The 72,089-nt window shown below is 44.3% G+C and overlaps 2 protein-coding genes and 2 pseudogenes across 3 annotated transcripts; 1 reads left to right on the top strand and 3 right to left on the bottom strand.

Annotated features, from left to right (window-relative positions):
- Positions 1-265: 265 nt before the first annotated feature.
- LOC122906647 lies at positions 266-42,815 on the bottom strand (annotated as a pseudogene).
- LOC122911883 lies at positions 38,406-39,526 on the bottom strand (annotated as a pseudogene).
- Positions 38,406-48,071, bottom strand: LOC122911871 (DLA class I histocompatibility antigen, A9/A9 alpha chain-like). Of its 2 annotated transcripts, none has more exons than XM_044256985.1 (9): positions 47,958-48,071; positions 47,419-47,676; positions 46,923-47,213; positions 46,144-46,419; positions 45,919-46,023; positions 45,473-45,505; positions 45,288-45,335; positions 42,997-43,062; positions 38,406-39,637 (listed from the first exon to the last, which is right to left on the bottom strand). In XM_044256985.1, the coding sequence occupies exons 1-8, from the start codon at positions 48,028-48,030 to the stop codon at positions 43,001-43,003; spliced, it is 1,146 nt and encodes a 381-aa protein (XP_044112920.1). In that variant the 5' UTR covers positions 48,031-48,071; the 3' UTR covers positions 38,406-39,637; positions 42,997-43,000. The 2 variants fall into 2 exon arrangements, with proteins under 2 accessions (XP_044112920.1, XP_044112912.1); XM_044256977.1 differs by lacking the exon at positions 38,406-39,637 and adding an exon at positions 40,685-41,070.
- Positions 48,072-71,212: 23,141 nt separating this feature from the next.
- On the top strand, positions 71,213-71,638 carry LOC122899976 (60S ribosomal protein L34-like). Its single transcript, XM_044238244.1, has one exon. It carries the CDS (start codon positions 71,254-71,256, stop codon positions 71,605-71,607), a length of 354 nt encoding a protein of 117 aa, XP_044094179.1. The 5' UTR covers positions 71,213-71,253; the 3' UTR covers positions 71,608-71,638.
- Positions 71,639-72,089: the final 451 nt, after the last annotated feature.

Consider the following 72,089-nt stretch of genomic DNA (forward strand, 5'->3'; position numbering starts at 1 on the left):
GTAAATTACATGTAATAAAATAAATAAGTGTTATATATAATAAAATAAGATATATTTTAGGATTAAAGGAATATGAAATATAAGTTATATTTATATATTATAAATAAATATATTTATGGGAGAATAAATGTATTATGTATGTATATATAGTTAGTTAGTTAGTTAGTTAGGGAGAATATTTGGCCTCATTTCATTTCAGGGAAAGCCACAGGCCACAGGCCCAAGACTGCACAGGCAGGAACAGAATCCACCATCGCACCCCAGGTCAAGGCCCAAAAAGGAACCACTGCCCCCGATGCTGGGCACAGGTCCCACTGTTCACACCACTGCACCCTGAGGCCAGGACTGCTGTCACTGCTGCTCCTGGCAGCGGGATGACACAAAGGCCACTCACACCACCTGTGCCAAATGCCTGCAGCACTGTCCTAGCATCTGTGTCACACACACATCTGAGTCAGAGTCTGTCATGTGGTCACCTACCTGACTGGTGGAGCCTCAGGCCTTGTCCCCCTGCAGCTATGTGTGACATCCCAACTCTGATCTGGATTCCTGGGGAGTGATCACCAACATCCTCGGACTTGATCTCTTCTTTTGGTCTGTTCTCTGCATTCCTAGCCACAGGCCTGTGAGAGGCCACACATTCAGGTGGTTCCCAAAGTCACCCCTGCTGTAGGCAAATACCACGATGGCTCCAGTGTTCCCATCCTCCAGTATCCATGCCCTTGTGTAATAATACCCACTTTGGGAACAGAAGCTGGACATAGTGACTTGCTGGTGACACACAGAATAGAGTGAAGTTATGCAGTGAGTACCTGGAATCACCAGGACACAAGATATGAGGGGCCTGGGGTCCACAGTCTCAAGGTGGGCCGTCCAAGCCAGCCTAGTTAAGTGCAGATTTCTGATGGAACCTCATGACAAATCACACTGCATTCCTTTTCCCTCTGAGGGGTTTCTTCTCCAGATCTCAGCCCCCACAGCCACTGCCCTCAGACAGGAGGAGGAGGAGGAAGGATCACCAGCAGGAATTCTCATCCTGGATGCAGTCAACCGGGCAATTCTGTAAAAAGTACAGGAAGGGAAGAGAAGAAACACAGGCCTCCAAATGTAACAGCTGGTGAGTCCATGCCTGCCCCTAGGGCAGCCCTGTGACTACAAAGGTGAGAGAACAGTCTCCAGTCTCCCTGAGCTGACTCTGGGGCCCAGCTCTCCCTTCCTCCAACACAAGCAGTGTCCCAGGGAGCCCCCAGTGCTGCTCCCTGTGTATCTGTCTCTGCTCATCTCCACCCCCTCCAGGAAGCCATCCCCTCTCCACACGCATTAGTTCAGTTGTGTGCAACAGAAACCCAGCTAACAGTGGTGTCGACGGAACAATGTGTGTATGTCACATGTGAGGTGAGCCGTCCAGGGCTGTAGGGTCGCTCTGCACCACAGGGCTGTCCAGACACACGGGTGACGATGACCTTGGAAGATTTCCTTATTAGTAGGACCAGGGCACTTAACACCATGTCTGTGGTCCATGAACAGGGCAGGGAAAGCAGAAAAGGAGGAAGTTTCCTTCCTTTTATGGTAACACCTACTACCTCATTCTGTGTCACCATAATGGCTGGAATGTAGCCACCCAGACAAAAGTAGCCTCCTGGGAGGCTGGTGAATGAGGCTGTTTTTAATCTGAGGGACCATGTGCTCCCATGAAATTGTGAAGCACATCCTGCTTTCCCTTCACAAGATGAATGTTGAGTTCATGTTAAACCCCAGGAGGGAGCTGTAAGCAGGGTGGGAGGAAGTGCCATGAGCAGGGGTAAGGCTAGACTTGCCCTCACCTCTCACCTTGGAGAGCAGGCCTCACCAGGAACTCAGTTGGAAGAAGAAGACTCAGGGGCAGCAGAATTGCAAGGTCATGAGTACTCATCCCAGTGTCTCTCAGGCTCACTCAGGCTGTGCTTTCAGACTGTGAACAAAACAGTACGTGAACTCTGCCCACCTACTGCTGGTCTCCCCACTTCTGCATGCTGGACAGCCCACCTCACACCCCAGATGCAGACTCCACTGATTCCCTACAGCCCAGATGTGCCCTGCCTCCCCTACACCTCCAGCAAACACACTCCATCAGCCAACATACAACCAGCTCTCCTGTCCCCTCAAACCCCATGGTCTCCCCTTCAGGGATGGTGAAAAATGCATACGACTGACAAGACTCAGTTCTGGAGAAGGAGAAACTGTCAGAGACACAGAAGGTGGTGACCGTTAATGAGCGGGTAAACAGTGTCAGAGGCCAAACACAAAATGAAACAAAACAGTGGGCACTTGGGCTCAGATCCTGACTGTTCTGTTAGAATCACGGCTCAGCCAATTGAATCACTTAACCTCTGAGTGACCTTGGTTTCCTTGCCTAAAATGGAGATGATAGATTTCCACCCCCACAACATTATTATGAAACTTTAAACAATTCAATTCATGTACATCCTTAACACAATGTCTGATGCTTTTATCAAGCAGAACCCTAGGGAGGAAGAGAGTCCCACCAATGTAGCTCCTGTTCTCTTCTTCCTACCATGACATGTACTGTTATGCCCCAATAATGGGTCCATGATTAAAGGAGCGAGACTGATACAAAGCGAAGGTCAAGCAAAGCTTTATTTCGCGCCAAGCATCAAGAATCTAACCAAACATTCAGGGACGCACCTCTTACAAGAGAGGGCGACCCTTCTCTGTTTCACAGACTAGCTTTTAAGGGCAAAGGCCATGCGATCGGGCCTGGCCACGCACAGGTGGCCAATGAGATTGTAACACACACAGGAAACTCCACAGTGATGCTAGGTGACCAATTGAGTTACAATTTACCCTAGTAGACATTTGAATCAGCCTATTATACCTTGATTGGGATTGTTGCCCAAAGGGCGGGGCTCATACTCCTTGGTAACCAGGGAGACGGTATGCATCCCCCCCACTGATCGGATGTCTCCACCTGGCCTGACCCACCTTTGTATCTGGGCTTTGTTACCTGAAGCTGGTTCCCGGGACTTGTCTCCAAGTAAATCCCCTGGGGGAAAGGGAGCAGGGACAGTTTCTAAATAGGTCCTTACATGTACCAGTTCACCCCCTCACTCATCACCTCCCCCCCACCCAGCCTCTCTCACTTTCTCACCTGCCACAGACAGAGAGCTGTTCTGTGCTATAACCCATGGGGTGGGGGTGGGGCAACCATGAATTGGCCAGGCTGTATGCAAGGGTGACAAATTCTCAGAGCAGCGCATGTCAGCGCGCACACATACATACACACCTGATGAAGTTCTTGAACCTAGGTGAGGTTCGGTGGGGTGAGGTTCGGAGCCGATGGCTAAGAAAGAATGCTTAAGACGTCTTTGGTGCAAAAAGGTGGTTTATTAGAGCACAGGGACAGGACCCGTGGGCAGACGGAGATGCTGCCCGGGGATGTGAGGAGTCGCTGATTATATACACAGGAGTTGGGTAGGTGAGGACAAAGGGGTGTTTAGAAGGGCTATTGGGGTAAAGAAGACTGTCAGGATATTGAAGTCCTGGTTACTATCAAGCCAAGGCCGCTTTCCCTCTAATGAGGCACTAACATAAAGACAATTGGGAGTCTCCTGGTGGAATGTTACATTCCTGCTATCAGGCATCCTTGTTAGTGAGATTTAGGTTTAAAAGAAATTTAACTTTATTTACTTTTCCTTCTACCTCAGCCTCCTTCAGTTTTGTTTATGGAGGGGAGGGTGACATTAGGGCTTGAGGAACTGAGTTATGTGCCTCTGGAAATTGGGCTATTGATAAGGTAACTTCTTTGTTGTAAATCTCAAGGACATTTGTAAACCAAGGGAGACTCCTACCTTGCAGGATTGTGATCTCTGCAAGTTAACAATTTGTTTTTCTTTTAGGGCAGTCAGGGGGTACCTGAGGAATGTGACACATATTACTGAGGGGAGCAGGTGGAGAGGAGGTGCAAGCTGCCAGCTTTTGCTTTGTCCTCAGCCAGCCTCCTGCTCCCTCATCACACCCAGAGGCACACATATACAATAAACACCTATACACGATTGTATGCACTCACACACATAGGTACAAATCTCCACACACGAATACCTATACACATTTCTAAAGGACTGTGAACTCCTCCAGACAGACATACAGCCACATAACACACTCCCTTCATATTTGCCAGTTCAGTTGGGGTCTGAGTTCATCCCACTTCATCATTAAAAAAATGGAGGATTATGAAGGAGGAGGCCCTGAGAATTTCTGTTCTGCCAGAAAGAGACCCCCCCACCCCCACCCAGGAACTCTGGCACTCTCTGGATCTCCTGCATGCCTGCTTCTGGAACCTACCTATAGGAGCAGGAGATGTGACCTTAGATCGAGATCCTGGATTCCAGAGGCAACTGTGTGCATTGCCCCAGGTGGCACTGAGGCTCTGGGGGTCCAGCTGGTCTCCAGCCTCTCACCTTCTCTTAGCCTAGTCTCCCACCAGCCAGCGGTCTCCCTGTCCCTCCTCAGGCTTTGGTGCACAGCAGGAAGTCTCCATATCTCCTTCAGAATTAACAGGATCAGGAGCTTCAGTTGAACTCTTGGGGTGAGAAAGGTATAGATCAAAATGAGGAAACTAGATCACCTCCTCCCCACCTGAGTTTTTATTGTTCTAGAGCACAACTCTAGCAACTATAGTTCCAACAATCTAAACTCCTGCTAAGGGGTGTCTGGGTGCCTCAGTCAGTCAAACATTTGTTTTCAGCTTAGGTCATGGTCCCAGGCTCCTGAGATCAAGCCCTAAATGGGGGAGGGGTTGGGGGGGGAGACTGCTTCTCCCTCTCCATCTGCCCCTCTCCCTTACTCCTGCTCTCTCTGTCTCTTTCATATAAATAAATAAAATTTAAAATAATAATAATAAAATAAATTCCTGCTTAAACAACCCCAAAGACCAGAGTGTCAAAGAAATGTAACAAGCAAATGCACCCTTGAGGAGCATGGTGGGCTGGGCAAATGGATCTGAGAAGAAAAGGAAAAGTGAGGGGTGACCCTGTGCCCTGACTCTGCTAAGAGTCTCTAGAAGGCTCCTGGATCCCTGATATTGGGCTCCACTGCTCATTTCACCTCCCTCATGGCTCGTGGTGATTGACTCAGGCAGCCCCTCATGCTGCGCATGGCACATGTATCTCTCTTCATCTCCAGAAGGCAGCACAATGGCCACCCACTTCTGGATGGTTCCATCCCCTTCTGCCTTTTCTCCACAACCTCTTTGTCCCAGGTCTGGTGCTCCCCAGCCCACAGCCAGATCAGGGTCATCTCTGCAGGGTAGGAGCCCAGGGTGCACAGCCCCTCAGGGTGACCCCACAGTCAGGGGAGTGGGGGTGGGTCACGTGTGTTCTGGGAGGCTCTGTGGAAGACCAAACAGGAAGCACTAAGGCAAGGCCTTCTAGAAAAGCATTGACTCCACAGACCAAAATGTGATACTTGCTGAGGGTCTTGCTGCCTGCCAGGGCGAGGCAGGGAGTGTTCCCTATCGGGGGCACAAGGAACCAGCACTAGCCAAGCCTGGGCCCAAGAGAAGGGGGTGGGAACCGCTTCTGACATTTTCCTCCAAGAGAAGAGCCTTTTCAGAGACTCTCCACTTGCTTATGAAGCCTCTAACTCTGTATCTCTAGCTCAGTGTTGATAGGTCCTCAGAGCTACTGTGTCTCTGGTGGGAAAGAGACTGAAGAGTGAGGAACCTCCATGAGCCTCAGAGCTAATCCTGTGCTCTCCTGAGAGAACGTTCCCCAGCATGGGCCTAAGAAGAGTGTGTGTCATGGCACTGCCCAGGGGACTCAGGATGGGCCGCTGTCCTCAGCGCATGGCCCCCCATCCCACACTAGATGTCCTCCACCCTTGTGTGTGAGTAGCTCTGGAGAGAAGGCAGCCCCAGGCTGGGCTGGGAAAAGCTGCAGGACTGGGCTGTGGGGAGTCCTTACCAGTGCGGCTCATGTTCTTGTCCCAAACTCCAAGTGTCTCTGCAGTGACAGGAAACGCAACTTCTGAAGTCCATCTTGTCCCTCCATGAAGGGCTCACTGGCCTCCCATCTCTTCTGGAGTAGTGGCAACGATGAGACTACCATGGATGGTAGAGGCTTCATGTTGAAACTCTGTCATTGTCCTAGTCATCCTGTCACTGCCCCAGGGTTCTGTTGTCCTCCTGGAGCTCCCAGCCATGGTGACCTGCAGAGTGGGGGGCTTGCCCACCTCCTCCCCAGGCAGTGTCAGTCAGGACCAGGCAGTGTCAGTCAGGGCAGAGCATGTTTCTGGAGCCCTTCAGCATTTGTCCCTGTGCCCCAGCCCCACCAGCTTCTCCATAGGGAACATGACCTGTCTAAGCTGTGCTATTGTGACACAGTAAGAAGGATGTACTTGGTCTTCCTTCTCCTGCACAGCTCTTAACACCTCTGTAATGGTCTGAGTAATAGGAGTCATAGAAGCACCTCTTCCTAGGTTTTGTTCCCAGATCCTAAAAAAGTTCTGGAAAGATCCTGGTCCCATCCTTACACACTGTATCAAACCTCACTGCATATCGTCTCTCTCCTCTGATGCTGTGAGCCCTGAGAAGGCAAGACTCTGTTGGGGCCTGAAACAGAACCATCTGGCAAACTGTGGAATTCATTCTTTTGTACTGGAAAGTCTGAGCCCTAATTGTGCCTCTCACAAGTTTATGCCTGGATCCCACAGATAAGGTCCTCCACCAACTGTTTCATGTGTTAAACCCTCAAGACCTTAACTAGAAATGGTTAACTACACCTATGTCCTGACCTCCCTGTGTCCAATGTCACCCACACCTTGCCCAGCCTGACTACTGACTGCTTGGAACCTTACCCCACCTCAACGCAGATTGTACACACACATCAGGGTCTACACAGAGTTCCAGCTCATTCACGGAAAACCCCCCCCCGACCACTGGGGTTCTGGCCTATGATCCCTGCAAACTGTGTCTCTGCTTCTCATGTGACATCTAAGGAGGCGTCTGTCTTCAGTAGCTCTCAGTCTGTCTCACATGCTCTCAAAAGTGTGGGTGCCTCCTGCATCCTCACTGTAAGCTCTGTGAGGACAAACACTAGCTTATACCTTCTGGTTCCTCCCCTACAGAAACCTAAACCTAATCCATGACCTACTGATTCTGGTTAGTTAACCACTTAATAACACAAATAACCGGCCCCCATTAGCAGACTGTCCCGGCCTTCACTCTCATTTGACAGCTTGTGTGCACCCGCCTGCCCCAGCCTGATACGGGGGAGGGGGGAACACCTGACAAGAGAGTCTCATGCCCCTGGGGTGAGGGGTGTGCATGGCTCCCTCTGCTTTCACCCAGGCCCAGAGGTGCTGTTTTTTGTTTTTTTTTTTAAGATTGCCTTTTTTTTTAAGATTGTATTTATTTGACAGGGATCACAAGTAGGCAGAAAGACATGCAGGGGGTGGGGGGGGAGTAGGCTCCCCACTGAGCAGAGAGCTGGACTCTGGCAGAGGCTTCATTTAAAAAAAAAAAATTATTTATTTGACAGAGAGGCAGAGGCTTAACCCACTGAGCCACCCAGGTGCCCCTGTCAGCTCTGCTTTTTGTCCAGACTGAGCCCAGGGGTTTGGTGGTGGTATCGCTGCACATTCCTCAGATTTGGGAGTTACTCTTCATCTGCCTCATGAAGATCTTGGTCTCGTCTTCTGAAGAACTTGACTCCTGCATACACCACTGGACTCCAGACTCTGTCTCCCTCTCCTCAGGTCATGGCAGAGGAAGTTGGCCTGTCTCTGGAGCCCAAGGCAGGAAATGCAGGGCCTCCTGGAGCAGCTCTGACCCCGCTGAGGGGGAATACTGCAGAGAGTGCTGTCCTGAGGGAGGAAGGGGGGTGTGGTTTGGAGGAGGCTCCAGCTTTCACTGACAGAGAACCTAGTGCAGATGTGGGGAATGCATATGTATCTGTGTGTGTGTGTGTGTGTGTGTGTGTGTACAAAGGTGTGTTCTAATGACAGGAGAGATAAGATACACAACATAACACAGTGGGAGACAATGACACAACATCCCTCCCTGTCCCCCGCCCCCTATGACAGTCATATTCTAACCCCACACTCATGGTGCTCCCATAGAATGCAGAGATTGTGTATGATTGCCTGCAAAGGAGACACTATTTGGTATTTTTACAATTAAAAAAAAAAAATCCCAGGTCGTCTGAGGGGCTCAGTGGGTTAAAGCCTCTGTCTTCAGCTCAGGTCATGGTCTCAGGGTCCTGGAATCGAGCCCTACATCAGGATCTCTGCTCAGTGGGAAGCCTGCATCCCCTTCTCTCTCTGCCTGCCTCTCTGCCTACTTGTGATCTCTTTCTGTCAAAATAAATTAAAAAAAAAAAAAATCCGTGCTACTTTGTCAAAACTCACTGGTGTCTTGCTCTTGCCAGCCATGTAAGGATGACATGCAGATCATGCCCCAAAGCTGTGTGAGAGCTGAATGTGTGAGCACATGTTGTCCGCACTCAGAATGCAATGGAAATCATCGGCCATGGTCAAAAAGAACAGTTGAGGGGCACCTGGGTGGCCCAGTTCCTTAAGCGTCTCCTTTTGGCTCAGGTCATGATCCCAGGGTCCAGGGATGGATCACATCGCATCAGGCTCGCATCAGGATCACATCACATCACATCGCATCAGGCTCTGTGCTCAGCAGGGAGTCTGCTTCTCCCTCTGCCTCTGCCTCTGCCTGCTGCTCCTCCTGCTTGGGTTCTCTCTCCGTCAAATAAATAAAATCTTTTTTTTTTTTAATGAACTGTTTGAAGAAGATTATAAATGAGCTGTACACAGGAACGTCCTGGGAACAGTAGAACTTTCTATAATAGTACTGCTGGGTGATAACAGCAGCAAACATGGAAACAGTGTCATCGGAAGCTCACGCTGTCCTCTGAGCCGTGAAGCCAAGCATCATACGTGGTGACCGAGGCTGTGACCAAACCAAGAGCCACGTGTGTCCCCACAGGCTCTGTCACTGCTTCTGCTGGATATCACCTTGTGTCTACCAGAACGAGACTTGTGTGGGGAAAAGTTATCAGTCTGGCAATAAATCCTTACCCGTGTCATTTCAAGTATGTCACAAAAATGTGTTCTAATCACTTGCTTGGAGGCTCAATTTAAGATGTGTAAAAATGAGGGTTTTGTTGATGTGAGAAGCTCACTATATCAGGTGTCATCACTGGGGCTCTGAGAAGCTGGGAAACCGTTACATGGTGGGACAGAATTTCCCGGCCTCAGACAAAGTTCTAGAGAGATCTCTGGATGTTCTCACTTGGTCCTGCAGAAGTCTCTATAGTCCGTGATTTCAGGATGATATAGTAAAGTGTTAACTCAAATAAGTCACTTTGAATATTTACACAGTGAATTTTCTATTCACAGGCTTCTCTTGTTCACAGGTATTACTCATCCAGTAAATGATCATCTGAGACCATCACCAGAAGGGAAGGGGTGGGGGCTGGGGACATGGGGAAGCGGCAGTGGGGACACAGGCTTCCATTTCCAGAATGAATATGTGATGAGAATAAAAGGCACAGCACGAGGAAGACAGACAATGACACTGTCATAGGGCTGCGTCAGGCAGATGGGAGCTACACCTGTGAGGAATAGAGCGTGATGTGCCAACTTGTTACATCATTACTTTGTAAGCCTAAGACTAATGGAATATTATGTGTCAAGTATACCCAAAATTTAAATACTTTTAAAAATTATCCTATTACAATTTGAGCTGGTTTCTTTTCACATTTTACATTAAGTGAATATACATAGCAAATTCTAATCTTGTGTATGAAAACTGACAAATAAAACGTGTAATAATGACATTTAACTTCTCTGAGGACTTGGTGCAGATAATATAAGAAAATTCTCACGTGTGGTACGTGTTGTTTCCACAGTAAAGAAGCAGTCAGATGGGAGTGGGGTAGGGAATGTCCTTCTTTGTCATTGTGGGTCCTGTCAGGTCAGCTGTGAGCCCAGATCCGAGGCCACCATGTATTTCAGTTGGAGAAACCTGAATACAGAATCCCAAGTGCCTGAACCCTCACTGGTCTCACAAGATCACATCACAGGCTGTGACCTCTTTACCCAAATTCTCTCTCAAGTAAGACTTCTGGTAACAGCAGGAGGAAGGGCTTGACTCAGTTCTTCCCCAGAAAACAATTATGAAAACTAGGAAAAAAAAATTTAAAAATAAATATTTGAGGAAAGCCTGGGCAGCTCAGTCAGCTAAATGTCAGACTCTTGACCTCAGTCCATTTCTTGATCTAGAGTCATGAGTTCAAAGCCCACATTGGGTCCTCACTGGGCATGATACCTACTTAAAAACTAAGTAAATAAATAAAAAAATATTTGAAGTCACTGAAAAGTAAATGAAGTAAATGAGAAACATGAGAGAACTTTAGTCTTGAATAACTACTACTAGGATGGGCATGAACTGCAAGTTTGTAGCCTTCCTCCCTGTGCGTGTTCCCCCCTCCCCCAGCGTAACTGCAGCCCCAATGGCTGAAGGGAGCAGATGACAGCAGTCACAATGCCAAAAAGCTAGAAATTTAAAGGCTTAAATTGGAAAATGAGGCAGCAACAGAGAGTTGAGATGTGAAATCTGAATACAAGCTGAGTCAAAATCCCCGCATGATCACTACACTCTGCAGGGCTGAGAGACAATCAGGAGACACTGCTGAAAAAAAAAAAAACCAGAGTGAGGTCTAGCTTTAAAGACACAATCGTCCTGGCAGAGAGGCACCTTGCTCCGTTGGCAGAACATGCTACTCTTGGTCTGGGGTCATCAGTTTGAGCCTCATGATCGTGTAGAGCTTACTAAAAAAAATAAAATCATACTGGATTAACATATCAAAGGTCAGAATTGTCGCAGGCAAGGTATTTGGAAGTTTAGGGGAAATCCCAGGAACAAGGCAAGCACAGAGAAGATGAGCGCCAAAGTCTGAGTACAAACCACACAAGTCACCCAGATGGAGGGCAGGTCACTCAAGCAGCTGAGACGGGCACAGACAATACCTGTCAGCTCTTCAGTGAGTCAGGTCATAGTGGAGTCCACGCAGGTGACACACTTCTAGGATACAAGCAAAATTCAAAAAAATAAAAGAGATTCCAGATTCGCTAAAATACAAAACTCAAGTCCACTTTTAAGGAACATACTGTCAAACATACAAAAAAAAAACAAATGTGTGACTCAAATGAGAAAGTCAACAGAAACTTATTCCCAGTGCGCCCAGATGTTGGAATCAGCACCGAAGGCTCCCACGAAGCTTCAGGAAATATGCTCAAAGGACTGAATAAATATGGACGGAATGAATGTGAGAAAATCTTGTCATTAAATGGTGAACAGAAAGGAAATCATAATGAAGAAGTGGAATGTACAAAGAAAACTGAATAGAAATTCTAGAACTGAAAAGAAATTAAGTGTAATAAAATTTCAGTGCGCAAACTCCACTGAAGGGCTAGGAAAGCAGAATAAAGAATCAATGAGGTCAGCAGGAAACTCTAGGACCAGAAAGTCGCTCCTTATACTCCTCATGGGACTAGTTCCATGAGTCGTCTAATCAGTGGTTGACATTCATCTAACTCTACAACTACGGTTGGGAATATTTTTCATATGAACACCATAGAAACAAGACAAAATTAGGGAAAATATCAAAGGAACGATAAGTATAAACCAGGTAAATATAAATGAGAAGATAAATTTTAAAATAGATGTAATATAGATAAATATAAACTAAAAGAATTCACTGACACCTCTCCTGCCCTGAACTAATTTTTTTTTTTAAGAGTTTATTTGTTTGACAGAGAGGGAGACAGCGAGAGAGGGAACACAAGCAGGGAAAGTGGGAGAGGGAGAAACAGGCTTTCTGTGGATCAGGGAATCTGATGCAGGGTTTGAATGCAGGAGCCTGGGATCATAACCTGAGTGGAAGGTAGACACTTAACTTACTGTGCCACCCAGGCACCCCTGCCCAGAATTAATTTTAGAGGAAGTCCTGCAGCCAAATGTAAGTGATACTGGGTGGTATTATGAACCAAATGACGTAATTAAAAACAGAAATGGTATCATGCTGTTTATGTACATTTTCTTCCTGATTTCTTTTTAAAAAATATGTCTGGGGGTGCCTGGGTGGCTCAGTTGGTTGAGCGACTGCCTTGGGCTCAGGTCATGATCCCGGACTTCCAGGATCTTGTCCTGCATTGGGCTCCCAGCTCCTTGGGGAGTCTGCTTCTCCCTCTGACCTTCTCCTCTCTCATGCTCTCTCTCACTCATTCTCTCTCAAATAAATAAATAAAATCTTTAAAACAACAACAACAACAACATATGACTGTTGGAAACAATAAATAGTTCATGATATCCTCTTGTTTATGTGTGTTGTTGACACATGTGCCGATAGCAGCACAGGGGGGCTAAATGGAATTCTGTTGTTTCAAGTTTCCTCTCTTCACTGGATGGAGTTCAATGTTACCTTAAGCAGACTGTGAAAAGTTAAAGATGCAGGTTTCTTTTTCTTCTTCTTCTCCTCCTCCTCCTTCTACTTTTTTTTTTTTTTTTTTAAATCCTTCTACTTTTTTAAAGAGAGAGAGGGAGCATGTGAACCTGAGTTGGGGGGAGATGCAGAGGGAGACAGAAAATCTTAGGCAGGCTCGCTCAGCATGGAGCCCAAAGACAAGCTCCATCCCAGGACTCAGAGATCATGACTTGAGCCAAAGATCAAGATTTGGACACTTGGAGCACCTGGGTGGCTCAGTTGTTAAGCGTCTGCCTTCACCTCAAGTCATGATCCCAGTGTCCTGGGCTCCCTGCTCAGTGGGAAGCCTGCTTCTCCCTCTCCCACTCCCCCTGCTTGTGTTCCATCTCTTGCTGAGTTTCTCTCTGTCAAATAAGTAAATATAAAGTCTTTAAAATAAAAAAAAAAGATTTGGACACTTAACCAATTGAGCTATCCAGGCGCGCCCAGAGATGCAGGTTCAATTCCTACAACATCAATAAGAATTAATGGAAATAGATACAGCTAAAAAGCCACTAGAAGAATCAAATCAGAAACAAAACATGTTTGCTTCTAACCAAGAACATATGAAAGGAGGCAAAAGAGTGGGAAAAAGGGACAATTCAGAAACAAATAGCAAAATGGTAAAATGATAGAACCAAATCCTACCATGTCAGGAATCATATAAACTATAAACCAACTAAATTTCCAGTCAAAAGGTGGATATTACCAGACTGCATAAATATCAAGATAGGCCATATGCTATGTAGAGTATAAAAACTTGAAATATAAAAACAAAAATAGACCAAAGTTGTAGGGTTAAATAGTGCCCCATGGGAATAGGAAGCATAAGAAATCTGGAATGGTGCATTTTTCTGAAGCAAAATAGGCTTTCACACTAGGAGCATCACTAGAGACAAAGAAGGACTTTCTGTGAGGGTAACAGATGTGATCTTGATGCTGATCACAACAAGACAAAATTACTGAATGAAAAGAACCTAATTACAGAGTTCTAGCATAAGTGACACATAAAGGGGCAGAACTGTAAAGAAATAGACAAATTAACAATAAACTATTAAATAACAAATTAACTAAATAACAAACTAACTATTATACTTAGAGCTCAACCCTCCTTTCACATTAATAGAACAAATAAGAATTAGAGGACTTTAACAATACTATGAACCAAAACAGACCACAGACTAGCCCTAAAATCAGTCTCATAAATGTAAAGGCAGTGAGATTATAGACTATACTCTGTGACCACAATTAAAAATCTGTAACATGAAGATCTCTGGAAGATCCTCAAATATTTAGAAATTAATAACACATCTCAAATACATGGGTCATCATGACTTAGAGAAGTAATCACGAGGGACATCAGAATTCTCTTCACCTGAATGACCATGTACAGAAATGAGAATGTGGTATCTGTAGATGCAACAAGAGCAGAAATTGTCATTTCCCAGTTTGCAGGGGCAGGAAGCCAGGCCTGAGGGAGGCAGACAGCAGGTCCCTGTGTCTAAGGGGCAGCAAGGGGTAGAAGAGGCAGCACACCAGGGTCCTGGGTGCTCCAGGCAAGGGAGAGGGGGCCACCCTCCAGGCTGCAAAAGGTGGGGTCTGTCCCTGCACCAGAGCCTCCCCACTTGGCCATCTTGGGCATGGTGTTCAGACACCTGGGTCCTACAGCCCTGGGTAGAGGACAGGAGATACATCTGGCTCCTGGGGGAAATGTGAGATAGAAGCCTGGGCCCTGAGTCCTGGCTGATCTCCTTGTATAATGGCCATGTCGAGCCTCCATCCCACCCGCTGCCTCCAAGCTCCGGGATTACATTGCCTTGGTTTCAGCTGCTGGGCCCCTCCCTGTCCAAGGCCCTGGGGCTGCTCTTCCTGGAGCAGGGCTTCCACTGTCTTCACAAGTAGAGAATGTTTCCAGGTGGCAGAGACTGGGAAACAGGAATGGACAGAAGGCGGCTTTGAAACAGTAGTACTTGCCTTCGGCTCAGGTCATGATCTCAGGGTCCTGGGATCGAGCCCCACATTGGGCTCTCTGCTCAGCGGGGAGCCAGCTTCCCCCTCTCTCTCTCTGCCTGCCTCTCTGCCTGCTTGTGATCTCTCTGTGTCAAATAAATAAATAAATAAATAAACAAACAGTAGTATAGGGAGTGGGAATCTGGAAACTACAGAATCAGAAACCAGGGCTGGCCCTTCATGATACACAGGCCTGGCTCCACCTCCTCTCAGTTCCTTGATGTCCCCAGAGCCCCATCCAGAAGCCCCTGTGCTCTTCCAGACAGAACCCATCCTCCCCGCACAAAAGTCCCCTTCTCATCTCTGGTTCCCCCTCCTGCACTCTTGTTGGCCTCCACCCCTAATGTCACTACTTCCTCCCTGTGCTCACTCCTCCAGGAGCATCCCAGGTTCCAGGCCATCACCCAGGGAGCTCATCCCTGCCTCCTCCCCTCCTTCTCCTGCTCTTAGGAACAGAGACTCCAGAGCTGGTTCCCTGGAGGAGGACCTGTTAGCCCTGAAGCAGCAGTAGGAAGAAGCAGCAGGGACTCTGGGGTCAAGGTCCCAGGATGAGACTGAGAGCACCCAGTATGTGTGTGGGTCCACTGCAGACCTGGGAAGCGGTTGTTACGGCCTGAAGATTGGTTCCTCCCTCAGGCCAGAGTCCATGGTCATTCAATGGGGAGAAAGCACCTATGTCAGTGTGTATTTGGGGAGACAATTCAGATGGGGGCCCTGACACTGGATGGGGGCTTCTCCTGTGTGTACAGCCCTGTGCCCTGCTGAGAGCCAAAGGAGACCCTGGGGAGGTCCCTAGGGAGATGCCCAAAGGGTACTCCAGTTTCCTGCCCTCAACCCTCCTGCACCCAGGTCTTGAACCACCAGGGAGCACAGGACTGAGCTGAGTCAGGCCCAAATGGAGGACCTGCAGGTTGAGCATAATAGGGGGAGGAAGGGGCCTTCTGAGCAGTCCTGGAGCCAGGTGCGTGGGCAGGGCTGGGATCTGAGGAGAGGAGTGCCCTGAAGCCCTGCCCCATGTCTGAATTTCCATCTGTCCTCCCCACAACCTCTCTCCAGTCCCTAGATGACAAGCTCAGGAAAAATGAAAAGTAGATCCTTGTTTTCCTCCTGGATCTATTCCCTCTCTGAGGACTATTTTACGAAAGACACTCTTTCATCTTAGAATAGTTGGGGATTTACAGAGAAGTGACAAAGTTAGTGCAGAGTCCCTGTGCACCTCACACTCACTTGTCCTGTCATTAACCCCAATCGCACTGTCAGGCATTTTTCCCAGCTAATGACATAATATTCACACATTACTACTGATCTCCACACAGGATTTGCTTTCACGGTTTTGTTTTCTTTCCCAAGATCCCATCCAAGTTGCCTCATTGAGTCCCATCATAGCTCCTTCAAGATCCTCTGGCTGTGACCATGTCTCAGACTGTCCCTCTTTTTCATGACCTTGACATGTTGGAGGAGATGGTATGGGTACTTTGTAGACTGTCTCTCATTGTGAATCAGGCTGGCTGAGGCTGTGGGGTTTGGGAACACCACACCTAGGCGGGCCATTCACCACACAACATAGCCAGAATACACCGTGATCGCTCGCTCATCACAGATGAAGTTCACCTTCACCCACTGGCTAAGGTCGTCTAATCCAGATGCTCCCTGTGAAGTTCCTTCTTTGGCTTTGTCCCTTTCCATAAAGTAGTCTTTGGAAGGAAGTCAGGATGTGCAGCCCACCGGTGAGGGCTATTCTGCTGGGACAACTTGCATGCAGGCTGTTGTGCAAACATGAGTTCTTAAATGATTTGGGTAAATACCTTACAGGGGGATCAGCAGCTTGTGTGCTTAGTCTGTGTCTGACTTTATAAGAACCCACTGAACGTCTCCCACAGCGGCTGTGCTATTTTGTCTTCCTGCCATTAGTGACTGAGGCTTTCTGTGGCTCCCTGTCCTGGTCAGCAGGTGACACTATCAGTGTTTGGATTCCCACCATCTAACAGGTGTGTGATGGCAGATCACTGCCGTTGTACTTGCATTTCTCTGATGACATCTGCTGCTGAATATCTTTTCATGTGCTTATTACCCATGAGTATATCTTCTTGGTGAGGTGTCTGCTCAGAGTTTTGCTCATTTTTAAAATTTCTTATTTTTCCTTTTTAAGGATTTTATGACTATTCTAAAAGAAGTCTTTTATCACTTATGTGATTTGCAAATTTTTTTGACCAGTCTGTGGTCAGACTTGTTTCCTGATATAACAGTAGACATTAGGGGACACGTGTATTTTTCAAGACATGAGAAATGACTGACTATGATGGATTTTGGGTAGAGAACTTGGGTGACTAGGGGATGAGGGTTTATTACCATTCAAGTATTTTTAAACATTTTTGAGTATCTATTGAATTATTTTATAAGTGCATGTATAAAGTTTTCAAAAATAAATTGCTTTAACATCCCTATACCTGATAGATCATCCTCAGACCATGAATGACAACTCAGGTTCTGATCATCTACTTTACGACCAATCATCTTTTCACTGAATTATTTTGCCTTTTTATTTCAATTTCTGAAGCAGGTGGCATAGATTGTATGGAGGAATTCTCACACTAAAATACCTTTAAATGTCATGTAACATAGAAAATCCATGTCTTAAAATCATTAAAATTGACAGGTTAGTAATAAATGAAACAATGAGCACAGCTTAAAAGAAGGGAAAGACTCTGCTTGGCCCCCCAGGGAGCAGGGTCCTGAGACATGGAGCAAAGGCTCTGTGTGTTCCCTGCCCTGAGCGCAGACAGATGGGCCCAGCCCTTCCAGCTCTGTGCCCTGAGCTGCTGACTTTCCCAGCATCTCCTGCCCTTTTCAAACATAAATAGTTTACATTCTGATTGTGATGTTTATATATAATGTACAATATATATGATGTCATGTCTGTTCACTGCAGAAAAATTATAAAATGAGAAAAACAATAAAAGACAAAGTAAAAGATATTAAAAATAATAACATAAAATAAAAGATAAAGAAGGTTCTAGAAGGTTCTTCTCATCCCTGAGCTGTTTTGTTGCATTTGCTTCTAGTCTCTTATCTATTCTCCTGCTACTAGAAGTCTCTCTCTCTCTCTCTAAGATGATGAACACAGAGCTCAGGGGCCTCAGCCCTGCTCTCTCCAAATGCCATTTCCCCACTCAGCTCCCTGTCATCCTCCTGAGAGCCTGCCTCTCACTTCCTTCTCCTTTCTCAGGCTCCTCCACTCATTCCTTGCTCCCCTCTCTGAGGTGATAAGCTCATTTTTTCTTCACCCAGGAAAGGACTCAGGTGAGAACTGCACACTTCCCCCATTTGCTCCCCTCACCTCTACACCTGTGTCCTCAGCTTCTAAGCAATGATGGGGGAGGGGCCCTCCTGTCTCAGGCTGCCCCTCCATGTGGGCATACATGGCCCCTCACTCACCTGTATCATACACTTCCCTTTCTCTCCTGGTTCAGCCATTCGTCCTACAAACATACAGGAATGACTACCATTCAACAAGGAGAAGCAAAACTAAATAAACCAAAACAAAATCATCCCACTTATTTGTGGAGCATAACAAAAAGCATGGAGGACATGGGGAGTTAGAGAGAAGGGGGTTGGGATAAATTGGAAGGGGAGGTGAATCATGAGAGACTATGGACTCTGAAAAACAATCTGAGGGGTTTGAAGTGGCGGTGGGGTGGGGGGAGGGCGGAGTACCAGGTGGTGGGGGTATTATAGAGGGCACCGATTGCATGGAGCACTGGGTGTGGTGAAAAAATAATGATACTGTTATGCTGAAAATAAATAAATTTTTAAAAAATCATCCCATAAATCCAATACTTGATCTCATGATTCCTCCAACTCCTGCCCCATCTCTATGGCCTCTGCAGAACTCCCACCATGTGGGTGAAACAAACAAGTGGAAGGAACAAACTCTCCTGCTGCCATCACCATCCTGATTGCAGGACTTCGGGGATTGACAACTGTAATTATCTACTGTATTCACTCTATTACTCATCTCTATCATCATATTGTTAATTTCCCCAGAGATCTTTCCTGTTCTATGATTATACAGCACTGTGTGTAGTTGTGTTTTTGCTTCACATCCATAGGCCTGTTGTATCCTGTAGATGTGACTGATCCTAGTGGTAGGAGATATAAGGGCCTACTTAGCCAGAGGGAGCCATTTTGTTGTTTATGCAGTAAACTTAGATTGACCCTGCCCCTCCCAGAGGAACTTATTTAAAAGCAAGTCCAGAAAACCAGTTCCAGGTAGCAAAGCCCGGATATAAGGGCGGGTCAGGTCAGGTGGAGACATCCAATCAGTGCGGCACACATACTGTCTCCCTAGCTACCAAGGAGAGTGGGCCCCGCCTTTTGGGTGCCAATTCTGACCAAGGTGATAGGCTAGTTCAAATATCTACTAGGGTAAATTGAAATTCAATTGGCCACCAATGTGTGACCTAGCATGACTGTGCAGTTTTCTCTCAACCACATGGTCTTTGCTCTATAAAAGTTAGTCTGTGAGGCTGGGAGGGTTCTTCTCTTTGTAAGAGATGGCCCCAACTGGTCGGTTTGATTCTCGATGCTTGGCATGAAATAAAGCTTTGCTTGACCTTTGCTTTGTATCAGTCTCTCTCCTTTGATCACAGACCCATTATTGGGGGACATATCATGGGACCTGCTAGGTCTCCTGGTTTCTGCTTCCGTGATATCATGACCTTTCTCCACACAGCACTCATCTCAAGAGTGATTTATGTTTCCCTCTGTCATTTCTGTCCCATGCCCATCTCCCACATGACAGTGCTAGTGTCCTGTCACTTGCTCTCTGTTGTAGCCCCAGAAGCCAGCTGATCCTGAGTCCCTGGAGGCCTCAAGATGTCCACTGGATGATAGACTTTAGTGTGATTTGAGCAGCTGAGTCACGTTGCTCCTTAATGTCCTCCTAGGCTCTGAGCCCAGCAACCTCCCATCTCAGAACATTCTGGAACATTATAACAGCTCACTTGCTTGTAGTGCACAGTCACAACCACCTCCTGATAGTCAGGGAACAATGACAGACAAGACAACAAGTCCTCTGAGAACAAACCTTCTCCCTTTCCCTCTATGTACAAAGGGATCCCCTATGGGATGCCTCCTGGGTTTGCCTTCATGATGAACTGTGACCCTCTGTGTAAATCTCATGTTAATAATCCTTGAGACATGTTAGTGTTCTACTATTTATACTTACAAACATCATACTGTTTACAGAGCTTACATAATTTCCCTTCTTTATTCTATAAACCACAAGTCAAGAAACATCTTTGAAAATATACTTTTGATAATATATGTGATTATCTCCTCAGGATAAACTCCTCAAAGAAAATGTCTGTGTCACAACATAAGCACATTTCATTTGTAGAGACTTTTCAAAGCCCCTTAAAAAATTGTTTCCCAGTGTTCACTCCCATCAACTTTTCTGATGGTGTGTTTTCCTGACCCTCTGATGGACACTCTCATCCCTTACTTTCATCTTTGCAAAGTTCATAGATCCTAGGTTTTATTCCCATTACTTTTTCTACATTCTCCTATATTTGTTTATGTTTACTTATTACAAATACAACTTGTTTTCATAAATTTGTTTACAAATTTGTTTATACAAATTTGACATTTAATTTCCTCCTTTCCAAATTGTTTTCTAGCATTTTAAATTCTTTTTTTTTCTTTTTCTGTTTTTATTATTTGAGTGCTTTTGATACACAATGTCACCCTCCCTTAGTGTACAACATAGTGAATCCACATGTAATCCAACAATTCCACTCTTGGGTGTTTGCCCTAAAAATATGGAACACCAATTCTATGATTATATTTTGAATGGGGTGCAGTTATTTTAAAATACAAAATTTAAGAGGGAAAAAGACAGTTTCCCCCAACACCGGGAGGTGGTCTGACACTGACAGCTGGACTCAGTGTGGTCAGAAGCTGGCAAATATTTACCCCTTGACCATATTCTTCTCCTGTGGGATGTGAGTTAGTCACCTCACAGAACATCAACATCAGACAAGAACACTCTGAAACCACAACATCACACTGTGTCATTACAGACAAAACAAGGCACTGAACAACCCACAGAATAACACGCATCTCCCTGTGTCAGCCAACGTGAGCAATCAACTGCTTCTTCACCATGACTGCTCTCTCCTCACTCTGGTCTGGCCTGTCTGGAGAGGGGACTCACTGAGATGCTCAACCATAGAATCACCAAAACATCCTGACAACACGCAGTTGGGAGTAGGCCCCAGGTCCCACGGTTCCTCTCCAAAACTCCCATCCAAATCGCAGATTCCTATAGGTTCTAACACCGTCATATTAAGATGCCCCGTGGCCCCCAAAGGGGTGCGTTCTCTCTCACTGCAACTGGTAATAGATCCAAATTGAAAGCTCACAGGTGCTCCTGGTTGTTTTGGACTAAAGAACATTGAACCATGCTACCCTTTTGTCTGTGAAAATTGTTTTTACTTTGATATAGACATGTGTTTGTATCTTTGTGAGTGTGTGGATCACATGCTGAAATTTCTTGTTCTTTATGGGTTTTCATCACCGGGCCATGATTAGAGAATTTCTTCATCCCACAGTTGTAAACATTTCATGTATATTTTCAACTTAGTAGAAATGAGGAGCAGAGGGTTTCAAGGGTGAAGGGAAATACAGAGAATTGTCTGAACTTGGGAAAAAGTATGGGGAGGAGAAAGAGGTAAAAGATAATAAAGTAATGGGCTCCAAGATGTCCATCTTCTTCTTTATGACATTTACAAGTATGTACAAAGCCTACAAGGTACTTTGTACATGGTACAAAGGTACATGTTTTAGTCAATATACCCTCTAACCTGGACTCAGTGAAGACTTATGAGCCTCCTTATATTTACCAGGTAAACATAACCAATATCAAGACATCCAAAGTAATAGAGACAACAATGAGTCCAGGGATGGGCATTTCTGAATGCTTATGACCTAGATGTGATACATCATGTTTTGGTTCATGTCTGTATACTTGAGTTGTTATAATGCATGGTAATTAAACTTTCATGTTTCATTTTAAGGATATTTCTCAGACCTACATAGATAATCCATGTCTTCCGTTTGAAGATAAATTTAATATGAGTCACACAGCATCTTCTTTGAGGAGGATCCTGAACACTGAAAACATTCTAGATATGTACTGTCTGAATAGTAGTTTTGAGCCACTTATACTACTTAAATCCCTATTCATTTAAAACAATAAGAAATGAAACTGCTCAGCACACTAACCCCATTTCAAGTGCACCTGTATCTCAGGAACCACATGCATCTTGTGGCCACCATACTGGACAGAATGTATATAGGACACTTCCTTCCACACAGTGTGTTGCTTCGGATGGTACTGTGCTTCATGCTTTGTGGTCCTTGAGTCAGATGCATTAGACATATAAAATGAAATGATCAATATGATTTCTCTTACAGACAACATTAGATTTCTATTTCTGTGAAGCTGGTGGTCATAAATAAAATGAAGCTGGTGGCTCCCAAAATCAAAGTCAGTTATGTCTCTGTTTGGTGCCTTCAGGTACAAACTGTCCCTAGTTTGTACAGACAGTTTGCAGACAGAGACCAGGGAGGGAGGAGTGATTGACTACTTTTCTCTGAGCGTCCACTAAGGAGTGGGGCCCCAAGATTTTGGCTCATCTGGGGCCAGAGATTAAAAGGCTGCCCTTTTGATTTTCATCCTCCAAAGCTGCACAGAATGTCTTCTGGGAACAAAATCCACATCGAGCAAACTGGAACCAATTACTTAACCATGCCCCCCTAGCAAGGGTGGTGCAATTCAGCCTCAGATAAAGACATTTGAGAATGAGTGCAACAGGTCCCTCCCTCAGAAGATCAGCAAGAACATTCAACCAAGACCAAGTTTACTGATAAATGAGAACTGCAAAACTCCAGCAGTAGGGCAATACAGCACATAGAACTCATGGCTTTCTTCCCATGGTTCTTTATTCTTTCAAAGTTAATTTTTTAAATTTTCTTTATTTTTTTCTTTTTCATTTTTTCAGGTTTTTTCCTTTCCCTTTTCAACCAACTTCTTATCAGTTCCTTTTTTAAATCTTTTTTAATTTCCTTTTTTACAGTCATATTACATCCCTTCATTGTATTTAACCTAAACAGAGTTTTTCTTTCTTTACAATTTTGGGATACAGTTTCTTCTAACAGACCAAAATATACTCTAAGTCTAGTGTATGGCTCTGTTCTATTCCCCAACCTGTCACATTCTCTCTCTCTCTCTCTCTCTAATTGTTCTTCTTTATTTTTTCAACCAACTCCTTTACCAATTCCTTTTAAAATTTTTAATATTTATTTCTATATTCATATTCTATCCCTTCATTGTATTTAAACTTACTTTTGTACATATATGTTTTTCTTTCTTTAAAATGTTGGGAGGCAGTTTCTTTTAACAGACCAAAATACACAAAATCTAGTGTTTGGTCTGTTCTATTCATGAGCCTGATGACATTCTTTTTTTTTTCCCTCCTCCCTCTGCCATTTTTAGGTCTCTTCTGATTTGTTTACTATATATTTCTCTGGCGTTTTTGCTATCCTTTTAGCATTTTGTTCTCTCATTCGTCCATTCTTTTCTGGACAAAATGACAAGGTGAAAAAGCTCACCTCAGGAAAAAAAGAAAAAAGAAAAAAAAAGTGGCAGTAGTGACTGCCAGGCATGTAATTAACATGGACACTAGTAAGACGTCAAAACTAGAGTTCAGAACAATTATTATAAAGATACCAGCTGGCCTTGAAAAAAGCATAGAAGACACTAGAGAATCTCTTTCTGGAGAAACAAAATCTAACCAAGTCAAAATCAAATAGGCTATTAATGAAGTGTAATAAAAAATGGAGGCTCTAACTGCTAGGATGAATGAGGCCAAAGAGAGAATTAGTGATACAGAAGACCAAATAAAGAATCTGAGAAAAAGAGAGATAAACAACTATTGGATGATGAAGGGGAGAATTTGAGAGATAAGTGATACCATTGAGTGAAACAATATTAGAAATAATTGGGACCCCAGAAGAAGAAAGAGAGGGGTGGGCAGAAGGTATATTGTAGCAAATTATACCAGAGAACTTCCCTAATTTGGGGAAGGAAACAGAAATCAAAATCCAGAAGGCACAGAGAACCCCTCAAAAATCAATAAAAAGGGCGCCTGGGTGGCTCAGTGGGTTAAGCCGCTGCCTTCAGCTCAGGTCATGATCTCAGGGTCCTGGGATCGAGTCCCGCATCGGGCTCTCTGCTGAGCAGGGAGCCTGCTTCCTCATCTCTCTCTCTCTCTGCCTGCCTCTCTGCCTACTTGTGATCTCTCTCTGTCAAATAAATAAATAAAATCTTTAAAAAATAAAAAATAAAAAAAAATCAATAAAAATAGGTAACACCCCAAAATCTAATAGGACAACTTATAAATCTCAGAGACAAAGAGAAAACCGTGAGAGCACCTCAGGACAAGAGGTCTGTAAACTACAACTATAGAAACATTATTGGCAGCAGACCAATCCACAGAGACCTGGCAGGCCAGAAAGGACAGGCATAATATATTAAGGGTACTAAATGAGAAAAATATGCAGCCAAGAATACTATATGAAGGTAGGCTGTCATTGAAAAGAAAAGGAAAGATAAAAAGCTTCCAGGACAAACAGAAACTAAAAGAATTTGCATTAAAAATAGAGCTACCAGGGCACCTGGGTGACTAAGTGGTAAAGTCTCTGCCTTCGACTCAGGTCATGATCCCAGGGTCCTGGGATTGAGCCCCGCATCAGGCTCTTTCTCTGCTTGGGAGGAAGCCTGCTTCCCTTCCTCTCTCTCTGCCTGTCTCTCTGCCTACTTGTGATCTCTCTCTGTCAAATAAAGAAGAAAAAAAAGTTCCTTTAAAAAAAAAATAGAGAGCACCTGGGTGGCTCAGTTGGTTAAGCAGCTGCCTTGGGCTCAGGTCATGATCCCAGACTTCCAGGATCAAGTCCCAAATCGGGCTCCCAGCTCCTTGGGGAGTCTGCTTCTCCCTCTGACCTTCTCCTCTCTCATGCTCTCTCTCACTCATTCTCTCTCAAATAAATAAATAAAATCTTTTTTAAAAAAAAATAGAGGGGCACCTGGGTGCTAGTGGGTTAGGCCTCTGCCTTCGGCTCAGTTCATGATCTCAGGGTCCTGGGATCAAGCCCCGCATTGGGCTCTCTGCTCAGCAGGGAGCCTGCTTCCCCCCCCCTCTCTGCCTGCCTCTCTGTCTACTTGTGATCTCTCTCTGACAAATAAATAAATAAAATCTTAAAAAAAAAAAAACAGAGCTATCCTATGACCCAGCAACTGCACTACTGGGTATTTACCCCAAAGATACAGATATAGTGAAAAGAAGGGCCATATGCCCCCCCACAGTGTTCATAGAAGCAATGTCCACAATAGCTGAACTGTGGAAAGAGATGAGATGCTCTTCAACAGATAAATGGATGAAGAAGATGTGGTCCATATACACAATGGAATATTACTCAGCCATCAGAAAGGATGAATACACAACTTTTGCATCATCAACATGGATGGGACTGGAGAAGATTATGCTAAGTGAAATAAGTCAAGCAGAGAAAGTCAATTTTCATATGGCTTCACTTACTTGTGGAACATGAGGAATAACATGGAGGACATTAAGAGAAGGAAGGGAAAAACAAAGGGGGGAAATCAGAGGGGGAGACAACCCATGAGACTATGGACTCCAGGAAACAAACTAAGGGTTTTAGAGGGGAGAAGCGTGGGAGGATGACTTGGGCTGGTGATGGGTACACATATTGCATGAAACACTCGATGTAATATGCAAACAATGAATCATGGAACACTACATTGAAAAATGATGATGTACTGTATGGTGACTAACATAACATTGTAAAAAAATAAGTCAAAAAGGAAAGAAAAGAAAAGGAAATAGGAGAAAAGAAAAGAAAAATAAATAAATAAAAGAATTTGCGATCACCAGCACTACAAGAAATATTGCAAGGGTCCTCCAAGCAAAGAGAGAGCCCAAAACTAACACAGACCAGAAAGGAACAGAGACAATATACAGTAAGTCACCTTACAGGTAATGCAATGGCACTAAATTCATTTCTTTCAATAGTTACCTTGAATGTAAATGCTCCAATCAAAAAACACAGGGTATCAGATTGAATTAAAAAAAAAACAAGATCCATTGATATGTTGTCTGCAATAGACTCATTTTAGACCCAAAGACACCTTCAGATTTTAAGTGAGGGGATGGAAAACCATTTACCATGTTAATGGACATCAAAATAAAGCTGGGGTGGCAATCCTTATGTCATAAAAATTAGATTTAAACCAAAACCTGTAAAAAAAGATGAGAAATGACACTATATCATACTTTTTTTAAAAAAAGATTTTATTTATTTATTTGACAGAGAAATATTACAAGTAGGCAGAGAGACAGGCACAGAGAGAGAGGGGAGCAGTCTCCCCGCTGAGCAGAGTGCCCATTGTGGGACTTGATCCCAGGACCCTGAGATCATGACCCGAGCCAAAGGAAGAGGCCCAACCCACTGAGCCACCCAGGCGCCCCGACAGTACATACAGTATATCATACTTAAAGTGTCTATCCAATAAGAAAATCTAACAGTTGTAAATATCTGTGCCCTTAACATAGGATCAACCAATTATATAAACCAATTAATAACAAAATCAAAGAAGCACATTGGCAGTAATACAACTATAATAGGGGATTTAACACCCCTTCACTGAAATGGACAGATCATCTAAGCAAAAGATCAATAAGAAATTAAGAGCTTTATTTTTTTTAAGATTTTTTATTTATTTATTTGACAGAGAGAGATCACAGTAGACAGAGAGGCAGGCAGAGAGAGAGAGAGGGAAGCAGGCTCCCTGCTGAGCAGAGAGCCCGATGCGGGACTCCATCCCAGGACCCTGAGATCATGACCTGAGCCGAAGGCAGCGGCTTAACCCACTGAGCCACCCAGGCACCCAGAAATTAAGGGCTTTAAATGATGCACTGGAGCAGATGGACTTCAAAGATATACTCAGAATATTCCAAGACAGAGCAAGAGAATACACATCCTTCTCTAGTGCACATGGAACATTCTCCAGAATAGATCATGTCCTGGGTCACAAATGAGGTCTCACCTGTTACCAAAAGATTGGGATCATTCCCTGCATATTCCCTGCATATTTCACAATGCTTTGATACTTTAACCCAATCACAAGAGGAAACTTGGAAAGAACTCAAATACATACAGGCTAAAGGAAATCCTGCTAAAGAATGAATCATTCAACCATATAATTGAAGTAGAATTTTAAAAATTCATGGAAACTAATGAAAATGATAATACAAATGTTCAAAATCTTTGGGATGCAGCAAAGGCAGTCCTAAGAGGGAAGTATACAGCAATGCAAGCTTTTCTCAAGAAACAAGAAAGGTCTCAAATACACAACCCAACCTTACACCTAGGAGGAGCTGGAATAACAGCAAATAAAGCTTAAACCCAGCAGAAGAGAAATAATAAAGACCAGAGGAGAAATCAATGAAATAGAAACCAGAAAAACAGTAGAATAGATCAACAAAATTCGGAGCTGGTTCTTTGAAAGAATTAATCAGATTGATAAGCCCCGACCAGACCTATGAAAAAAAGTGAAAGGACCCAAATTAATAAAATCATGAAAGAGGAGAGATCACAACAAATACTGAAGAAATACAAAGAATTATAAGAACATATTATGATCAAATACATGTCAAAAAATTAGACACTCTAGAAGAAATGGATGCATTCCTAGAGACATATAAACTGCCAAAACTCAACTAGAAAAAAAAAACTGAACAGACCATCACCAGCAAAGAAATTGAAGCAGTAATAAAATACCTCTCAATAAACAAGAGCCCAGGGTAAGGTGGCTTCCCAGGAGAATTTTACCAAACATTGAAAGAATTAATACCTATTCTTCTGAAACTGTTTCAGAAATTAGAAATGGAAGAAAAACTTCCAAACTCATTTTATGAGACCAATATCACCTTGATCTCCAAACCAAAGACCCCAACAAAAGCAGAATTATAGACCAATATCCCTGATGAACATGGATGCAAGAATTCTTATCAAAATACTAGCCAATAGAATCCAACTGTACAGTACATGGATTATTCACAACCAATTAGGATTTACTCCTGGGATGCAAGAGGGGCTCAACATCTGAAAATCAATCAGTGTAATACACTACATTAATAAAAGAAAGGACAAGAACCATATGATCCTGTCAATAGATGCAGAAAAACCATGTGACAAAATACAGCATCCTTTGTTGGTTAAAACAACTCACAGTGTAGGGATAAAACGTACATACCTCAGGGCACCTTGGTGGCTCAGTGGGTTAAGCCTCTGCCTTCAACTCAGGTCATGATCCCAGGGTCCTGGGATCAAGCCCCGCGTCGGGCCCTCTGCTCAGCGGGGAGCCTGCTTCCCTTCCTCTCTCTCTCTCTCTCTCTCTGCCTCCCTCTCTGCCTACTTGTGATCTCTGTCGTCAAATAAATAAATAAATAAAATCTTTTTTTTTAAAGGGTACATACCATAATCCATTCACAATATCATTAAAGACATCTATGAAAAACCCACAGTGAATATCATTCTTAACAGGGAAAAGCTTTTTCCCCTACGGTCAGGAACATGGCAAGGATGTCCAAATCACCACTGCTGTTCAACACAGCCATCTGACAACAAAAAGAAATAAAAGTCACCCAAAATGGCAAAGAAGTCAAACTCTTGCTCTTTGCTCTTTGCAGATGACATAATACTCTATATGGAAAACCCAAAGACTCTACCCCAAAACTGCTAGAACTCATACAGGAATTCAGTAAATCAGTAAAGGATAATTCATAAAGGATAGTTCAGTAAAGGATATAAATTCAGTAAAGGATAGAAAATCAATGCACAGAAATCAGTTACATTTCTATACACCAATAACAAGACAGAAGAAAGAGAAATTAAGGGGTCGATTTCATTTACAATTACAATGAAAACCATGATATACCTAGGAATAAACACAGCCAAAGAGGTAAAGTCTGTATACTCTGAAAAGTATAGAACACTAATTAATGAAATTGAGGAAGACCCAAAGAAATGGAAAAAAGTTCCATGCTCAAGAATTGGAAAAACAAATATTGTTAAAATGTCTATGCTACCTAGAGCAATCTACACATTCAATGTAATTCCTATCAAAATACCATCCACTTTTTTCACAGAAATGGAACAAATAATCCTAAAATTTGTATGGAACCAGAAAAGACTCCAAATAGCCAAAGGAATGTTAAAAAGAAAACCAAAGCTGGTAGGTTCTCAATTCTGGACTGCAAGCTCTATGTCTAAGCTGTCATCATCAAGGCAGTGTGGTACTGGCACAAAAACAGACACATAGATCAGTGGAACAGAATAGAGAGCCCAGAAATGGACCCTCAACTCTGTGGTCAACTAATCTTAAACAAAGCAGGAAAGAATGTCCAGTGGAGAAAAGACAGTCTCTTCAACAAATTGTGTTGGGAAAATTGGACAGCCACATACAGAAGAATGAAACTGGATCATTTCCTTTCACCACACACAAAAATACTCAAAATGCATGGAAGTCCTCAATGTGAGAAAGAAATCCACTAAGCACAGGAAGCAACCTCTTCAACCTCAGCCACAGCAACTTCTTCCTAGAAACATTACCAAGGCAAGGGTAGCAAGGGCAAAAATGAACTATTGGGACTTCATCAAGAGAAAACTCTTTGCCCAACAAAGGAAACAGTCAACAAAACCAAAAGACAACAGATAGAATGGGAGAAGATATTTGCGAATGACATATCAGATAAAGGGCTAGAATCCAAAAGGATTAAGTTTAGAAGGAACTTATAAACCCAACACCCAAGGAACAAATAATCCAATCATGAAATGGGAAGAAAACATGAGCAGTCATTTCTCCAAAAAAGACATCGAAATGGCCAACAGACACATGAAAAAGTTCTCAACATTACTCAGCATCAGGGAGATACAAATCAAAACCTTAATAAGGTACCACTTCACACAAGTCACAATGGCTAAAATTAACATGTCAGGAAATGTTGGCAGGGTGTGTAGGAAGGGGAACTCGCCTACACTGTTGCTGGGAATGCAAGCTGGTGCAGACACTCTGTAAAACAGTATGAAGGATCCTCAAAACGTTGACAATAGAGCTCCTCTCTGACCCAGTAATTGCACTACCATGTATTTACCCCCAAAATGCAAATGTAGTAATCCAAAGGGGCACCACACCTCAAATGTTTATGGTAGCAATGTCCTCAATAGTCAAACTATTGAAAGAGTCCAGAAGTCCATCAACAGATGAATGGATAAAGAAGATGTGGTATATATATAATGGAATATTATGAAGCCATCAAAAAATGAAATCTTGCCATTTGCAAAGATATGAATTTACAGCCTTGCACAGATAGGGGAGAATGGCATGTTTCATAACCTTCTCAGATAATTATAGATATTCATCTTAGTTAGACACTATATTACAAATACACAGGTTGTACTTTCTCTAAGGTTATTGGCAAGGTGGAAATTGAAACAGTATCATTGACTATGTTCTTCTCTGTTACATTAATATCCCTAACCCATCCTGCACATGGAATGGATTTTTTTACTATTGCATGACTTTTTTTTTAAGTACTGTGTTTCTGGAAGTTATATAGGTGCTCCAGTGTTGATTAGACTGGAATAGAATTATCAAAAAGTCATATTTGTTTTAATATTTAATATTACCACAGATCCCAACAAAAAGTTTTGTCATTAGAGCTATCAAGTTTATTGGTGTTTTCCAAAATTCTGATTTTTCTCTTGAGAGCTTACTTTTGATCAAGGCAGCAAGTGCTCTCAATTTTCATGTGAGTTTATTTTCATGAAAGGATAGGTTCCTGTTCATTTTCCAGAAACTGTCTGTCAAATAACCCAGTCTAAATATTCCAAGTTTCTGTGTCATTGATTCTTTCAGGTAAAAATGGTATTCTGTATGGGGTACCTGGGTGGCTCAGTCATTAAGCATCTGCCTTCAGCTCAGGTCATGATCTCAGGATCCTGGGATCGAGTCCCGCATCGGGCTCTCTGCTCAGCAGGGAGCCTGCTTCCCTCTCTCTCTCTCTGCCTGCCTCTCCGTCTACTTGTGATTTCTCTCTGTCAAATAAATAAATAAAATCTTTTTTAAAAAAAAGAAATGTAACTGATTTCTGTGCATTGATTTTATATCTCGCCACCTTACTGAATTCCTGTATCAGTTCTAGCAACGTTGGAGTGGAGTACTTTGGATTTTCAACATAGAGTACCATGTCATCTGTGAAGATTGAGAATTTGACTTTGTGATTGCTTTGTGATTTGGATTTTTTTTATATCTTTTTGTTGTCTGATTGTTGAGGTTAGGACTTCTATTACTACAGTTATGAGAGGGAACATCCCTGTCATGTTGCTGACCTTAGGGGAAAAGTTCTCAGTTTTTCCTATTGAGAATGGCATTCACTGTGGGCTTTTTATGGATGGCTTTTATCATATTGAGGTACGTTCCCTCTATCCCTACAGTGCAGAGAATTTTAATCAACAAAGGATGCTGTACTTTGCCACATGCTTTTTCTGCACCTATTGTGAGGATTATATGGCTCCCATCCTTTCTTTTATTAATGTGGTGTATCACATTGATTGGTTTGCAGTTGTTGTACTGTCCTTGCAGCCCAGGAATAAATCCCACTTGGTTTTGGTGAATAATTCTTTTAATGTTCCAGTGGCCCCTATTGGCTTGTTAAGAATTTTGGCATCCATGTTCATCAGGGACATTGGTCAGTAATTCTCCTTTTTGGTGAGGTCTTTATCTGGTTTTGGGATCAAGATAAGGCTGGCCTCATAGAATAAGTTTGGAAGTTTTCCTCCAGTTTCTATTTTTTGGAACAGTTTCAGAAGAATATGTATTAGTTCTCCTTTTAATGTTTTGTAGAATTCCCCTGGGAAGCCATCTCTTGTTTGTCAGGAGATTTTTTATTACTGCTTCAATTTCTTTCCTGGCTATAGGTCTGATCTGTTCAGGTATTCAATTTCTTCTTGTTTTAGTTTTGGTGGGTTGCATGTTTCTAGGAGTGCATCCATTTCTTCCAGATTGTTCAACTTGTTGGCATATAGTTGTTCATAATATGTTCTTATAACTGTATTTCCTTGGTGTTGGTTGTGATCCCTCCTCTTTTATTCATGGTTTTATTTATTTAGGTCCTTTTCCTATTCTTCTTGATAAGTCTGGGTAAGGGCTTCTTGACTATTGTTAATTCTTTCAAATAACCAGCTCCTAGTTTCATTGATCTGTTCTACTGTTCTTTTGGTTTCTATGTCATTGTTGTCTGCTCTAATCTTCATTATTTCTCTTCCCCTACTGGAATTAGTCTTTATTTGCTCTTCTTTTTCCAGCTCCTTTAGGTTTAATGTGAGGTTGTGTATTTGAGACCGTTCTTGTTTCTTTTTTAATTTGTGTGTGTGTGTGATTTTGCTTGTTTTGTTTTGTTTCATTTTTTCAGTATTCCAAGATTCATTGTTTATGCACCACACCCAATACTCCATGCAACATGTGCCCTCCTCAATACTCACCACCAGGATCACATAACCCCTCACCTTCTCCCCTCCAAAACCTCAGTTTCTTTCTCAGAGTCCATAGTCTCTCATGGTTTCTCTCCCCCTCCGATTCCCCCAACTCACTTCTCTCCATCTCCCCATGTCCTCCGTGTTATTCCTCATGCTCCACAAGTAAGTGAAACCATATGATAATTGACTCTCTCTGCTTGACTTATTTCACTCTGCATAATCTCCCCTAATCCCATCCATGTTGATACAAAAGTTCAGTATTCATCCATTCTGATGGAGGCACAATATTCCATTGTATATATGGACCATATCTTCTTTATCCATTTGTCTGTAGAAGGGCATCTTGGCTCTTTCCACAGTTTGACGATTGTGGCCATTGCTGCTATGAACATTGGGGTACAGATGGCCCTTCTTTTCTCTACATCTGTATCTTTAGGGTAAATACACAGTAATGCAATTGCAGGGTCATAGGGTAGCTTTATTTTTAATTTCTTAAGGAATCTCCACACGTTGAGATACCACCTTACACCAGTTGGAATGACCAAAACTAACAAGACAGTAAAAAAGTGTTGGAGAGGATGTGGAGAAAGGGGAACCCTCTTACACTGTTGGTGAGAATGCAAGTTGGTTCAGCCACCTTTCTTGTTTCTTTTATCTCTCATTTTCTTTTTTTTGACAGACAGGATTACAAGTAGGCAGAGAGGCAGGCAGAGAGAGAGAGAGCGGAGGTAGCAGGCTCCCTGCAGAGCAGAGAACCTGATGTGGGGCTCGATCCCAGGACCCTGGGATCATGACCTGAGCTGAAGGCAAAGGCTTAACCCACTGAGCCACCCAGGCGCCCCCTTTCTTGTTTCTTTTTTTTTTTTTTTTAAAGATTTTATTTATTTATTTGACAGAGAGAGATCACAAGTAGGCAGAGAGGCAGGCAGAGGGAGAGAGAGGAGGAAGCAAGCTCCCCGCTGAGCAGAGAGCCTGATGCGGGACTCGATCCCAGGACCCTGAGATCATGACCTGATTGCCTTTGCTTTATCACAAAAGTTTTGAACTGTTGTTTCCATTTTCATTTGTTTCCACGAATTTTTAAAGTTCTTTTTAATTTCCTGGTTGTCCCATTCATTCTTTAGTAGGATGATCGTTTTCCTCCATGTATTTGTGTTCCTTCCAGATTATCTTTTATGATTCAGTTCCAGGTTTAAAGCAGTGTGGTCTGAAGATATGCAGGGAATAATCTTAATCTTTTGCTACTGGTTAAGACCTAATTTTGTATCTATTCTGGATAACATATTATGGACATCTGAAAAGAAGGTGTATTCTGCTGCTTTGGGATGAAATGCTCTGAATATAACTGTTTAGTCCTTCTGGTGCCATGTGTCAAGGAGAGTCATTGTTGTCTTATTGACTTTCTGCTTAGATGATCTGTCCCTTGGTGTGAGGGAGATGTTAAAGTCCCCCAGTATGACTGTATTATTATCAATTTGTTTCTTTACTTTGGTTATTAATTGCTTTACATAATTGTCTCCTTCTACATTAGGGGTATAAATATTTACAATTGTTAGGGATTTTGTTGTATAGACCCCTTTATTATGGTATAGTATCCTTCCTTGTATCTTATTACAGTCTTTGGCTTAAGGTCTAATTTGTCTGATAGAAGGATTACTACCCCAGCTTTCTCGTAATATTCATTACATGATAAATTATTCTCCCCCCCTCACTTTCAATCTGTGGTGTCTTTGGGTCTAAAATGACTCTCTCATAGACAGCATATCAATGGGTCTTACTGTTGACCCAATCTGATTCCCTGTGCCTTTTGATTGGGGCATTTAACCCATTTATATTCAGAGTTATTATTGATATTTATGAATTTAATACCATTTGTATTACTTTTAAATTCACTGTTTCTGTATATTGTCTCTGTTCCTTCTTTGTCTTTTTTACTTTTTGAGCTCTCTCTTCACTCAAAGGATCCCCTTTAATAATTCTTCCATGGCTGGTTTGGCTATCACAAATTCTTTTATTTTCTCTTTGTCCGGGAAGCTTTTTATCTCTCTTATTCTGAATGAGAGCCTGGCTTGATAAAGCATTGTTGGCTGCATATCTGTCCCATTTCGCATGTGTAATATATCATGTCAGTCCTTTCTGGGTGCCAGAGGCCTGTGGACAGGTCAGCTGCCAACCTTGTGTTTCTACCTATTTAGTTTAAGGACCTCAAGTTCTGAGCTGCTTTCAGGATTTTTCTTTATCTCTGAAATTTGCAAGCTTCACTATTATATGTCAGGGTGTTGGCCTATTTTTACGGATTTTCAGGGGGTTCTCTGTGCCTTCTGGACTTGAAAGCCTATTTCCTTCCCCAGATTAGGCATATTCTAAGCTATAATTTGTTCAAATAAACCTTCTGCCCCTTTCTTTTTCCTCTTCCTCTGGGATCCCCATTATTCTAATATTTTTTCACTTTATGGTATTGCTGATTTCTCAAATCCTACCCTAGTGATCCACTAGTTGTTTATCTCTCTTTTTCTCAGCTTTCTTATCCTCCATCACTTTGTCTTCTATATCACTGACTCTTCTGCCTCATTTATTCTAGCAGTTAGAGACTGCATTATTATTGTGTCTCATTGATAGCCTTTTTTATTTCACCCTGACTCAATTGTAGTTCTTTTATTTCTCTGGTAGAGATACTCTAGTATCTTCTATGACTTTTCAAGTCCAGCTATTGTTTTTATAGTTATTGTTTTGAATTCTAGTTCAGACACCCTACTTATACCCTGACTCAATTGTAGTTCTTTTATTTCTCTGGTAGAGATACTCTAGTGTCTTCTATGACTTTTCAAGTCCAGCTATTGTTTTTATAGTTATTGTTTTGAATTCTAGTTCAGACACCTTACTTATATCCATATTGATTAAATCAGAAAAGAACAGAAACCACAAGGGGGAAAAAAAGTGAGAATAAAATCAAACAAGAAGTTGAACAGAACAATAAACTAGATCCTGGGTGTACATTCATCTGTTTGTTAGAAAAAAACTAGATCCCAAAATAGGAAATAAAGAAAAAGTTATATGTATACACAAAAATAAGTTGAACGCGGAGCGCCTGGGTGACTCAGTGGGTTAAGTCTCTGCCTTCGGCTCAGGTCATGATCTCAGGGTCCTGGGATAGAGCCCCGCATCTGGCTCTCTGCTCAGCAGTGAGCCTGCTTCCCCCTCTCTCTGCCTACCTCTCTGCCTACTTGTGATCTCTCTCTCTCTGTGTCAAGTAAATAAATAAAATCTTTAAAAAAAATAAGTTGAACGCAATGAAAGGAAGCCAAAAATGAAAAAATATATAAACATAAATGTAAAAACGAAAATTTTAAAAAGACTTAAAAATACAATTGGTAAATGGCAAGATTTCGTTTCTTTTGATGGCTGCATAGTATTCCATTGTGTATATATACCACATCTAGAGCATATCATGCTTAGTGAAATAAGTCAAGCGGAGAAAGACAACTATCATATGATCTCCCTGATATGAGGAAGTAGTGATGCAACATGGGGGCTTAAGTGGGTAGGAGAAGAATCCATGAAACAAGATGGGATAGGGAGGGAGACAAACCATAAGTGACTCTTAATCTCACGAAACAAACTGTGGGTTGCTGGGGGGAGGGGGGTTGGAAGAAGGGGGTAGGGATATGGACATTGGGGAGGGTATGTGCTTTTGGGTAAATTGGAAGGGGTGGTGAACCATGAGAGACTATGGACTCTGAAAAACAATCTGAGGGGAGTGAAGTGGTGGAGGGGTGGGAGGTTGGGGTACCAGGTGGTGGGTATTACAGAGGGCACGGCTTGCATGGAGCACTGGGTGTGGTGAAAAAATAATGAATACTGTTTTTCTGAAAATAAATAAATTGGAAAAAAAAAGAAAAAAAATACAATTGGTAAGAAAATAGCTGAAAGGGAAATAAAATTTAAAACTGAAGGACTAAAGAATAAGGGGGAAAACCACAGATGGTATATAGTTCTTTCTCCAAGGGCTGGAGTTTTGCAGTTCTGTATGATCAATAAACCCGGTATTCACCAGAAGTTCCTGCTGGTGTTCTGGGGGATGGGTCTATTGCACTGATTCTCAGGTGTCTTTCCCCAGACAAAACTGCATTCCCCCCCTTTGCCAGGGGGCCCGGGCTCAGTGTAAGCAGTTCTGGAGCCGATGTGGGGGGTATAAGTGAAGGCACTGTAATGTCTAGATCTGGAGTTGAAATTTCATGTCCCCTACTCTTCAGTGAGTTCTCACAGAAAGGCAGTCTGTCATTCTTATCTCCCTGGTTTCCATCAGAACTCTGTGTTCACCCAGCCTGTGACTAGTCATTTCTATATCAGGCATATGACCCTGTTTTGTGCCTCCAAACTTTACAGATCCTTACAGAGCACACCAGCTCTGCTCCTCCCAGGGAAGGGAGACTAGACTCCATGGTCCTGCTGCTTGCTGGGCCCCTGCTCAGACACGATCACCCAACTGTGCCCAGGTGGGTGGTTTATGACAACACCCCTGGACTTGCTAAGTGCAGTGGGCTTCTCAGTTCAATATCTGGGAACTCTGCTCCACTCAGGCACCCCCATTCTTCCTGTGTCCCTGAGATCCTGAGGCCATTGTCCCACCTGGGATTCCACCCATCATCGCTCCCTGAGCACCTTTCAAGCAGGGATGTCCCTCATCAGAGCAGACTTTTCTGAAAGTTCTGATTTTGCGATCTGCTGATATATCACTTTCCATTAGCCAGCTGATGGAGGCTCACTCCCCCAGTGGATTACCTTCCCATGTATTGCCTCAAAAAGTGATAACTTTTCTATGTGTAGACTTGTAGTAATTCTTTCTCAGATATCCAGTGGATTCCACAAATGTTCAGAATGATTTGATAACTATCTAGCAGTCATAAAATGAGGCCCAATACTCTCTAACATTATTTATGTATATGTTTCCCTATAAATATATATATTCATAATATATAAATACAATTTATATTTAATATTTCATATTACTTTAATCATAAAATATATATTAATATTTATCTTATATTTAATTTATATTTTGTATTATATATTAAAATTTATATATATAATTCTCCTTGACTATACATATGTACATATATATTTCCATATAAATATATATAGTTTCAATTAAAACAACTTGGATTCTGTTGTTGAAAACAAGGAGTGATAAATCCATGACGGAATACTTTTGAAGAGCATGGATTCAGAATTGTCTTCCAGTTTTATTGAGATATAGTTGAAATAACATTTTATAAAGTTAAGGGCACAACCTTTTAATTTGATATATTTATGTACTGCAAACTGATTACCACCAGAACAGCTAAGACCTGCATCGTGTCATTTACGTGTGTGTGTGTGTGTGTGTGTGTGTGGTGGAAACTTTTAGGACTTCTTTTTAGCAATCAGACTTTTTTTTTTTATGTTCAGCTGATGATGACTTCCTTCATCTGCCACCTGGCTGTGCCCCACAGAGGAGAATATATGTATCTCCCAGCTTACCTTGCATTTTTCTTCCTCAAAAAAAAAAAAAAAAAAAAACAATAAATGTGTCTGTATGACGTCTTCCCACAATGAATGCTCTCCTCAAGGACTTCAGTGCTTCCCTATCTGTGGAACCACATGATGACTTGTGAGTTTCTTACCAAATACTCAGGTCTCTCCACAGACCCACCACCTTAGAATGTTGGGCATGGGCCCAGGACTCACTGATGTGATAAGCCCTACAGGAGAGGCTGATGCCCGGGATCCTGCTTCCTGTGCTCACTACCAGTGTGGGATCTGAAGACCAGCAGCAGCAGCATCAACCCTGTTATCAACCCAGCATCTCATGCTCTACCCCTGACTGTCTAGATCTTCATAGCCCAGGAAATTCCCACACACACTGAAAGCTGGGTCTCCCCGGTCTCTGTGCCTTCTAGATGCAGAACCAGACTGTGCATTGCACTCTGGGTGTGCGCTCTGGTCAGCCTGCTTAGCCCTGAGCAGTCCAGGGATTGGTCCTATTCATTTCTCTTCTATGGTTCTCATCCCCTTGGTGACCTCATCTCTGCTGAAGGCTCTAATCATCATGTATACGCTGTCACCTCCCAAATCTATTTCTCCAACCCAGATATTTCTCCTCCCCTGCACTATCCAACTGCCACCTTGTTTGAATTTCCTTCCTTTTTCTTTTTAAGACTTTATTTATTTATTTAAAGAGTGAGCATGAGCAGGGATAAGGCAGAGTGAGTGGGAGACAGATTCTCCAGCACACTCCATGCTGAGTGGGGAGCCTGATGCAGGGCTCAATCTCAGGACCCTGAGATCATGACCTGAGCTGAAATCAAGACTCAAATGCTCTCTGGACTGAGCCACCCAAGCACCCTATCTCAATTTTTCTAATTACATCCATTTGTAGTTGTCTTTCAACAGTTTCAAGCAGAGGGCTCTCGCAGCTAAAATACAGCTTCCGTTCTCTTTACTGCATGTGTATCCCAGCATTGAATAAATAAAAACTTGAATAAATAAAAAATAAATAAAAAGACTTCAAATCGTCTCCTTCATGGGAATCTTCCCACAGGAAGAAATGGTAGCGTGCTGAATCCTTGGGACTCCTCCTTGGCAAGTCTTTCAGTTCTGTCTTTGTTGTGTTGGCCAAAATTATAATTTCATCTTTCATATCTATTTCCAACTGCACACAGTTGAGCTGGTACTTAATGTTTCCAAAGCTTGAAAAGCTTCTCAAGAAATAGGAAATGTTACTCCTTGTAGTGTTTGATGCTTCGTGTCCACACCCATGTCAATTTGTGCCTCATTAATTTTAATCTGTCGTGATTCTTCCTCAGCTGCAGTCAATGGGGCAGGAGAAGATTGTGACAGAAGATTATGTTTTTTATATCCGTGTAATGATGCATCTTCCTTTACTGTTCCAAACACTTCATCTGTAACGTGGCCCCCTCCAAACTCCTTTTTCAGAGTTGCACAGGTTCCTACATACAACATATTTTGATGATCATGAGAATGTTCTGGAGACCAGGCAGTGAATATCCACTCATATCCTTGGGCATTCTGAGGGTTTAAACTGAACACTATGTTGCACAGCTGTTTGTCCTCCAGGAGGGGTAAAACAAAGGAATCATAATCCTTACCCCAGGAACTGGAAGGCAGACTACATGATGCAATCACAAGTGTCTCATTTTCAACAGATATTTTTAGAACTCAATATTTTTCATTTCTCCTCTGGCAAAAGTATCTTTAACATCTTCACTTGCTTGGAGGCGGGACTGATGGGATGTGGCAGCCATGGGCTCCTAGATCTGGCACTAAGTCTGTGCAGAGACATTTCAGCTTGAGTGGCATGAGTGTCACCCAAGTGTCAGGAGCAGCAGAGACAACAGTTCCAAGGCTCAGGTGTCCTGCATCAGAGGAGTCATGACATTAGCACCCTCAACTGACAACTTCCCCAGTTTGCTGTTCAGGGAGACAGTGTTTTGGGAAATAATCCTGGTGTTTTCCTTTACTTGTCAGTAGAACCCTTCATTTTCCTATTCCTTGGCTTCATTGAGTTTTTGCTTTGAACCCACCAAGAGGTGAACCCAGTTGTGGGTAACACAACTGTCAACCTGAGAACCTCAATTGCATTTTTTTAAAAGATTTTTATTTATTTATTCATGAGAGACAGAGAGAGAAAGAGGCAGAGGCAGAGGGAGAAGCAGGGAGTCTGATGTGGGACTTGATCCCAGGACCCTAGGATCATGACCTGAGCGGAAGGCAGATGCTTAACATCTGAGCCACCCAGGCACCCCTCAACCACATTTCTAAATGACATCTCAGATTAAGCATGTCTCTCTCTCTCTTTTTCTTTTTTGAGATAAAGAGCATGTGTGTGTGCAAGCTGGGGGAAGGAACAGAGAGGGAGAGGGAGAGAGAATCTTTTCTTTTTAAAGATTTTATTTATTTATTTGACAGAGGGAGAGAGAGCACAAGCAGTCTCCCCACTGAGCAAGGAGCCTGACGTGGGGCTGGATCCCAGGACCCTAGGATCATGACCTGAGCCAGGCAGACCTGAATGGTCTCAGCTATCCAGGCGACACATGGGAGAGAGGATCTTAAGCATACTCCATACTCAGTGAGATGTTGGATGAGGGGCTTGATCTCACAAACCTGAGATCATGAGCTGAGTTGAAATTAAGAGTTCCATGCTTAATAAGTCACTCAGGTGCCCCTCAGCTTAAACATCTCTTAAACTGAAAGTCTGTGGTGTCCCTTCTCACATATGCTCCTTCCTCTCAAGGACTGAGTGAGAAAGTCCCTCACAGTTCTCAAAGCCACTGACAGTGAATCAAAAGGTACTGCCAATTGGTTATTTCATGGATGGTCTCCCCTTCCATCCCTGGCTGACTGGATCCCTTAATAGTTTCTGAGAGAAGGGCTGGTCCCCTAGACCAGTCACTCTTCCTGTAGAGGATCTGAAGAGCCAAGATTTAATTAATCCCCGGTCTCCTGAGCCCTGGGAGAGACAGCAGGTATTCAGGAATCTATTCCATTTACCCCCCTCCTTATGGGAGTGCAGCCACAGGCTGTGCAGAGATCTGGGAAGTGCTCAGGTGTCTCCTAACTGTGCACTGCAGCGTCTCCTTCTACTTCTCCAGGCACCTGCGGGGCCACTCCATGCACCTGCCCTCCACGTAGTTCCTCTCACACTCTGTTGCACCTGCCCAGTGATCTGCGCCGCCGTGTCCACCACAGTCCAAGAGTGCAGGTCTTCTTCGGGGCGAGATAATCTGTGCCGTCATCGACCAACTGCCAGTGTCCACCAAGGAGAGGCCCTTGAGACCCCACAGCTCAACTGTAGGTCAACCGGAAAGTGAGACCCTGGCCTTGCCCCAGAGGCAGCCCCAACCACACAGCCTCCCCACTCCGCTCTGCTCCACATTTCTGGGTGGTGACTGGTCAGAGCCAGTTTCCAAAGGTACAACAGAGAGAATTCCCTGGGTGGAGACTCCCGGTGGGTTCTGAGGCCTCCAGATGAAGCTCCAAACCACAGCCAGGAAGACCCGGCCAGCCGGTGGGAAATGGGGAGTCTTATGACCTGTGGTCTGCCCAGCCTCACTGGATTGGCCTCACTCTGGTTGTAGCAATTCCTGTGTGGCTTCAACCTACAGTAGGACGGTATATCCCATTCCTGCCTCTGTAGCCTCAAGCCTCTTCTGTGGCCATCCCCAACATAATACCAAAACAGAAAAAAGTTAGATTCCACTGTTTGCTCCAAAAAGCTGATTAGGGGAATAGTTCCAGGAAGTAAGCATTCAGAGATGTTCCTTACACTAAACTAAGAACCACTTCCACTCCTCCCACCTGACTATATGCACCTCAACATAAGAAAATGACATGTAAAAAAAAAGAAAATGACATGTATCTCACATCACATGTCATATTGACAAAAAAAATCCTCCCTTTTCTCTCCAAGGTGGGGAAAAACCCACATTTAAATGTGATTTAAAAATCCCACCCTGCCTTCTCTCCTCTCCAACCTCAGCAGTTCCAGATCCGGCTGAGCACCAGACTCACTAGAGGGGCTTCTCAGAACACACGGCCCTCTCCCCAGACCCACAGACTCTGAGCATTTGGCACAAGGTCAGGGAATCACCTATTTAACAAGCCCTACGAGCAAGGTTGAGGCACAACCACGGGGAATCCTAATCTACATTCTTGCTGCTAACAGTGCGATGGGAAGACTAGCAGCAGCCACACCTTTGGAAAATACAGAATCTCATACTCTTACTCCACACTTTGTGAGCCTTAATAGGATGTCTGGGAATTCTCTGAACAGGGAGGTTTGGGACTCCCTGGTCTACGCATGGAGCCAGGACTGTGCAGACTGCTCTGTGTGGTCTGATCAGATCTCTTAGCACTGGGGGGTCCAGGGTTTGGTCCTTGTCCCTTTCTCTTCTACAGCCCTTGCCCCCTTGGTGACTTCATCTATGCTAAAGACTAAACATCATTTACATGGTGTCACTTCAAAATCTATTTCCCAGCTCAGACCTTTCTCCTAAATTCCACCATCATCCACATTTCTCTGATGGCCAAGCCAACTCCTTCACTTACATTTCTAATAGATATCTCAGCTCGTCATATCTTCATGGAATGCTTGTGTGTCCCCTCCTCAAATATGCTCCTTCCAGAGTCTTCCTCATCTCTGCTGACAACAGCTCCATCTTCCCACTTGCATAGTCCAGAATTTGGGGGGTCCTCCTTGACTCCTCTTTCTCATACCCAAGATTGTGCTGAAAAGCCCATCTACAGATTGTATCCAGAATCCCATAACCTCCCACTCTTTCCACTGCTCACACCTCACTGGAAAAAACAGATTATCTCCAGCCTGGAACATTGTACCAGTTTCCTACTGCTCTCCCCAATGCCTCAGCTGCCCCCTTCCTCCTATTCTGTTCCTAACACTGCAGACAAAGTGATCCTTTCAAAGGACAAGTTGTACCATATCCCTCTTTTGCTCAAACCGTATTGTAATTCCCATTAGAGCAAAGAACACTCAAGCAAAGCTTGACATCCTCTAAACTTACAGTGTCTGGCCATGCCTGTATCTCGTCTTGGTTACTCTCTACTCCAGCCATACTGGCCTCCCTTCTCTTCCCAGAACACCCAGACACACCTGCCCTCATGCATTCATACTGGAATTTCCCCTGTCTGGAAAATCTTGTCCCAGACAATCTCATGAATAATTCCTGGGTCCATCAAATCTTTTCTCAAAGCTCACCTTTTCAGGGACACCTACAGTGAGCCCCCAAGTGAAAACAGCCATCTTTTGATAGAAGATATTGTTCTAAAAAATAAAGACAGTCAACAGACACATGAAAAGATGCTCAATATCACTCATCATCAGGGAAATACAAATCAAAACCACAATGAGCTATTACTTACACCTGTCAGAATGGCTAAAACCAACAATGCAAGAAATAACAAGTGTGGAGGTGATATGGAGAAAAGGAACTCTCATGCACAGTTGGTGGGAATGTAAACTGGTGCAGGCGCTATGGAAAACAGTGTGGAGGTTCCTCAAGGAGTTAAAACTAAAATTATCATACAACCTAGTAATCCTATTATTGGGTATTTACTCAAAAAAAATGAAAACACTAAATTGAAAAGATACATGCACCCCTATCTTTACTGAAGCATTATTTACAACAATAAGAAAGCAACCCAAGTGTCCACCGATAGTTGAATGCATAAAGAAGATGTGGCATATATATACAATGGAATATTATTCAGCCATCAAAAAGAATGAAATTTGGCCATTTGTAAAAACACAAATGGAGCTGGACAGTGTTATGCTAATTAAAATAAGTCAGAGAAAGACAAATATCATACGATTTCATTCATATCTGAAACTTAAGAAGCAAAACAGATGAACAAAAGAAAAAGAGACATCCAAAAGAAGAGACTCTTAAATACAGAGAACTGGTGGTTGAGGGGAGGTGGCTGGGGGGAGGGGTGAAAGGTATGAAGGGGATTAAGAGGACACTTGTTATAGTAAGCACTGAGAAATGTATAGCATTGCTAAATCACTATATTGTTTACCTGATATTAATATAACAGTCTATATAAATTATACTTTAAATAAATGCATAAAAGTTTTAAAATTTTTTTTAAATTTTCAAAAGTTTCTTTGTTCATGTACTACATTCCCATATATATTTTAAAAAACAAAAGCCATTTTTCCTGTCCCCACACCACAACTCTGGATCACCTACCTTCTGCATTTTCTCATAGCATTTCGGACTTTCTGACCTAACTCCTCCCTCATTTTCTGCCTATGGTGGATAGTCTGCCTCTTCCCACTGGAAGAGGATCCCAGACTCTGGGACCATGAAATGAGCCAAAGGCAGACGCTTAACTGACTAAGACACCCAGTCATCCCTTTGTAGTTTTATTTTAAGAGATGCTTTTGCTTTCACCATTTTTCTACATTTTCAATTTTGTGATTTTTTTCTTTATATCACATCCATAATATATATTCAATAATATATATTTCTATATTTATATGATATCCTGGTTATGTTATAGTTCATATCTTATGATTCCAATACTGAATTTTATGAGCTTCTTTATACTATCTATTCTTTCAAAAATGATTCACTCGTGTATTTTTTCCATTTAATTTTTATCTTTTTCTTTCTGTAATTATTTGTGTAAATTTTTGATACACAGGTTAAATGCAGATTTCTGTAGAGAAATTTTCTTTCCCTTTTTTAAAGATTTATTTATTTGAGAGCGAGAAGGAAAGAAAGACAATGGGAGAGAATCTCAAGCTAACTTCCTGCTGAGCAGAGTCCTACAAGGGGCTCCATCTCAGGACCCATGAGATCATGACCTGAGCCAAACCCAAGAGTTGGACACTTAAATGACTGAGGCGCCCAGGTGCTCCTGCTTCTTTCTCTTTTAAAGGATTTCTTTTTTAAAAACTTACTCATTTTTGTTTGTTTATTTTCAGTAAGCTATGTCCAACATGGGGCTTGAACTCAGGACCTCATATTCAAGAGTCACCTGCTCTACCAACTGAGCCAGTCAGCTGTCCTGAATTTGTTTCTTTCTTACAATTTTTGGATCATCACCAATCCAGGACAATTATAAACTAAACTAATGACTTGAAGTTATTTTGCCCCAAAATGGTAAAAAAAAATAAAATAAAATTTTGACTAAAAATCACAAAAGGGTTAGTCTGTGATTACAATTTTTTTGCAATAATTGTTTGCTCACTTTCTGCTCTCAAAGGCAAATTTCCTTAGAATACTCTTGTACTTGAAAATAGAGAAGACTTTAATATGTTTCACTCTTTTCTGGTGATATGAACTTAGTTTCCCATATTTTCAGAGAGGCAGTGTTTCTCATGCTCCTTGCATGAATAAGCTCTGGGCGTCATTTCCTGTCTATTAAGGTCGCGAAACTGAGAAACCAAGCTGAGATTTTCCAGATTTGAAAAATGTCCTAAGGATCAGAACAGTATTTCTCCCTGTCTTATCACCCACTTCAGGGTCTCCAGGGTCTCACCTTTAGGAGCCGGGAGAGACACATTAGAGACCTGGGCACTTTCATCGCCTAGGAGAGAACAAACAGGATATGGTCAGAGACCACAGGTCAGGAGACTAAAGGAAGAGCTATGGGGTGAGTGGGCTCCCCATGGGGTCCTGTCTACACTATCCCAGGGTCTCAGGCATCACCCCCTCCATATTTACTTGCAGCATGAGAGTAGCCTCGTCTTCTTCTTTCTGTGGAAAGAAAATAATCATGTCAGAGGCCTGGAACAGGCCCGGGCCATGAGATCCTAGAGGAAGCTTCTGGCCCTGATTCTAAATGAAGTTTGCAGAATTCTGGCTGAACACCCAGGACACGAAGTAAAACATGAAGAACAACATGTGGGGTCACTGGGTCTGGGGTCTGGGGTCACAGAGACCTTCTTCTCTGTCCTGTGACTGCTGGTCCCCACCACCAGAATTACCAAGATGAAAATGTGTCCTTCATTGTCACAAGTGTTTGCTACACACTGAGTGTAGTGATCAGCTCCAGAGTGGGCAAGTCCATATGTGAGGATGGTACTTCCCGGTAACACGGCAGGACAGTCACCTACCTAGGAAACCCCCAGAGGGACAAGAAACTCAGATTCCCCAACTCCCATTCCTACCTGACCGCTTCTTCCTCCAGATCACAGCTCCAATCACCACAATGACCACAAGGAGAGCCAGACCAGCAATGATGTATGTGAGGATGGTGGGATGAGGAGGCGGCTCTGGAAAGGGAAGGGAAGGTGAGGCATCCAGAGCTCTGGTAATTGTCCTGACCCTACTGAAGTTCTCCAGAAGGACTTCTGCTTTCTCTGAGAAGAGGCTCTACTCCAAATCTTCCTTACCCCATCTCAAGGTGATGGGTTCAGGCAGTCCCTCATGCTGCACATGGCATGTGTATCTCTGCTCCTCTCCAGAAGGCACCACCACGGCCGCCCACTTCTGGAAGGTTCCATCTCCTGCAGGCCTGGTCTCCACAAGCTCTGTGTCCTGAGTCAGGTCTTCCCCATCCCGCTGCCAGGTCAGGGTGATCTCCGCAGGGTAGAAGCCCAGAGCCCAACACCTCAGGGTGACAATACGGTCAGAGATGGGGTGGTGTGTCACGTGTGTGTTGGGGGGTTCTGAGGAGGAATAATCAGAAAATCTAAGCTTGGGTTTACATTTATGGGCCACTGAAAGGGCATTCATGTGACCATCCTGAGGTGGACCCAGCAATTTCGCCAGATGGAAGAAGTTCAAAGCCTAATCACCAACCTAACCTTTGGTATCTCCTAATCTAGGGGTCCTGGAATGAGGGACAGAGACTAGGGTAGGAGGCTGCAGGTCTAAGGGGAAAGCACACTCAAGTCATGTTTCCCAAGGTGGCTGCCAGGGTCAAAGGGAACCTCTGATGGGTTATTTCAGGGATGGTCTCCACCTGTCTCCTGGGAGAGACTGGATTCCTCCATTGTCCTTTAGAGAAAAGCGGCCCTCTGGTGAGTCACTCTCTAGTAGGAACAGGAACACCCAGGCGGACCTCCCTCTCCCCACCCATGGGAGGGCGTTGTTCTGACTTGAGACCATTTTCCCTTCCTGGTGGGAAGCCAGCCCCAGGGGAGGGGAGATCAGGGAGGCCCCCTCATACCTGCCTTGAGCAGCATCTCCTTCCCTTTCTCCAGGTACCTGCGGAGCCACTTCACACACGTGACCTCCAGGTAGTTCCGGTCATGCTCAGTGTAACCTTCGGCCACCCACTTGTGGCGGGTGATCTGCGCCGCCGAGCCTGCCGCGGTCCAGGAGCGCAGGTCCTCATTCAGGTCAATGTAATCCACACCATCATAGGCGAACTGACTGTACCCGAACTGACTGTACCCGCGGAGGAGGCGCCCGTCGGGCCCGACGTCACAGCCGTACATGCGCTGGATGGTGTGAGACCCTGGTCCCGCCCCGACGGGCAGGGGGTTAAATGCAAATGGAAAATAAACCCCCCAAAAGTTCCCTCGGGTTCCTCCCGGTTTTGGGATCTGGGGACGGGAGTTTCCTCAAACTCGGGATGATGCTCGCATCAGGACACTAGGGGAGATCCCGGCCCGTCGGTTGGGGATGGGGTTCGTGACCTGGACCCGGGCCCTGTCACTCACCGGCCTCGCTCTGGTTGTAGTGGTCCCGCAGGTTATTCAGGCTCCCTCGGTAATACCGTGCATTGTGATTGGCGATTCGGGTCTCCTCGTCCCAATACTCCGGCCCCTCCTGCTCCACCCACGGTGCCCGCGGCTCCATTCTCCCACTCCCAGCTCGGCTGTCAAACCGCACGAACTGCGTGTCGTCCACGTAGCCGAGGGCGATGAAGCGTCGGGGCCGGGACGCGAAGGTGTAGAAATACCTCAGGGAGTGGGAGCCTGCGGGGGCGGAGGGGCTGAGACCCCGCCCGACCCTCCTCCTGGCGCGGGGTCTAGGACCAGTTGGAGGCGGCAGGGAGGGCAGGGGGAGGGGCACCGAGTGGGGAGAGCAGGGCACAGGCGGGTTGGAAGGGGGAGCACAGGCTGGGGTGGGGCCGGGGCGGCTGGGGGTCTGGGGCGGGGGCGGAGGACAGGCGCCTTCCCCGGGGGTCCCGCGTCCCCGCCCGGCGGTCCCCTCGCTCCCGCCCCGCAGAGGCCCTTTCCTCCCGCCCCGCACTCACCCGCCCAGGTCTCGGCCACAGCCAGGGCCCCCGACAGCAGCAGGAGAACGGTTTGGGGCATCACGACCTGCATTTCCGGGGTCTGGGCAAACGGCTGAGTCGCAGCTGGGCTCGGAATATATAACCCGGAACTGAAGTGCGGCTGATTGGTCACTCCAGAAACCGGACACCCAAGGGGAGTGCGAGCTAGGGCTGCGTCATGAGTATCCAGGCGGAAGCACCTGACACAGGTGTGAGAGCGAGAAGTGAAACCTGGGAAAATGGGGACTCCCCAACACAGGACTTCTCTTCTCCAGTCACAGCCCTGGGGCAGAGAGCCTAAGAGGCAGGCCCAGGGTCCTGGGACTTTGCCGTGACGCGTCACATATGGCACATATGGCATCTCTTTGTCACACTGTCCCTGAGTCGTGGCCCAGGACCTATGTGTGTCAGTGATTCTCAGAAGTTTTGTTCACAGGGTATCTATACAGTCTCAGAGATGACTGAGGATCCCAAGGTTAATCTTGTGTCTGTGGGTTATCTCTATCAGTATTTACCTAGTAAGATAACAGATTAAAAGATTTATTAATTCACTTAGAAACATATTAACCCATAGCATGAAAACAGAAATATTATTTTTATGAAAAATAACTACATCCGCATATAAGCAGCATGGTGAGAAGAGTGATGTTGTTGCATTTTAAATTTTGCAAGTTTCTTTCTTGTCTGTCTCCTTAGAAAACCCCTGGATGTTCAGATTTCTTTCTGCATTTACTGTGTTGTTTTGGCTGAAGTATATGAAAAAAATTTACAAAACTTGCACAAGCGGGGAGAATACTATGTTTCATAACTTTCTCAGATAATTACAGATAGTCATCTTAGATACTATATTCAGACTACACCGGTTGTACCTTCGCTAAGGTTATTTGCAAAATGGAACTTGAAACAGTATCATCGACTCTGTTCTTCTCTGTTACATTAAAACCCACGGGCCCATCTTGCACACTGAACAGATCTTGTACTAATGCATGATTGTTTGTTTATTTATTCATTTTTTCTTTGAAGTGAAAGATCCTGGAGCCGCACCCAAGAATCAAACAGCAAGCCTCCACTGGATGCAAATTGCAAGAGGTTTATTGATTACACAGGCGCCTGTGGACGCATCAGCCTTTGTGGGCTGAGTGTGTCGGGCTAAGTTGGGGAGCAGATTATATAGGGCAAGGTTGGGGTGGTGGGAAGCGAGTTTACAGAAGCAGATGCTTGGTTACAGGGATTTGATTGGTTAACCTAAATCAAGCATTGTTAGGCACTGTAACGGTTTGTTCTGGTGGGAAGCGGTGGCGGGAAGTGATCCTACAGAAGCAGATATGCATGGTTACTTTGATTCGGGCATGATTGGGCGTTGGGGTCAGGGCGTTCTGGCGGTTCCTTGGGACAGCACTCTGGAAAGTCCCGGTACATTTCGTTTCTCATTTGTCTCTCCTTTTGACAGACCGGGTGACCACAGACAATGTGTTGCTATCAGGCTATGGGGACAATGGGTTGCTAAAACAAACCTTACCAAGGAGGAAGGGGGTCTTTCAGAAGCATGATTGTTTTTAAAGTAATTGTTGTTTTACTAAGTTATCTAAGGCTTCCTGTGTTGATTAGACTAGAATGGAGTTATCAAAAAGTCGTATTTGTTTTACCATTATTGCAGATCCCAACAGGAAAGTTTACCAGTAGTGAGAAGCTATCAAGTTTATTGGTGGATCACGAGTTTTCCAAAATTCTGATTTTCTCTTCAAAGCTTATATTTGATTGATGCAACAAGTACTATTTGCTGTTATATGTGAGTTGATTTTCGTGAAAGGGTAGGTTCCGGTTCATTTTCCAGAAACTGTTGGCCAACTATCCTAGTGTAAATAATCCAAGTTTCTGTGTCATTCATTCCTTCAGGTAAAATTGGTATTCTGTTAAAAAAAAAAAAGGAAGCCAGGTAATTTCACACAAATTATTTTCCTTGGAGCTTATGCATGTAGTGGAATTGCTATACATCCCACATCATCATATAAGACATGGTTAATATGTGGATTTGAGAATAATTAATAGATATACTAATCTTGAATACCTTAACAAGGACATTTTAAAGTGTGACTAGTTTTCTTTTGTTCTGTTTTATGGTTTGGAGGCATTTTATAGGCACGTAGGTATTACATCCCTAGAAAAAGAATCCCAGAATTTTCCCTTGTGTGTGTTTTCATCTTGCTCCTTCAAGTCTATGGTGCTGGTTGATGTTTCAGGACAATGAAACCAAACTGGGGGGCTGGGATCAGAATTTTCTGCCAATTTTGGTAGATCTTTGAATTGTACACCAAATTTGGGACTGACCACTCCACACTTGTTTAAGCCGCCCATGAGGTCCACAGCAATGTTCCCAGTTAGGTAATAAACAGTGATTTCAGATTCTTCAGTGTAACCGTGCTTCATCATCACAGTTAGAAATGGGACATGACTTTGGAGCATGGCCTGATAAGACCTGCCTTTTGCCTCTCTTTCCAGCATTGAGCATCTGCCGAGGTATTCATGTGACTGTTATGGTGGATCAGAAAGAAGGCAGAAAGAGTGCTTCTGGTTTTTTTATGTAAGTAGTGGTGAAGAATAACAGCTATTGCTGTTCACATCCATCACCTCCATTCTTGCTAAGTTTTACATCAGTGTGAATGTCAATATGGTGAAAACACAAATAATGTCTAAGTGATGTTATGAAAATAGTTTAACCTCATGGATTCTGCAAAGAGCCTCAGTGACATCGGCTGCTCCCCAGAACACACTTTGGGAGTGACTGCTCTGAATAACCCTGGGAGAGTCTCCTGCTGGTTCTGCCCTGGCCGCCTCCTCACTCAGCAGAATCTCTTTCCCTGAGCTGCACTTCCTGCCTCTGAAAACCCAGCTTTGACTTGAGCCCCTGAGTGCATCTAGAAGAGACATCACCTCCTGGAAATGTGATGTCAGAGAGGGTCCCCAGTCTGGGAAGGGAGGTGGAGGGACAGGGATTTCCCTTTTGTAAGTGGAGACAGTTTGCCCCTCAAGGTATCAGACTCATACAAGCAACTTTGATTTTGTGATGCATCAGCTTCACGTGTATTCCCCCACGACAGAAATCTGATGTCATCTGTAAGAGAAATCACGTTGGTCTTCTCAGTTTACATGTATCTCACGCATCTGACTCCAGACCCACAAAGCATGAAGCACAGCACCTTCCAGTGCAACAGTCTGTGCAGAAAGAATTGTTCTGTATCCGCGCTGTCCAGTATGGTGGCCACAAGATGCAGGTGGTTCCTGAGATGCAGGTGGCACTTGAAATGGGGCTGGTGTGCTGAGCAGTTGCATTTTTAATTGTTTTAAATTAGTAGGAATTTAAGTAGCCACAGATGGCTCATAGCTACTATTCAGACAGTACATATCTAGAACGCTCTTAGTTGTCAGGATCCTCCTCAAAGAAGAGACTTTGTGACTCGTGGGTGTTATGTGTATTAAATTTACCTTTAAATGGAAGTTATGAATTTGTCTATGTGGGCCTGAGACATATGCTTAAATATGTTTAAAAGGCAGCATGATAGTTTAATTAATTAATTTGGCTAAAGTGTATGGACATTAGCCAAAACATGGTATATGATGTCTAGGTCATAGTGTTGAAAAATACCTATTACTGGAGCTAATTGATGTCTCTATTACTTTGGCTGTCTTCTTGGTGTTGTTTGCATTCAGCTGGTAAACATAAGCAAGCACATAAGTCTTCATTGAGCCCAAATGAGAGGATTTATTGAACACACATATATCAGATACCCGTAGGCTCTGTAGGTACTTGTAAGAATCATAAAGCAGAAGATGGACATCTTAGATTCCACCACCTTAGAAACTTTATGCGTTCTCCTCCCTATATTTTTACCCAAATTCAGACAATTCTCTGTGTTTCCCTTGTCCTCTGAAACCCTCTGCTCTTCATTTCCACTGAGGGGGAAATATACATGAAATGTTTACAAGGGTGGGATGAAGAATTCTCTAAGCATGGCCTAATGATGAAAACCCATAAAGAAGTACATGAAATTCCAGCATGTGATCCACACACTCACAAAAATACAAACACATGTCCATGATCAAAGTAAAAAACAGAAAAACAATTGTGACACACAAAAGGGTAACGTGGTTCGATGCTCTTCAGCCCAAAACCACCAGGAGCACCTGTGGGCATTCAAGTTGGATCTATCACCTGTTGCAGTGAGAAAGAACGCACCCCTTTGGGGGCCACAGAACATCTTAATACGAAGGTGTTGGAACCTATGGAACATGGGCTTTGGATGGGAGTTTTAGAGAAGTTCCGTGGAAGTGGGGCCATTCCTGACTGCGTGTTGTCAGGACATGTGGGTGATCCTATGGTTGAGCATCTCAGTGAGTCCACTCTCCAGCAGGCCAGACCAGAGCGAGGAGAGAGCAGTCATGGCGGAGAAGCAGCAGTTGCTCACATTGGCTGACACAGGGAGATACGTGTTACTTTGTGGGTTATGTGGTGCCTTGTTTTTGTCTGTATTGACACAAAGTGATGTCATGGTTTCAGAGTGTCCTTGTCTGACGCTGATGTTCTGTGAGGCTCATGTCCCACAGGAGAAGAATATGGCCAAATGGACATTCACTAGCTTCTGACCACACTGAATCTATGAACTTGGCAAAGAAGAAAGTAAAGCATGAGAGTATCCGTCAGAGGTTTGGGGAAAACTCACCATCATAAAGGTTAATGGGAGTAAACACTGAGATACAATTGTTTTTTAAAGACTTTATTTATTTGAGAGAAAGAGAGAGCAGGAGTGGGGTTAGGTGCAGAGGGAAGGGAGAAGCAGGTTCCCGCTGAGCAAGGAGCCTGATGTGGGGCTCAATCCCAGGACCCTGAGATCATAACCTGAGCTGAAGGCAGACACTTAACTGACTGAGCCACCCAAGCACTCCTGGTATGTAATTTCTAAAGGGTGCTATTGAAAAATGTCTCCACAAATGAAATGTTCTTACATTGTGACACAAACATTTTCTTTAAGTTTATCCTGAGGAGATAATCACACATGTTCTCAAGTATGTTTCTTGACTTGTGGTTTATAAAAACAAAGAACAGAAGTTATGTAAGTGCTATAATCAATATGATGATGGTAGGTATAAATAATAGAACACTTAACAGTCTCAGGGATTATCACCATGTGATTTATACAGAGGGTCAAAATTCATCATGAAAGCAAACCCATGAGGCATCTCATAAGGGATCCCTTTGTGCAGACAGGGAAAGGCAGACTCAGAGAGGAGAAGGAGGTAGTAGGACCAGGGTTCACCCCAAAAGGTTTATCTCAGAGGCCTTGATGACTTGTTGTTCATTGTCTTCTGTCCATCAGGAGGTGGGTATGATGTGTACTCTATGCGAGTTAGCTGTTGCAATGTTCCAGAATGTTCTGTGATGGAAGGCTGCTGGGCTCAGAGCCTAGGAGCACATTAACGAGCAATATGACTCAGCTGTTCAAATCACACTAAAGTCTGTCATCCAGTGGACATCTCGAGGCCTCCAGGGACTCAGGATCAGTTGGCCTCTGGAACTGAAACACAGAGCAAGGGCAACACCCTGGTGACAGGACACTGGCAAGGTCGTGTGGGAGATGGACATGGAGCAGAAATGACAGAGGGAACACAGGTTGATCCTGTGATGAGTGCTGTGTGGAGAAACGTCTTGATATCACAAAAGCAGACACCAGGAGACCTAGCAGGGCCCCTACCACTGGGATCAGTCACATCTACAGGATGCAACAGGCATATGGAAGTGAAACAAAAACACAACTCCACACAGTGCTGTACGATCATAGAACAGGAAAGAGCTCTGGGAAGCTAACAATATGACCATAGAAATGAATAAATGGGTGGATACACTGAATGATTATAGTTGTCCTCCTCAAAGTCATGCAGTCGGGAGAGTGATGGCAGCAGGAGAGAAGACCTGTTTGCTTCTCAGTCAAGTGATTCTAACAAGTTAATTATAGTTGTTTTAAAAAGAATGTCAACTAGGAAGTGAAAACAATTTCAAAAATTTTTCTCCGAGTTTACAGGGCTAAACACACATGCTGAAAGACCCACCCAAATTCTTTTTTTTTTTCCAATTTATTTATTTTCAGAAAAACATTATTCATTATTTTTTCACCACACCCAGTGCTCCATGCAAGCCGTGCCCTCTATAATACCCACCACCTGGTACCCCAACCTCCCACCCCCCCGCCACATCAAACCCCTCAGATTGTTTTTCAGAGTCCATAGTCTCTCATGGTTCACCTCCCCTTCCAATTTACCCAAATTCCCTTCTCCTCTCTAATGCCCCTTGTCCTCCATGCTATTTGTTATGCTCCACAAATAAGTGAAACCATATGATAATTGACTTTCTCTGCTTGACTTATTTCACTCAGCATAATCTCTTCCAGTCCCGTCCATGTTGCTACAAAAGTTGGGTATTCATTCTTTCTGATGGAGGCATAATACTCCATAGTGTATATGGACCACATCTTCCTTATCCATTCATTCGTTGAAGGGCATCTCGGTTCTTTCCATAGTTTGGCGACTGTGGCCATTGCTGCTATAAACATTGGGGTACAGATGGCCCTTCTTTTCACAACATCTGTGTCTTTGGGGTAAATACCCAGGAGTGCAATGGCAGGGTCATAGGGAAGCTCTATTTTTAATTTCTTGAGGAATCTCCACACTGTTCTCCAAAGAGGCTGCACCAACTTGCATTCCCACCCAAATTCTTACCTAGAGCAGAGAAGAGGAGACCCACACCAGGACACATCACAGTGAAATGTCAGAAAGAGAGTGGGAGGGCAGACACCGTGAAGACTCCAAGAGGCAACAACACAGGCCTGGGGGCTGGAGGACATGAGACAAACCTCCCAAATCCTGAGGACAATTCTGTCCAGCACAGAGTCTCTGTCATGTCACTGTGTGACTCAGGGTGAGGGCAGCTTAAAGTCACCTCAGATATGAGAGTTGCTGTTCTATTTTCCGTGTTCCCTTCAACAAGTCACCAGTAGGCAAATTGGGCAAATGAAAGAGAAAACCAAACAAGGAGAGCACATGGGATCCTGGCCACAGGGAGCCCCAGGGAGAGTGGCCAAGGACCCCCAGGAGGAGTTTCAGGGGAGGAAGTCAAGGGGTCAGCCCTGCCCCAGGAGTGCAAGACTGGGGCAAGACTGAGGGCTGCAGGCCAGGTGGCTCATAGACATGAAGATGGGAGAAAAGTGGGTGGGCTTGAACGCATTCATGAAGATTAACAGAGAGGAAGTGGGGGAAGGATTTAAAAGGAGCACAACAGAAACTAAGAAATGAGGGGATAAGATGTTTATTTACTCTGGGGAAAATAAAAAGTTGATTCAGGAAAGGAAACATAATCGTAGTCTATAAAATCCTCAGTTGTGACTAGCATTTCATGGTCATAAATATGCAAACACTGCACAATAAGTTCATCAAAATTATCAAATATTTATATGGGGCAGATGGGAGAGTGTGAAAGAGGAGTCAATTTAGGAAAGATGACGCATAAGCCTGAAGACCAGGAAAGGCATCTGAGAAGCAGGGAACCTAGAGGCACAGAAGCAATAATCAGAGAATCAGCCAGAAGAACTAATGCAGGTGGTCTCTGAGATTCAGGAAATGGGGACATGGAAGCTTCAGGACATCTGTCTTGACATCAAGGACGGCGGAAGCCCAGGGACATTTAGAACTCTGTCTTTGTCCATTTGCTGCAAAGACAACAAGGGGGGGGTGAGATGATGGGTCAGGACGAGTTCTGCATGGAGGCCATAGAGATAGGGCAGGAGCTGGAGGAGTCTTGGGAGCAAGTGTTGAGTTTTTGTGGGATGATTTTGTTTTGGCTTATTTAGTTTTGCTTCATGTGGCTGCATGGGAGTCATCCCAACATGTTTGTAGGAGGAATGGCTGAGTCAGGAGAGAGGGGTTAATGCATGATGGAGATGAGTGAGGGACTACGTGTGCCCACATGGAGGGGAAGCCTGAGACAGGAGAGGTCCCTCCCCTGTCACTGCTTACAAGCTGTGGACACAGGTGGGGAAATGAGTGAAGGAGATGGCGGGAGTGTGCAGTTCTCATCTGAGTTCTTCTTTTCTGATTGAGGAACAAATGAGCTCATCACCTCAGAGAGGGGAGCAGGGATGGAGTAGAGGAGCCTGAGTAGGGAGTAGGAAGTGAGAGGCAGCCCTCTCAGGAGAGTGACAGGGAGCTGACTAGGGAAATGGCATCTGGATAGAGCAGGGCTGGGGGCCCCTGAGCTCTGTGCTCTTCACCTTAGAGAGAGAGAGATAAGCAGCAGGACGATAGATCTAGAAGAAAAGACGATAAAACAGCTCAGATGTAAGAATTACAACCTTTTTACTTTGTCATATACCGCTTCTCCATTTTAATAATTTTTTACAAAAGTAGACATGGCATCATATGTTTTACATCATACATTACATTTTAAGTCATCAGAATCAGAATGTAAATGCTTTATGTTCACTTTAAAAGGGAAGGAGATGCTGGGAAAGTCAGCAGCTCAGGGCACAGAGCTGGAAGCACTGGGCCTGCCTGTCTGAGCTCTGGGCAGGGAACACACAGAGCCTTTGCTCCATGTCTCAGGACCCTGCTCTGTGGGGGGCTAACTGGGGTCTTTTCCTTCTTTTAGGGCATCAACTTTCAAGGTTTCAGTGCAATGTTATTTCTTTTTTTTTAATTTTTTTTATTTATTTATTGTTTAAAATAAACATATAATGTATTTTTATCCCCAGGGGTACAGGTCTGTGAATCACCATGTTTTACACACTTCACACAGTGCAATGTTATTTCTATGTTACATGGCATTTCATGCTGTTTTACTTGGAGAATACGTCCATAAAATTTAGCCCAGCTGCTTCAGAGATAGAAATTCAAAGATAGAATAGTACAGTGAAAGATAATGAGTCCTAAAGTAGAAGAGCAAACCTGGGACTTCATTCACAGGCTGAGGATGATCTGTCAACTGTTAGGGATTTTAAGGTAGTTTATTCTTTGAAAAATTATTCATTCACATACAAGAGAATTCAGTAGATAGAAATATTCAAAAATAAGGAAGTCACATGGTAACCTCTTATCCTTTAGTCACTCAAGTTCTCTACCCAAAATCCATCACAGTCAACCATTGGTCATGTCTCTTATCAGAAAAATACATCTGTGCATTATGTCTACTGTTATATCAGGAAACAAGTTCAGGCCACAGACTGGTAGAAAATATTTGCATATCACATATCTGATAAAGGACTTGTTTTAGAATATTTATAAAATCCTTAAAAAGTAGCTATAAGAGGGGCGCCTGGGTGGCTCAGTGGGTTAAGCTGCTGCCTTCAGCTCAGGTCATGATCTCAGGATCCTGGGATCGAGTCCCGCATCGGGCTCTCTGCTCAGCAGGGAGCCTGCTTCCTCCTCTCTCTCTCTCTGCCTGCCTCTCTGCCTACTTGTGACCTCTCTCTGTCAAATAAATAAGTAAAATCTTTTAAAAAAATTTTTAAAAGTAGCTATAAGAAAATAACTCATTAAAAAATAAAGAAAAATCTGGTCTGCTCAAGAAGATATACTTTTGGGTAATAAGCACATGAAAATTAAGCACATGAAAACATGTTCAGTAGCAGGTGTCATCAGGGAAATGCAAGTGACAACAGTGATCTGCCATCACACACCTGTTAGATGGTAAGAATCCAAACACTGATAGTGTCACCTGCTGATCAGGACAGGGAGCCACAGAAAGCCTCAGTCAATAATGGTGAGAAGACAAAATAACACAGCCGCCATGGGAGACAGCAGGTTCTTATAAAGTCAAATGCACTAAGCACCCAAGCTGCTGATGCCCCTGTAAGGTACTTACTCAAGTCATTTGAGAACTCATGTTTGCACAACAGCCTGCATGCAAATTGTCCCAGCAGAACAGCCCTCACCTGTGGGCTGCACATCCTGACTTCCTTCCAAAGACTACTTTATGGAAGGGGACAAAGCCAAAGAAGGAACTTCACAGGGAGCGTCTGGGTTAGATGACCATAGCCAGTGGGTGAAGGTGAACTTCATCCGTGATGAGCGAGTGATCACTGTATGTTCTTGCTATGTTGTGTGGAGAACGGCCTGCCCAGGTGTGGTGTTCCCAAACCCCACAGCCTCAGTCAGCCTGATTCACAATGAAAAACAGTCTACAAAGTACCCAAACCATCTCCTCAAACATGTCAGGGTCATGAAAAACAGGGACAGTCTGAGACATGGTCACAGCCAGAGGAGCCTGAAGAAGCCATGATGGGACTCAATGCGGTAACTTGGATGGGATCTGGGAAGAGAAAACAAAACCATGAAAGTAAGTCCCATGTGGAGATCAGTAGTAATTACATGATTACTACTGTGATTAGCACATAATTAGCTGTGACAAATGCATGACAGATTGGTGTTAAAGACAGGATGGGGTGCCTGGGTGGCTCAGTGGGTTGAAGCCTTTGCCTTAGCTCAGGTCATGATCTCAGGTTCCTGGGATTGAGCCCTGCATCAGGCTCTCTGCTCAGTGGGGAGCCTGCTTCCTCCTGCCTCTCTGCCTACTCATGATCTCTGTCAAATAAATAAATAAATAAATAATATTTTAAAAAAAAAAAAAAAGGGCACCTGAATGTGGAGGAGTACACAGGACTCTACACTAACTTTGTCACTTCTCTGTAAATCTCCAACTATTCTAAGATAAATGAGTGTCTCTTGTGAAATAGCCCTCAGAGAGGGAATAGATGCTGGAGGAACAAGGATCTACTCTCCGGTTTTCCTGGACTTGCCATCCAGGATCTAGAAAGAGAGGTTGTGGGGAAGACAGATGGAAACTCAGATTCAGGGCAGGGCTCCAGAGCGCTCCTCTCCTCAGATTCCTGCCTTACCCATGCCCTTGTCCCCAGGGCTGCTCAGAAGGCCTCCTCTTCCCCCCAGGATGCCCAGCCTACAGGTCCTCCATCTGGACCTGACTCAGCTCAGCCCACTGCGCTCCCTGGCGGTGAAGGGCCGGAGTGCAGCAGACCAACGTGTGGCCACAGGGCTGAGGGCAGGAGACCTGAGGGCCCTTTGGGCTTCTCCCTGAGGACCTCCCCAGGGTCTCCTTCGGCTCCCAGCAGGGCAGTACCCTAGGGGGAATCCCCATATAGTGTCAGGTCCCCAGTCTGAATTGTCTCCCCAAATACACACTGACACAGGTGCTTTCTCCCCATTGAAGGACCACAGACTCTGTCCTCAGGGAGAAACCAACCTTCAGGCCACAACAGCTGGCTCCCAGGTCCACAGTGGACCCCACACACATACTGGGTGCGCTCAGGCTCCTCCTGGGACCTTGACCCTGGAGTCCTGTCACTTGTTCCTGCTGCTGCTTCAGGGCTAACGGGTCCTCCTCCAGGGAACAAAGTCTGGAGTGTCAATTCCTAAAATCAGGTAGAAGGAGGGGAAAAGGAGGCGGAACTGCTCCCCTGGGTGATGGCCTGGATCCTGGGATGCTCCTGGAGGAGTGAGCAGAGGGAGGAAGTAGTGACATTAGGGGGTGGAAGCCAACAAGAGTGCAGGAGGAGGAACCAGGGACGAGAGTGTCAGGGGAAGGAGTCATCTTAGGGGACTCTTGTGGGGTCAGGAGGGGTCCTGTCAGGAAGAGGCACAGAGGCTTCTGGCTGGGGCTCTGGTGGAATCAAGGAACTGAGAGAAGGGGAGAGCAAGGCCTGTGCACCCTGAAGGGCCAGCCCTGGTTTCTGATTCTGGAGTTTCCAGATTCCCACTCCCTGGGCTACGGTTTCATAGTCACCTGCCATCCATCCCTGTTTCACAGCCTCTGCCACCTGGAAACATTCTCCACTTGTGAAGACAGTGGAAACCGGTCTTCACAGTGTGAAGGAAGTGTGAAGGAAGAGCAGCCACAGGGCCTCAGACAGGGAGGTCCCAGCACTGGAGCCATGGAGATGCAATTCTGGAGCTCAGGGGCAGCACATGAGATGAAGGCTGGATATGGTACAAGGAGATCAGCCAAGACTCAGAGCCCAGGGTCCTGCCTCACATTTCCCCCAGGACCCAGACGTGTCCTCTCCCCTCTCCCCAGGCCTGCAGAACCCATGCCTCTGAACACTATGCCCAAGGTGGCCAAGGAGGGAAGTCCCTGTGCAGGGTCAGATCCCACCTTTTGGAACCTTGAGAGTGGCCCCCGTCTCCCACCTGGAGAGCCCAGGACCCTGCCATGCTGCCTCTTCTACCCCTTGCTACCCTTGTAGACACAGGACCCTGCTGTCTGCCTCCCTTAGGCCTGGCTTCTTGCCCCTGCAAACTGGGAAATGACAGACTCTGCTCTTGTTGCATCTACAGATCCCACATTCTCATTTCTGTACATGGTCACTCGGGGGAAGAGAATCCTGACATCTCCTGTGATTGCTTCTCTAAGCCATGAGGACCCACAGGTTTGATGTGTGTTACTAATCTCCAAATATTTGGGAACTTTCCAGAGATCTTCACGCTATGCATTTCTTTTTTTTTTTTTTATAATCATATTCTATGCCTTTATTGTATTTAATCTTATTTTTTTGTATACATGTAAGTTTTTTTTTTCCTCCCAATTTATTTATTTTCAGAAAAACAGTATTCATTATTTTTTCACCACACCCAGTGCTCCATGCAAGCCGTGCCCTCTATAATACCCACCACCTGGTACCCCAACCTCCCACCCCCCCGCCACTTCAAACCCCTCAGATTGTTTTTCAGAGTCCATAGTCTCTCATGGTTCACCTCCCCTTCCAATTTACCCAAATTCCCTACTCCTCTCTAACGCCCCTTGTCCTCCATGCTATTTGTTATGCTCCACAAATGAGTGAAACCATATGATAATTGACTCTCTCTGCTTGACTGATTTCACTCAGCATAATCTCTTCCAATCCCGTCCATGTTGCTACAAAAGTTGGATATTCGTCCTTTCTGATGGAGGCATAATACTCCATAGTGTATATGGACCACATCTTCCTTATCCATTCATCCGTTGAAGGGCATCTTGGTTCTTTCCATAGTTTGGCGACTGTGGCCATTGCTGCTATAAACATGGGGGTACAGATGGCCCTTCTTTTCACGACATCTGTATCTTTGGGGTAAATACCCAGGAGTGCAATTGCAGGGTCATAGGGAAGCTCTATTTTTAATTTCTTGAGGAATCTCCACACTGTTCTCCAAAGAGGCTGCACCAACTTGCATTCCCACCAACAGTGTAAGAGGGTTCCCCTTTCTCCACATCCTCTCCAACACATGTTGTTTCCTGTTTTGTTAATTTTGGCCATTCTAACTGGTGTAAGGTGATATCTCAATGTGGTTTTAATTTGAATCTCCCTGAGGGCTAATGATGATGAGCATTTTTTCATGTGTCTGATAGCCATTTGTATTTCTTGATTGGAGAAGTGTCTGTTCATATCTTCTGCCCATTTTTTGATGTGTTTGTCTGTTTCGTGTGGGTTGAGTTTGAGGAGTTCATTATAGATCCTGGATATCAACCTTTTGTCTGTACTGTCATTTGCAAATATCTTCTCCCATTCCGTGGGTTGCCTCTTTGTTTTTTTGACTGTTTCCTTTGCTGTGCAGAAGCTTTTGATTTTGATGAAGTCCCAGAAGTTTATTTTCGCTTTTGTTTCCTTTGCCTTTGGAGACGTATCTTGAAAGAAGTTGCTGTGGCTGATATCGAAGAGATTACTGCCTATGTTCTCCTCTAAGATTCTGATAGATTCCTGTCTCACGTTGAGGTCTTTTATCCATTTTGAGTTGATCTTTGTGTACGGTGTAAGAGAATGGTCGAGTTTCATTCTTCTACATATAGCTGTCCAGTTTTCCCAGCACCATTTATTGAAGAGACTGTCTTTTTTCCACTGTATATTTTTTCCTGTTTTGTCGAAGATTAATTGACCATAGAGTTGAGGGTCCATATCAGGGCTCTCTACTCTGTTCCACTGGTCTATGTGTCTGTTTTTATGCCAGTACCATGCTGTCTTGGTGATCACAGCTTTGTAATAAAGCTTGAAATCAGGTAAGGTGATGCCGCCAGCTTTTTTTTTGTTTTTCAACATTTCCTTAGCGATTCGGGGTCTCTTCTGATTCCATACAAATTTTAGGATTATTTGCTCCAGCTCTTTGAAGAATGCCGGTGGAATTTTGATCGGAATGGCATTAAAAGTATAGATTGCTCTAGGCAGTATAGACATTTTAACAATGTTTATTCTTCCGATCCAAGAGCATGGAATGGTCTTCCATCTTTTTGTGTCTTCTTCAATTTCTTTCATGAGTGTTCTATAGTTCCTCAAGTATAGATCCTTTACCTCTTTAGTTAGGTTTATTCCCAGGTATCTTATGGATCTTGGTGCTATAGTAAATGGAATCGATTCTCTAATTTCCCTTTCTGTATTTTCATTGTTAGTGTATAAGAAAGCCACTGATTTCTGCACATTGACTTTGTATCCTGCCACGCTGCTGAATTGCTGTATGAGTTCTAGTAGTTTGGGGGTGGAGTCTTTTGGGTTTTCCATATAAAGAATCATGTCATCTGCGAAGAGAGAGAGTTTGACTTCTTCATTACCAATTTGGATACCTTTTATTTCTCTCTGTTGTCTGATTGCTGTTGCTAGGACTTCTAATACTATGTTGAATAAGAGTGGTGAAAGTGGGCATCCTTGTCTTGTTCCTGATCTCAACGGGAAGGCTGCAAGCTTTTTCCCATTGAGGATGATATTTGCTGTGGGTCTTTCATAGATAGATTTGATGAGGTTCAGGAATGTTCCCTCTATCCCTATACTTTGAAGCGTTTTAATCAGGAACGGATGTTGGATTTTGTCAAATGCTTTTTCTGCATCAATTGAGAGGACCATGTGGTTCTTCTCTCTTCTCATATTAATTTGTTGTATCACATTGATTGATTTACGAATGTTGAACCATCCTTGTAGCCCAGGGATGAATCCCACCTGATCATGGTGGATAATCTTTTTAATGTGTTGTTGGATCCTGTTGGCTAGGATCTTGTTGAGAATCTTAGCATCCATATTCATCAGTGATATTGGTCTGAAATTCTCCTTTTTGGTAGGGTCCTTGCCTGGTTTGGGGATCAGAGTAATGCTGGCTTCATAGAAAGAGTCTGGAAGTTTTCCTTCTGCTTCAATTTTTTGAAACAGCTTCAGGAGAATAGGTGTTATTTCTTCTTGGAAGGTTTGGTAGAATTCCCCAGGGAATCCGTCAGGTCCTGGGCTCTTGTTTTTTGGGAGATTTTTGATCACTGCTTCAATCTCGTTATTAGATATCGGTCTATTCAGGTTGTCGATTTCTTCCTGGTTCAATTTTGGTAGTTTATATTTTTCCAGGAATGCATCCATTTCATCTAAGTTGCTAAGCTTATTGGCATATAACTGTTCGTAATAACTTCTGATGATTGTTTCTACTTCCTTGGTGTTAGTTGTGATCTCTCCCTTTTCATTCATAATTTTATTAATTTGGGATTTCTCTCTTTTCTTTTGGATTAGTGTAGCCAGTGGCTTATCGATCTTATTGATTCTTTCAAAAAACCAGCTTCTAGTTTCATTGATACGTTCTACTGTATCTCTGGTTTCTCCCTCATTGATCTCAGCTCTAATCTTGATGATTTCCCTTCTTATGTGTGGAGTTGGTTTGATTTGTTGTTGATCCTCCAGTTCTTTAAGGTGTAGAGACAGCTGGTGTGTTCTGGATTTTTCAATTTTTTTGAGCAAGGCTTGGATGGCTATATATTTTCCCCTTAGGACCGCCTTTGCTGTATCCACTACATAATCCTTAAAGGGACTATCCACCAAGATGATCTAACAATTGTAAATATCTATGCTCCCAATATGGGAGCAGCCAATTACTTAAGAAAACTGTTAACCAAGATAAAGAGTCATATTGATATGAATACACTAATCGTAGGTGATCTTAACACGCCTCTTTCAGAATTAGACAGATCATCGAAGCAGAAAATCAATAAAGAAACAAGAGCATTGAATGACACATTGGACCAGATGGACCTCATAGATATATACAGAACATTCCACCCTAAAACAGCAGAATACTCATTCTTCTCAAGTGCACATGGAACCTTCTCCAGAATAGACCACATACTGGGTCACAAATCAGGACTCAGCCGATACCAAAAGACTGAGATTATTCCCTGCATATTATCAGATCACAATGCTTTGAAACTGGAGCTCAATCACAAGGAAAAGTTCCGAAGGAACTCAAACACCTGGAAGCTAAAGACCACCTTGCTTAAGAATGCTTGGATCAACCAGGAGATCAAAGAAGAACTGAAACAATTCATGGAAACCAATGAGAATGAAGACACTTCGGTCCAAAACCTATGGGATACGCTATGCATTTCTAATTGCGTTCACAGAGTATAGTCTATGATCTCACTGCCTTTACATTTACTGAGATATATTTTATGGTCAATCCTTGGTCTATTTTAAGTCACAGTATAGGTAAAGTCCTCTAATCCTTACTAGTTCTCTATCCTTACTAGTTACTTGTCTGGGGTTTTTTGGGGGGAGGGGTTTTGAAGTTCTGTTTGATTAGTTTCTCTCTAATCTTTTTTTCTGTGATTTTTGGACTGGGTAATTTCTATGGATTTATGTTTAACCTCATTCATTCTTCATTCTCCCTTCCCAGGCCTTCAGTGGCGTTTACCCACCAAACTTTTATTGCACTTTTTTTTCCTTTTCAGTTCTAGAATTCCTGTTTGGTCTTCTTTGTACACTCCCCTTCTTCATTCAGATTTCCTTTCTCCTCACCATTTAAAAATAAGATTTTCTTATACTCTTTCAATACATACTTATTCAACCCTTTGAACACATTTCCTGAAATGCATGGGAGCCTTCATTTCTGATTCCAACATATGAGAACACAGGGAATACATTTGTTTACTTTCTTAAGATGCGTTTCTCAAAGGTCTTTCTTTGCATGTCTGCTAATATGTATTTTCAAAGTGGACATGAGTTTTATGTTTAAGCAAATGGGGAATCTACTTTATTTTTTGATGTTTGCGTGTTCCCTAGAAGTGTGTCACTTGCATGGGCCCCACTATGACCTGATCCCCTGCAGAGCTGACAGCTGTTGTCTGTGCCTGTCTCAGCTGCTTGAGCAAGCTGCCCTCCATCTCGGTGACTTAGTGGTCAATCCCATATGTGCAGTTTGTACTCATATTTCAGTTGCCTTGTTCCTGGGATTTCCCCTAAACTTCCAAATGCCCTGCCAGCCACCAAGTCTGACCTTTGATACATTCATCCAGTATGGTTTTATTTTTTTTTAAAGATTTTATTTATTTATTTATTTGAAGAGAGATCACAAGTAGGTAGAGAGGCAGGCAGAGTGAGAGAGAGGGAAGCAGGCTCCCTGCTGAGCAGAGAGCCCAATGCGGGACTCGATTCCAGGACCCCGAGATCATGACCCGAGCCGAAGGCAGCAGCTCAATCCACTGAGCCACCCAGGCTCCCCTGGTTTTATTTTTTAAGTAAGCTCTACATCCATCATGAGGCTTGAACTCATGACCACAGAACAAAAGTCACGTGCTCCATCCACTGAGTCAGCCAGCCACCCCTCGGCCAAGAGAATTGTGTCTTTAATGCTCAACTTCCCTCTGGTTCTTTCTGCTTTTTTGGCAGTGTTTCCTGAGAGTCCCCCAACCCTGCAGGGTGTAGTGGTCATGCAGGGACTTTGTATTCAACTTTCTGCTGCTCCCTCACTTTCAAATTTTCCCTTTGAATTGTCCAGCTCCTTGGCACCATGACTGTTGTCATCAGCCCCCATGAGCTACTGGGACTGCATGCTGGGGAAGGGGCGACATCTACAGGAAAGAAGGCCACAGACTTGCTCTTTTTGCCCATCCTAGTGGTAGTTATTCAAGATTAAAGTTCTCTCATATTTATCTGTCTTCATTTATCTCTCAGTGACTTCAAATATTTATTAAATTACTTAGTTTTTAAGTAGGTATGATGCCCAGTGTGGAGCCCAACCTGGGGCTTGAACTCATAACACTGAGATCAAGCCATGAGTTGAGATCGAGAGTCAGATGCTTAACTGACTGAGTTACCCAGATGCCCCTCAGATATTTATTTTTAATATTTTTCCCCGGTTTTCACAAGTGTCTTCTGGGGAAGAACTGAGTCAAGCCCTTCCTCCTGCCATTACCAGAAGTCTCACTTGAGAGAGGATTTGGGGTGAAGAGGTCACAGCCCATGATGTGATCTTGTGAGACCAGTGAGGGTTTAGGCACTTGGGATTCTGTATTCAGTTTTCTCCAACTGAAATACATGGTGGCCTGGGATCTGGGCTCACAGCTGACCTGACAGAACCCACAATGACAAAGAAGGATGCGCCCGTCCCACCTCCCATCTGACTCCTTCTTTATTGTGGAAACAACACGTACCACACGTGAGAATTTTCTTACATTATCCGCATCAAGTCCCCAGAGAAGCAGCTACATTTAAAGGGAGGTCTGGAGGTGCCTGGGTGGCTCAGTGGGTTAAGCCTCTGCCTTCAGCTCAGGTCATGATCTCTGGGTCCTGGGATCAAGCCCCTCATCAGGCTCTCTGCTCAGCAGGGAGCCTGCTTCCCCTGCTTCTCACTCTGCCTGCCTCTCTGCCTATTTGTGATCTCTCTGTCATAAATAAATAAAAATTTAAAAAAAAATAAAGGGAGGCCTGGGGAGTATGGACTTAAATCTGAAACGAGCTCTGCCTTGTTCTCCGTCCTTCTCAGAATGAGGAACTGACCATGACTGTCCCCAGTCTGACAACTGCTACAGCCTTCCTCAGTGAGACGCTTTATTACTCCATGTGCTCTGGGCATTGGAACTGAAAGCTTCTCTCTGAGTCCGACAGCTCGAGCCCTTGGAGATGTACGTGCATCTGAGTGACCAGACCCTCCTGAGTACCACTTGTTCTACCACAGAACAGCTTGGGATTTCTCATTTCATCAGGGTCTTCTCACATTCTCAGAGGGTGCAGAATGTCCTCCGTGGGAAGTGAAAATGGCGCATCTTCTTGAGGGTGCAGCTCGTATCCTAGGCCTTAGCAAACTGCACAGACCGTGGGTGGGCGGAGAGGGTGCTCATCGGCGTTCTCCCCAAACCACTGGCCACGGAGGAACTGGGCAACCGATGTGCCAGCTGATAACGAGGCATGGTTCACTGCTGGAGCAGCAACGTGTTCCCAAGGGGGAAATGCAAGGAAGCCCCACAGCCCTGCACCGTGGATGGGAACGTGCTCACAGCCCATAGCAGGGGACACTCTGTGCAGCTATGGTGACACCGATACACAGAAGACACACAGAGTGAAGGGGACTGAAGCACAGAGGTTCCTGGGCTTTCATGAATGGAACTGCCTGAGTGTCAGGCCATTTGCTTGGATACTGCATTCTGAAGGGCACATCACCTGGTGAAACCCCTTATAGAGAAGGTTGGGAAAATGAGACTAACATTTCATCTTTATGTCCTGGAGAATGAACTTCAGGAACAGCAGCAGACTCAGGATCCTCACAGAGTGGGCAAACCTGCTAGAACTTCAGCAGCTGCCCCGGGACAATGTTCCCCAGAGTGTGATCTCCAAGCACCTGGAGCACCACTCAGAACCCAAATTCTCGAGCTCTGCCCCAGAGGACCTGCAGCGGGTTCTCTGTGGGTGGACCAGGAATCCATACTGTCATCAAGCACCCAGGTTCTTGTACCTGTGCAGTGTCAGAACTGCTGGCGGGGGTGGGAAATCTGGGTGGGACTGTGGACTGGAAATGAAATGATGACCCATAGCACCTAGAACACATGTGCTGAGTCTTCTACCAGGAACCAGGGGCAAAACCACTAGATATGCAAGACCACAGATGTCCTAATGTCCTTGAGGATCCCCTGATTGGATGGCAGGGAGTCAGCCACAAGGGTTTCTTCATGAATGCCCAGTATAGGCCCAACACAGTTCTGGGGATGAGCACATTTCTGAGCAGGTGTCAGGAGAGGCCCCGGGGAAGCCTGTCCAGTTCAGGGGTGCCGGCTCAGCTGATCCTTGTACCACTGAACCTAAAGAATGAGACTATGTTCCCTGTGAAAGAATGCTGACTAGTAAATGATGGCCTCTTTAACTTTTAAAGAGCCCACCTCCTCCTCCTTGCTCTTCAAGTTCACTCCTTCCATCTGGGGATTTTCGTCTGGGGAAGTTTGGTGGCTGGGATGATGAGTGCCCAGGACTGTCACCTGGTGACACTCATAGCCCAGATGCCCTCCTTCTGGCAGAGAAATCCTCACCTGTCTCCTCACCAACCCTCAAGCCACCTTCAGAAGGCAGTGTCCCTAGTATGGCTGAGCCACCATCCAGTGGTGGGTCCCAGAGGAGCAGCCCTCCTGACCTTGCACACAGAGGCTGGAGTTGAATCTCTGGGGATGAGCAGGTGGTCCCAGCAGAGAGCCTCTCAGAGTCCCATGTGTCCATCCTCAGGGACCAGGAGCTTGGGGTGAGCAGCGTTCCTGGTCCAGAACCCCATCTACTGCTAGAGAAAGAGACTGAAGGTCAGAGCTGCACCAGATGCAAATCAGAGCCCCAGATCCTACCCCATTTCTACTCGGAGCATGGCCCCCTCCCCCACCAGACGTCTCCTCTCCCAGGCCTCGTGGTGCCAGTGTCTGTCTGCTCTACATCCAGGGACCCCGGGGACCCAGGTGCTGGGCGGGAGGAAGTGCTGGGGTGGCAGCAGGACAGGCCGGGGTAAGTAGCCTCCAGCAGCAAAGATCCCCTGGGCCATGCTGGGTTCTGGCCAAACAGCCGCCAGGTAGTGTGATAGGAAGACCAGAATTGTTTTGCCTGAGTATCTGTTTCCTTGTCACAAGGTCTGTGTGCTAGAATCTGCCTTGAATGTGTCATCTTTAGGAGCACATGTGATTGTGCACGGAAGGACCTGGTTCCAGAAGCTGCCAGTGTATTCTCACCACTCTCACATGGCCACATGGAAGAGTCACTCTAGCTGTCCTTCCCTGTCCCTGCTGTGGCTGTCTGTGCTTTCTGTTGCCCCTGGTCACCTGTGTCCTGGAAGCATGGGATCCTCCTGCTGACATGAAGTCAAAGGTCAATAATGCCTAATGCTAGATCCCAGTGCCGAGCTCTCTCCCCTCCCTCAACTCTTCGGTAGGCCTTTTATCATCTCCCATCCTCACAAGGAGGATGAGCAGTATAGTCAGAGTAGTTAAGATCAGAGAGACAGAGGAGCAATGCATAACTTTTACTACTCTATATTGTTATATTTCTTCTGTTTTATTAGTAGCAAGTGTTGCAAATTTATTACTGTATCTAATTATAAATTAAGCTTTTTCTCAGGTGTGTATGTAGAGGAAACCTCCTAATAGGACTGATAAACAAGATTCTTGCAGTGTTTTTATGTTTAGAATATAGCAGTTTACTATTTTATAATGCTTGTGCTAATGCAAAATGAATAAACATTTTAGAATTGCTTATTTTTTAATTTGTTAATTTGAGAGAGAGAGAGAGCTTATGAGAAGGGGGGAGGGGCAGAAAGACAGGAAAAAGCAGACTCCACGCTGAGCAGGGAGACCAACACAGGCCTCGATTTCAAGACCCTGAGATGACCTGAGCTAAAGGCAGGTGCTTAAATGACTAAGCTTCCCAAGTGTCCCATCCTTCAGAATTTCTAAAAGGAAGGAATAGAGTTTCACTAGAGCCCAAGTAAGGACAGCTGCTGGGGACATACAATCCTCACAATAATGAGAGTATGGGGGTGTGGGGAAGAACATTCAGGGCAGGGTTATACATGTTTTTACAGAAAGAATTATAAGCCATCGTGATAAAAAACATTCCGGAATGTTACAAACTTGGGGCGCCTGGGTGGCTCAGTTGGTTAAGCGGTTGCCTTCAGCTCAGGTCATGATTCCAGGGTCCTGGGATTGAGCCCCGCATCAGGCTCCCTGGAAGCAGGAGAGAATGCTTCTCTCTCTCCCTCCGCCTGCTGTTCTGCTTACTTGTGCTCTCTTTCTGTCAAATAAATAAGTAAAATTTTTTAAAAATGTTACAAACTTGAACTATTCTTTTAGTATGTGCAAGGTTGCAGCAGTCTAGGTATAGGAGCAGAACTTAGGGAGATTTTTACCCATTTTCCCCAAGTTTTTATTTGAATTCCAGTTAGTTAACATACAGCATAATATTAGTTTCAAGTATGCATATAGTGATTCAATATTTCCTTTCAACCCTCAGTGCTCATCACAAGTGCCCTCCTCAATCCCCATAACCAATTTAACTCATCGCCCAACCTACCTTCCCTCTGGTGACCATCAGTTTGTTCTCTCTAGTTAAGAATTTTTCTTTTGGATTATTTGCTAACAAATCAGATGCACAATGTGTGCTCAGGCAGAAATAGAGCCCCTGCTTTGAAGTTCGGTTAAGTCCTTCTGACCTTGGCAAATATTAGAGTATATATAGCTTCATTGCGAGCCTAGAAATGAGCCCATGATTATTAAAAGTTCCAAATTTCCTTTATCAGTAGTTCTAAAGTCAATAATAGTGCAAGCCACCACAGATCTGTCCAAATTTAGACAAGACAGCATAGGGTTCCCCGCCTCCTAAAATCCAGCATCTTTCTCCCTCTGCAGCACGGGGTGGCATTTTGCTCTATGAGATACTACAAACCACACACAGGAATGCAGGGCCTCCCAACAATAGCGAAAGGCACTTTCCTTGTGCTGCTCACAGGAGCGCACTGAAACCATGCCCCAAAGCAATCCTGAGGTGGCAACTAGCAGACAATGTGAAGCTGGGTTTCCAGAGAACTGCTTCTCCCCGGGGAGCTAGTGTTTCTTTGCAGACCCCATTCACACATCCACCAGCTGTCCTGCAGAAGCCTGGGCCCAAGGTGTGAACACGGGAGGTACTCTACGTGCATGTCTGTTCAGTGTGTATGCGCCACGTGTTCGACTGGAAGCTCGTTGGCTAGGAGCGACAGAAGGGGATGGACCTTAAATGTCTGAGGTCTTGACGGAGAACCCCCACTGAGGAGCACCCCCTTTCAGCTATCTGGCAGTCAGGTTGTGGTCACAATGTCCCCCACAGAGAAGAGTCAAGTTTGTTGTGCCTGCAGAAAGCAGGGGCTTGTCCTGATCTGAGCTGTGTCTCTAAAATAAAAATAATTCGGCACTTCCGCTTTCCTCTTCCGGGGACGGCTTCCGTAGGCATTCAGAATGGTCCAGCGTTTGACCTACCGTCGTAGGCTGTCCTACAATACAGCCTCTAATAAAACTAGGCTGTCCCGAACCCCAGGTAATAGAATCGTTTACCTTTATACCAAGAAGGTTGGGAAAGCACCAAAATCTGCATGTGGCGTGTGCCCAGGCCGACTTCGAGGAGTTCGTGCTGTGAAGCCTAAAGTGCTTATGAGGTTGTCTAAAACGAAAAAACACGTAAGCAGGGCCTACGGTGGTTCCATGTGTGCCAAGTGTGTTCGTGACAGGATCAAGCGTGCTTTCCTTATCGAGGAGCAGAAAATCGTTGTGAAAGTGTTGAAGGCACAAGCACAGAGTCAGAAAGCTAAATAAAAAAATGAAGCTGTTTTGAGTAATAAAAAAATCCCAAAGGCAAAAAAATAAAATAAAATAAAATAAAAATAATTCTGAGGTTTCCTTCCCCTGTAGGCATTCTGAAGCATCATTGGAGAGGACATGCATAGTTGACAGATTTTTTTTTTTTTCTTTGACAGAGAGAGAGAGATCACAAGCAGACCAGGGGGGGGGGGAGCAGTCTTCCTGCTCAGCAGGGAGCCTGATTCGGAGCTTGATCTCAGGACCCTGGGATCACAACCTGAGCTGAAGGTAGAGATTTAACCCACTGAGCCACTCAGGTGCCCCTAGTTGACTGATTATTATACACCCAGACCTGTCACCCCAACGCTGGGACCTCAGGACCCACCCAAAAGAAAACATTGATATAGGCCCACACTTTGGAGTTACTGAGGCCTTAGTGTCTGTTGATGCTCTCCCTTCCCTGGAGTGACTTTAATAAAACCTCTGCTCTGCTTTAC

This window comes from Neovison vison, chromosome 1 (genome assembly GCF_020171115.1).
Source record: "Neovison vison isolate M4711 chromosome 1, ASM_NN_V1, whole genome shotgun sequence".
Classification (NCBI taxonomy): domain Eukaryota; kingdom Metazoa; phylum Chordata; class Mammalia; order Carnivora; family Mustelidae; genus Neogale; species Neogale vison.

Coding starts and splice junctions, on each gene's coding strand:
- LOC122911871 (XM_044256985.1), bottom strand. CDS start 48,030: ATGCAGGTCGTGATGCCCCAAACCGTTCTCCTGCTGCTGTCGGGGGCC. Junction 47,677..47,957: donor TGTGGCCGAGACCTGGGCGG/GTGAGTGCGGGG, acceptor CCGCCCCCGCAG/GCTCCCACTCCCTGAGGTAT. Junction 43,063..45,287: donor GTCTCTCCCGGCTCCTAAAG/GTGAGACCCTGG, acceptor TTTATTTTTTAG/AACAATATCTTCTATCAAAA.
- LOC122899976 (XM_044238244.1), top strand. CDS start 71,254: ATGGTCCAGCGTTTGACCTACCGTCGTAGGCTGTCCTACAATACAGCC.